Source organism: Lepidochelys kempii, chromosome 1 (genome assembly GCF_965140265.1).
Source record: "Lepidochelys kempii isolate rLepKem1 chromosome 1, rLepKem1.hap2, whole genome shotgun sequence".
NCBI lineage: Eukaryota > Metazoa > Chordata > Testudines > Cheloniidae > Lepidochelys > Lepidochelys kempii.
The window spans coordinates 203,722,912-203,793,833 of NC_133256.1; the positions used below are offsets into that span (position 1 = coordinate 203,722,912).

The window sequence follows — 70,922 nt, forward strand, 5'->3', positions numbered from 1 at the left end:
AAAGCTTGTGCTCCACTTTCTCCTGCTCCTTCTATTTCTCAGGAGCTCTGCAGTGAATTCTCCATTTGACCAGCTCTGGCCCTACATATCTACCCTTGCTCCACTGCAACCTTGAGCCAGTGTAATGCAAATGATTGAACTGTTCCCTGAGGTTGTTTGGCTGTGACAGCACAAAGCAGCCAATAAAGAGGGAAGAGCCAAGCATCTTGTTAGTGGGGAGCAGCTTGAACTTGAATTGTCTATTGACAGAGATTGAGAATATGTTTGCTTGCAAAACAAATGTACGTTTCAGAGTAGCAGCCGTGTTAGTCTGTATCTGGAAAAGGAGGACTTGTGGCACCTTAGAGACTAACAAATATTTGTTAGTCTCTAAGGTGCCACAAGTCCTCCTTTTCTTAAAACAAATGTAATCATCCACTGATGCCAGCAGGTTATTCTAGGAGGCTACTTAACTAGAATTTTTACTAAATACATGCCAACCACAGTGACCAGGAGCCTGTTAGTGCACCTCAACTATTGCAGTTGTATCTATATACGACTGGGAATTGGTAGCCATCCTGAGCATAGGAATTCTTTCAAAAGTTTGTAGAAACTTCTGACGAGGTCCTCATCCAGCCAAGCTAGGCTGCTGGGTTGATCTAGCTTTATACACCATGCCCGTCAGTATAGTACATAAGTGCTGAACTCTTGCTCCACTTTGTTCCATTTGTAACCTATTTCTAGTAAAGTGTCTCATTAACTTTAATCCTCTACTGTAGTGTATTGGTGGGCATTTGTCCCATTTGCTCGCCCCCCCGTGCAGGGGGGAGGCTGGGCTGGAGGGGGAGGGAGGAAGGGTTCTTGGGGGGAGGGGAGAGGGGGCAGCAGGGTTTGAGTGACCAGTGACAGCTAGGGCCACCTTGGGTGAGCAGCTGGGGCCAGGGGGGCCTTGAGCCAACCCCATGTGGTGTCCTGTTTTCCCTTTGTGAAATATGGTCACCCTAATTGTTCCTCTATGTCCACCTTTTTCCACCGTGACCCTAACTGCTGTCTGATCTTCAAGCCCCTGCATAACATAGCCCTTGCCTGCTTCATTTTTCCTTTGCTTCCTCCCTTCTCTGTTCAAAATGTGCAGCTACCTAGCCCCTGCTGTGTCCTTACTGCTGTTTGAGTCTGGGCCCTCTTCCAAGTGACTTCTAATGTATGCCTGGACCACACTCCTGAATCCGTCTGATGCCTCCAATTTCAAGGCTAAGTCTATCCTATAGACCTATATCGGTATAACTACGTCACTCAGGGGGGTGAAAAATCCATACCCCTGAGTGCTGCAATTATACAGTAGACCTGCCCCAAGTCCTCACCTCAAAGCAATGTTAACAAATCGTGGGGTGGAATCTGTTCGAAATCACGAATTCTAAGCCCCTTCAGTCACTGGGTTGGGTTTGCATTCCCATGCCCTGTCCAAGGCTGTTATGTGCTAAGCATCTCCATGCCACTCACAAATGTAGCATCCCTGTCACACCTACCCCCAGCTCTACTGAATTCTCATCCATCATGCTGGGCTCCAGCCAGGGGTAGCAGTTGCTCTTTCTCCCTCTAGGGAGCTGCTGTGGTGCTTAGTGTTCTCACTATTTCCCCCAGCTCACTCAGAGCAGGAAAGGAGCACTTAGAAGGAACAAGTGCCATCAGTAGGAACAGGTGGTCAGCATGCAGGGACAGAAGGTCAGAGGCCTCGGTATTACCCAGTGAGTCCCCAGGCACCAGCCCCCGCAATAAGACCCCAGATTCTCAGCTGGCCTCCAGTATCCCTACCCAGCATCCCAGACAAATCCCAGTTATCTGCTTACTTGTGACTCAAGAACTCTCCAGACACCCCGGCATCTACACTCCTAGCCTAGTGGCAGGTATGTCTATTTGTATCTATACATTGTTGAGTTAGCTTGCAAGCTATTCAGGGAAAGATTTATCGGTAAATTGCCTATGCACTAGATGAGTAATAATGCATTATAACAAACTTTACCATAAAAAGCCTCGCTTAGTTACAGAAAATCCATTGGTTTTCTAATGTTGGATCATTACAAAACCTAAAAACCTACTTTCCCCTATACTAATTTCCCCCTATTGTTACTCACACTTTCTTGTCAACTGTTTGAAATGGGCCACTCTCATTACCACTACAAAAGTTATTTTTTCTCCCCTGGTATCCTGCTGTTAATTGAATTGTCTCTTTAGACTGACCTCACACTTGGTAAGGCAACTCCCAACTTTTCATGTATTTATACCTGCTCCTGTATTTTCCACTCCATGCATCTGATGAAGTGGGTTCTAGCCCACAAAAGCTTATGTCCAAATAAATTTGTTAGTCTCTAAGGTGCCTCGGTTTTGGGTTTTTTTTTTTTTTTAGAAAACCCAATGCCTCTCAATGCATGTTGTGCCTGCCTCCCAAGTCCTATGATCCAATTACTCTGCAAAGCTGAATATTAACTAGCACTCATCAAGCCCCAGTTAACATCTGCCACACATCTCTGCTCTTGCTATTATTCCTTTGAGGCAATAGCCCTTGACATCTCCTACAGAAGGAAATCATGACAAAATCCTGCTTGAAGCAATTGCACATGTGGTTTTCCATTACACTGAAATGTATGGGGTGCAAACATGCCACATCACACACCCAGTTAGAGACCATCAGTTGGGCTTCTTGCTGGTGTCTGCTTAACCCTCTTGCTTGTCCTTGAATGTTTGCAATAGCCAGGAGGAGAGATGAGCTGCCAATTGTAATTCCCTGATGATTAAGAAGAAAACACTCCATTTAACTCTGTTGTGCTGAGGCTTGGTGTATTCTGTTGCAGTCATTTAAGAGATCACCTAGTTTTTCTTAAACACAGGGCAGAAACATTAATAGCCAGCAGAAATGGTTACAAGCAGATTGGCTATAAAACTACTATCCTGGGCTACCTGAGATTGTGTTTCAGTAAGAGCTCATAAATTTGGTCTGGACAACATTTTGTTAGGATACTGTGTATTTCCAACTGCAAGTGTTCAAAAATCATGAGATTGTGAAAAATAAATGCGGGGGTCAATTTGCTTTCGAGTTTTTTGAGCTTTTAGCGTTCATGTTTTCAAGCTTGTCTCTGCAACTAAGGGTATCATGTCTACACAGTAATGTAAACCTAAAGTTGGTGGGACTCAAGTCATCTGATCGAGGAACCCTGGGCTTGAGCATCTACATTGCATTTTAACCCTAGATTAAGAATTTTCTGACTTGTGCTTGAAGGCGTCTACACTGCAGTGCACAGATCCGAGTCAAAGTAAACATATCCCAAAGTGCCTACCACCTTCTACATGTTGACACTCTAGCCCTAGGACTGTGGTGCACTGTGGGAAAACGCTACTGCCCACCCTGTTTCCAAACTGTGGCGGGGCTATTGATAGGCCTCAGGTGCCCGTAAAGAACACACAAGTACATAATCCGCTCCCTTGGTGACTATCTCAGTCAAATGACGGCAGTTTGAGAAGGCTTTATACTGACCTACCATCTAATCTGATAATTGGGCTCCCCAGGCTGAGTCCCATGGCAGGACAATGACCATGTGCACCTGCTCTGAGGATAATTAGCACATCAGTCTCTAGGGCTGTCAAATGATAATGAAACTTTGCAATTCTTAATTTTTAAACTGGGCTGTTCAATGAAGGTGTTTTTGGTTGGTTGGTTTTTATTTGTTTTTGTCTGTTTTGAAGTTTGACCATAAAATGAAGGTATCAGAGAAAAGACACCCACCCAGCCTGGCTGGTGTCAGCTGCAGAGGGTGAAATGTATCACTCAGGCCTGGGGTGTAGTGTGCTCCAGCACCCTCGGGATCCCTTAGCCCTGCCCTTGCTGCAGCTCAGGAAGCAGGGATATGGGATCCCTGGGAGGTTGTGAAGAAGTTTTGGGGCTGGCTGTCACTCACTGCCCTCACAATGCAGGATGCCCCCACAGCCCCAGGGAGGGCAGGGTGGGCCTGAGAGCAAGGGGCAGCAAGCAGAGAGGGACCAATGCAGCTGCCCTGCAGGGAAGGGAAGCAGCAGAGCTCCCAGCTCAGCATGGCTGGGGAAGGGGATGCTGCTCCTGCCTGTCAGCTTTTGCTCCCTGCTCCAGACAAGCTCCGCCCACAGGGTTACCATACATCCAGGTTTTCCTGGACATGAGCTCTTTTTTTGGTCCTCCAATTTCTGTCCGGGCAGATTTTTGAAATATGAACAAATGTCCGTCACTTTTCCTTGCTCGTCTTTTTTCCAACATCAGTTTTGGTAGAACTGCAATTCCTGGCAAGCCTTAATAGCAGTGTGCGTGTTCACTGGTTTGTTACCCTTACTTCTGCACTGCTGCTGCTGGGGGTGTTGCCTTCAGAGCAGCTGGAGCGTGGCAATTGCTGGCCGGCCGCCAGCTCTGAAGGCAACACCCTAGCCGGGAGCAGCGCAGAAGGAAGGGTGGCATGGTACTGACTGTTGAATCGCTGAATGGGATCCTGCTTGTACAGTACAACTTCAGGCACACATCTTCCATGGCTACTTGATGAGCAGTCAACCACTGCTGAGCAAGATATGCTCTTCAAAGAAATGTGCATGGGCCCAAGAAGTGCAGTAGGAAAGGGCTGACTATATGTAAAAAGGTACATTTAAATTTGATTTACATTTATTTTTGAGGCCATTATACTTGTTTATAAATGTTAGATAGTCAAAGTGGAAAGAAACTGTACAGTAGAAACTGTGTCCCTCCCCGCGCCCCCCCCCCCAGTCCCATCCCCCACAGCTACCTCTCCTCCTGGCAAGAAGAAAAGGAGGACTTGTGGTACCTTAGAGACTAACCAATTTATTTGAGCATAAGCTTTTGTGAGCTACAGCTCACTTCATCGGATGCATTCAGTGGAAAATACAGTGGGGAGATTTATATACATAGAGAACATGAAACAATGGGTGTTACCATACACACTGTAACGAGAGTGATAAGGTGAGCTATTACCAGTAGGAGAGCGGCGGGGTGGGGGGTAAACCTTCTGTAGTGATAATCAAGGTTGGCCATTTCCAGCAGTTGACAAGAACGTCTGAGGAAAAGTGGGGGGTGGGGGTGGGCAGTGTCCTCTGTGTGGTGTTGTATCAACCAGGCAAGATACTAACAAGCTTCAACAGGACTTTATTTTCAAAGTGGAAACCTCTTTACCAAGCTGCTGCTGCACCCTCTGTAGCTTTCTCCCAGCCTCTCAACTCCTCCCGCCTCCTTCCTGTTTCCTGTCCTTTCAGACTCCCAACAGCCAGTGCTCCCAATTCTAATAATTACAAGCAACATCTAAACACCACATTCCCTCCTCTCTTAAGAAACTCTCCCACTTAAAATAAACATTATTGTTCTAACCACAGGAACAAATATGAAACAAGACACTATACTGTTGGCAGAAATATTGCATTGAAAACACGTAGATACTACATAACATAGTCTCTAGTCCAGACAGGTGGTCGTCTGGGTCTGACAGGCCGTCTCTCAAGCCCTGGTTCCAGTGCAATGTCTTGTTGTGTTGGTACTACGGTGAAGTCATCCAGTGCAGACTGGGTGTTGGCATAATCTCCTCTTGGTGCATAGGCAGGTGCAAGATAAGAAGCATTCCATACCCGCCCCTTTATCTCTCTGATTTTAAGAGGAGCTGTGAATATATGGTCCCCTTTGCATAAAATTCCAGGTTTTCGTATTCTAACGAAGGAACCACACTCAAACTTTGGTTTCTTAGCACCCCACTGCTTCTCTGTGAAAGCCTTAGACTTTGCTTGGTTCTGTTCAACGGTTTTTCTCACATCATCCTCGGTTGGGGCCTCAGGTCGTGCCTTTAACAATCCCAGCAATGTTCAGTTTAGTATTCATCTGTTTCCCATGCAGTAACTCTGTGGGTGATCTTTGCGTTGTGGCATGTTGTGTAGCCCAGTATGCTTGCAAGAAATCAGTAGAGAAGGGTATCCACAATTGCCCTTCCAGTTTAGCCGTTTGCAAACTCTTTCAAACTTCTGTTAAACTGTTTGATTTCCTCATTGGCTTGAGGGTAATATAGGGATGACCTTCTGTGTAAAATCTTCCTCTGTGCTAGAAAAGTTTCAAACTCCAGGGAAAATAATTGACTACAATTATCTGAAACCAGTTCTTTGGGGTTACCTTCCCTGCTAAAAACTGAAGAGAGGAACTTAATTACTGTAGCAGAAGAGATTTGCGATGTAAACATTACCTCAGGCCATTTACTGAAATAGTCTATTAAAGTGGTGGCATAACGGCAGTCAATTGGAGCAGTATCAAAGGGTCCAACAATGTCAATCACCACTTTTTCCCATGCAGATTCAGGAAGAGGAACAGGCTGTAATGGAGGGGTACATGTCACTGCTGTCTTCACATGCATTTGGCAAGTGACACAGGATTTTATGAGTGCTTCAGTTTGAGAGTCCATCCCTGGCCACCAATACAGATCCCATAGTCATTTGGTTCTGACAATTCCTCGATGAGTATCGTGTGCCAGGTGTATGAGTTTTGACTGTAATTCTTCTGGCACAAGGAGCCGGTGTGTACCTCATAGCAAAAGGCCATCAAACAAAGTTCATCCCAAACCCTAAAATAAGGCAGCAAAACTGGGTCAAGGTTTTTAGGGTGACTGGACCATCTCTTTGTCAGAAATTCCCGTAGTTTTTTGTCGAATTGGACACGCTGAACAAGCAGCTTGAAATTGTTCTCTTGTAACTGCAGTGAGAGCACTTGTAATAAGCGCAACCACTACATCCTCATCCTCCGGTGGACCATCTGGTGAAGGCGAAGGCAGGCGAGAAAGGCAATCAGCGACCACATTTTGGTTTCCAGGCTTATATTCCAGCTCATAATTGAAAGAGGGTAGTCTTGCAGACCATCGAGCAATATGGTATCCTGCTCTTCCCAGTCCTTTTGTGGTGAGCAACGTCGTCAAAGGGCTGTGATCTGTGCACAACTTGAACGTGCGGCCCCACAGGTAAGTTCTCCATTTTTCAGTAGCCCAGACACAAGCAAGTGCTGCTTTTTCGACTGTCGAATATTTTCTCTCAGCATTACTTAATGTCCTTGAAGCAAATGCAGCAGTCCTCTCTGTGTTGTCCTCGTGCAGTTGTGTGAGAACTGCCCCAAGTCCATAATCAGAAGCATCAGTAGTTACAATTGTGGGCAATGCAGGACTGAATAGTGCAAGTTCTGGACTATGGACAATCAAGTCTTTCACTGTTTTGAAACTAGCTTGTGCATCCGTTGTCCACACTAAGATTGAACTTCCCTGTAGTAATTCTTGTAACGATTGAATGACAGAAGCATAATTGGGAATGAATTTTGCATACCAGGAGGTAAGACCCAAGAAGGAATGTAAGGTTTGCAAATCTGTTGGAGGAGGAGCATTTGAAATTGCCAGGATATGATCTGGATAGGCTTTAGGCCAGCCTGTGAAATTGTATGCCCCAGAAAGAGTTCAGTTTGTCTAAATTTGCATTTGGATCTATTTAAACTGGAGGCCTGCTGAGCTGATGCAGTTTAGTACAGACTGCAGGCTATTGTCATGCTCCTCAGAAGTATTTCCAAACACGATAATATCATCCAGATAGCACTGAACTCCACGTTGATTCTTCAGTATCAATGACATGATTTTTTTGAAAGGCACTTGGGGCAGATGCGAGACGGTATGGAACACGTTTTAAAATGAAATAGTACCACAAGATTGCTTTGCTGAGGAAGATCAAGTCATCCATTAACTACCCTGAGATTTAAAGCAGCCAATAAATCTCTGCCAAGGATAGGCGTGACCTTCTGGACAATGTAGAACTCTGCAGTTACACAGCAATCACCAAAAGTAACTATTACTGGCAGGCAGCCACGTACTGGAATATGGTTTTTCAAGTAGCACACCAAGTGAAGTTTGGGTTCAGTAAGAGGTACGTCTTTAAAGTAATGCAAATAGATGGAATCAGGTAGTATAGATACGGCTGAGGCAGTGTCCAACATTAGCTGAATAGAGTGTGGTTTGCCTGAGGGTGTGGCAGAAACGTTTACCGTGCACTTTATCTGTTCTGGAATACGTGCAGTAGTGATTTTGCCCACGCTCAGCACAGTAACATCTGGTATTGTAACTGCATGCACCTGTTGATTGAACTGGCTACTGCGATATACTTTAGCAAAATGTCCAGTCTTTTTGCAATGATTGCACTGAGTTATTTTTGCTGGACATCCTGTGTAGCTTGCAAGGTGGTGTGGGGATCCACTGCGAAAACATGCTTTTACTGTATTTTGATTTGCTGATTCGTTAGTTTTCCTCTTGCAATTGTGTGTCTGCAGTGGTAGTGAACTTTCCTGCAAAGGAGTCACAGCCTGGACTGTGCCTCCTGTATCCATGCTCATTATTTTGGCTTCAGCTGTAGCTGACTCAATCTGAGTAGCAATGGTTATTGCTTCTTCTACTGTAAGTTGTGGTTCTAGATGTAAGCGTTCTCTTACATGAAGCATGGTGGTTTTCTCAATGAGCTGGTCTCTAATCATCTTATCTGCCATATTCCAAAAGTCACAAATTACAATCAGACTCGTCAAGGAAGCAATATACTGCATTATAGTTTCCCCTGGTTTCTGCTCATGCTGGCGAAATCTGTAGCGATTAGCTACTACAACTTTTGGTACAAAAAAGTTCTTTAATGCAGTGAGTGCAGTCTCATATTTATCATCTGCAAGGGGAAAAGTGTAAGAAATATGTTGCCCTTCTGTTCCAATGCAGTGGATTAGCAGAGCACGCTTTCTTCAGAAATCTCTGTAGCACTGATTGCAAACAGATAAGTCTCAAACATATGGATCCAGGTAGTAAAAGCAATTGGAGGCTCACCTGGGCTTTGCAGAAAGGGTGCAGGTGGGTTCAGAGGCAGAAGATCCATCCTTGTCGCCAAACTGTTGTAGCAATCAGGCAAGTTACTAACAAGCTTCAACAGGACTTTATTTTCAAAGTGGAAATCTCTTTACCAAGCTGCTGCTGCACCCTCTGTAGCTTTCTCCAGCCTCTCAACTCCTCCCCCTCCTTCCTGTTTCCTGTCCTTTCAGACTCCCAACAGCCTGTGCTCCCAGTTCTAATGATTACAAGCAACATCTAAACACCCCGTGTGGGAACTTGAAATATGGGAACCCTTCCCAGCAGTGGGGAGGAGCTGGAGCAAGAGCTGCCACAGGCACCATGCTCAGCCAGGCAGCAATGGCACTTCCAGCCCCTGCTTGCGGCCTGTAGTGCTGCTCCTCTGCTTCTGGGAACTCTGGGATACGTTTGGAGGACTTCTGGGACCTGAGTCAAGCTGGGTCTTCGTCCACACAGGAAAGCAACAGGGCTCAGACCCTAGGTCCCAGATTAACACAGGCTCAGACCCTCCAGCTCTGCACGGTCCTAGGGCCCTGGGCCTGAGCCCTAAGTTAGCACAATGGGAGTGTGGACGCAAGTGGGGGTTAGGCTTGACCCTGGGCTTACATAGCTGTAGCCATATCCTATGAGGCTTTTATAAAAAGAAAGCTGAGGTTCTCATATAATCACTTGATTTCAACACCTGGCTCTCTAAGACAAACACCGAATATCATGAGCACTGGCAACACTTTGTAACCTGCAAGCAAAAGCCAAGTTGCTGTAGGAAGACGTCTTGACGACTGGTGAGGAGGCTGCTTTCCCTCTGCATGGGGCCTGGCCCGTTGGGGAAGTAATACTGAGCACTACCCAAATGCGCTTCTAGTGTGAAAAGTAACTTTATAAAATCTGCCTTGTGGGCCTGCCGGCTCAGCGCTACGGCTGGGCTTTTACACATGTTGAGCCTGGCCATGTGATCTGGGCTGATCCTGTGCTGCCGGTCTTCCCATCCCCCAAATGCTCAAGAGTGATGAGCTATTCCCCTCAAAGCATAACATTTTGAAAGTCTATATAGTATTCTGGCCTGTCTTTCCCCCTGCCCACCATCAACAGAAGATATTACCTCACCCACCTGGTCTCTCGAACCCCCCAGGGGTGGCAGTTACGCTGTTGCCAGCTCCCCCGCCTGTACAGCATGAGGTGATTCTGGCCCTGCTACAGAAGCGCTCGGGGCTGCTGATGGAGCAGAGCTGCCACCTTCTCCCCAGGCCCCAACAGTCTAATTAGCTAACTGTGTGTTGCCCCCCACAGCCCAGCTATTAATTTCACACCCCCAGCCCCACATCTGCCTGCTCCTCTAGTCCCTCATATTGACTCTTTCTGAAGCTCCAAGGGCTCTTCACCCCTCTCCTAGGCCCCAAGGGGGTGCGGGCAGCTGGAGTGGAGTTCTCGTCCTTCCCAAGCCTGGTGGTGGGAGGAAGCAGAGCATTGACCTGCTGTGGGCAGTCCAGGTTCGGTTCCCGGTTCTGCCACAGCCTTCCCGTGTGTGATGAGCCTGAGTGGGTCACTTAATCTCTTTGTGCTTCAGTTCCCCGTCTGTGACATGGGGATGATGGCTCGGCCTAGCTCAGAGGGATGTGGGGAGGATGAATACATCACACGCAGTGCTCAAATACTAGGGTGATGGGAGCTAGGTAAGTACTGTAGCTAGGGTAAGCACTTTTGAAGTGCGAAAAACCTGGCAGCCGCCCGGCCCTAAGGCAAGCCCACTACAACCCCAACCACACAGCAACTCCACAAACCTCCCCCCTTTCAACACACATGGTGCATTCAGAGGTGGATTAAGCTTTTAGGGGGCCCTGGGCCAAAGCAAGTGGGGGGCCCTCCCCACCCCTTCTTCCTGTAGTCTTTCCTCCCCTCCCCCCTGTCACATACACCCCCCATGCTCCTGCCAGGGAGTGGCACTGGGGGGCTTGCTCTGCTCGCCCGGTGCTCCTGCCCATTGTTCACAGGAAGGGGCAGCGGAGACACCCTGAGCTCCTGGGATCTTTCGGCTCCTTCTCCCGTCCTGAGAGCATGGTGCCACTGTTCCTTCCCTGCCCTGCCCTCCTCTCAGCCAAGTGTTGGCAGTTTTGGTTGGATGTATTCCTGGAGGTTTCATCACACGACCATAATCTTTTAATTCCTGGAGACTCCAGGGGAATCCTGGAAGGTTGGCAGCCCTATCTCATCCCCTGAGGGGAGGGGGGAAGAGCTCTGTCAGCCTCCTGCAGCAGCTCTGAGTGGCTGCTCTCCCCCAGGAGACAGGGCCGTGGGGCAGGCAGCCAATCAGAGGAGGGTTCCCCCTTCTGCCTCCGCCCAGCAAGGTTGACACTTGCATGAGGGGCTCCAGCTTCTCCCCTCAGCGGGCAACCAGCTCCAGCGGGGCCAAGCCCCACCCCCAGGGGTGGGGTGGCCACTCTATGCCCTGCAGCCAACAAAGGGTGCTGGTGGGGGTGGGGGGAACGCTGGTGAAGGCGCCCTCCAATGACGACATCATGCAGTGCCCGATTTGAACGAGGCCCCGAGTGGCCTGTGGGCTCCCTGGTAAGGGGGAGGGTGGGGGGAGAAGGGAGGCCATGGACAGGAAATAGATGGGGATGGGGGGAGCATATGTCAATGTGGCAGCTGTGTGTGACTTCGATGCTGTCACAATGAATTAGCAGCACTCACAGAAAACCTTCCTCCTCTCGCCTCTAAACGCTCCCAGGGCACTGTTATTTAAACATCGCTTTTGACCAAATCTGGGCTTTTTTTAAAGAAAGAAAAAGTAAAATGCAGAGAACTTTTTGCCCAAAGTAAACCGATCAAGTGCAGGTCTTGTCCCAGAGCAGCCTGCGTAAAAAACGGCTTGAGAAGCAGTTGGTCATTGCTAGAGACAGCTACTCTGCACAGTATTTCTAAGGATCCCTAACTCCACCTGCTAGCCCCACACAAGGGTCTCTTCATTCTCCTTGTTGCTTGATGTTGTGAAGGTCAAAAGCATAACAGGGTGCAGAAAAGAATGAGCTACCTTCTTGGGGGATGGGTCCATAAATGGCTATTAGCCAGGATGGGCAGGGATACAACCCCGTGCTCTGGGTGTCTCTAAACCTCTGACTGCCAGAAGTTGGGTGTGGAGGACAAGGGATGGATCACTCGATAATTGCCCTGTCAGGAGGCAAGATACGGGGCTAGATGGACCATTGCTCTGACCCGATATGGCCTTTCTTATGTGGGACTTGATGCAATCACAAAATGGCAGGAGAGTACCCATGATCAAGACTGCTTGGGTGGCACGCTGGTGAGCTGCGCTACCAGGAAATGTTAATATGGAAGGTTTCATGGGCTAGCAAACTAGCTCACTAAGGCTGAAACGCTGGGGCAGTTGGCATTTTTCTATGGTCTATTTCCAGCTGGATGTCTTGGCCTAACCTACTTAGACTGTGGTGACCCTGATATTGCAAAGCCATCAGTGTCCCCATTGCTGATCACTTAGCTGTGCTAGGGCTTATTTTCATTCCAGAATGTACCTATGTTTAGTGTCTGACTGGATGTGTTACTCCAGTGGGAGGAACTTGTTTGCTTACTCCCAGCCATCCTGAACTAAACTGTTTCAAAACAAAGCTCCAGCTCTCTGTCTGTCTTGCTTTCTTAAGGGATATTGGTATGAAGTTGAGAAAGGGAAAATTTAGGCTGAACACCTGGCAAAACATCATGACAGTGAGATCTTTTCTACTGTGGAATCCCAAAGAGAGGGGTTGAAGCTTCGTTGCTTGGGGTATTTAAAAATTGGCACAGCCCCAGAGAATATTGTAGGGCACAATCTTGCAGTGTCCAAGGGGAAGTGGATTAGATGTGATATAAAAGGTCTTTTCCATCTGAAACATCTCATATGCTTAAGTCTTGCTCCAGTTTGAGGCTGTCAAGGTTCCTTCCCCACTCTGAACTCTAGGGTACAGATGTGGGGACCTGCATGAAAACCTCCTAAGCTTACTTTTACCAGCTTAGGTTAAAACTTCCCCAAGGTACAAATTAATTTTACCCTTTACCCTTGGAATTTCCACTGCCACTACCAAACTTTAACTGGATTTACTGGGAAAAGTAGTTTGGACACGTCTTTCCCCCCCAAATCCTCCCAACCCTTGCACCCCACTTCCTGGGGAAGGTTTGGTAAAAATCCTCACCAATTTGCATAGGTGACCACAGACCCAAACCCTTTGATCTTAGAACAATGAAAAAGCATTCAGTTTTCTTACAAGAAGACTTTTAATAGAAGTAAAGGAATCACCTCTGTAAAATCAGGATGGTAGATAGATTCAAAACATAGAGAGTCCCTCTAGGCAAAACCTTAAGTTACAAAAAAAGACACACAGACAAGAATAGTCATTCTATTCAGCACAGTTCTTTTCTCAGCCATTTAAAGAAATCATAATCTAACACATACCTAGCTAGATTACTTACTAAAAATTCTAAGACTCCATTCCTGTTCTGTCCCCGGCAAAAGCAGCATACAGACAGGCACAGACCCTTTGTTTTTCTCCCTCCTTCCAGCTTTTGAAAGTATCTTGTCTCCTCATTGGTCATTTTGGTCAGGTGCCAGCGAGGTTACCTTTAGCTTCTTAACCCTTTACAGGTGAGAGGATTTTTCCTCTGGCCAGGAGGGATTTTAAAGGGGTTTACCCTTCCCTTTATATTTATGACAGAGGCCTAGTACTTTGGGAACTCCCTTAGTGAAACTTGGTTTTCCCCATTACTTAAATAAAGTTTTGTTATCATCCTCACTCAGCATTGGTCCATGCCTGCTCAGAATCCATGTGGCCCTGACTGATACTGCTTTCTAACAAGATCTGAGTGGAAGGCCCAGGACGCCGCCCCATTGCAAGAGTGTGATCCATACAGATAATTCACTCAAAGAGCTACAGTTAGTACTGAGCAGACTCTATTTTAGAAACAAAGTCTAAGTATTTCCCAGGAAGGGTACTCATGAGGAATCTGCTGCATGGTGCTGCCTCACTCCCTGGTTAGGGGTTTGAGAGAGCCATTTGTTCAAATAGCCAAACAAATGAATCGATTTCCCTGTTCCCTTGCCACTTCTCTCTGATGCCCATGTCTCCTGGGACAGACTTGCTCATAAACTCGGGGGAAGTACTTTTGTGGGAGTTTGTTTTTATCATTCTGGCAGCACATCCCTGTTATGTACCCCGCTGCTTTGATCAGTCCAGGTGCCTTTGTGGTTTGGTTCTCTTTCCCTCCTTCTTAAGTGTTTGCTCCCTCTCCAGTTTTATTTTCAGCTACAAATGGGATGAGGGTTGAAGCAGCCATAGGGAGGCCAGATTGGAGCTCAGGTGCGCTTTTTTAGTTTAGCTGGTCAAAAAAGCCTCTGGAAATCCTGCATTTGGCTTGGAGATCAAGGTTCACGGCTTGAAGATTGATGGAGGCTTCACCGCACCGCTGTAACAAACTGCTGTACAGCCCACCCAGAAGTGCTCATTGCGGGTCCCTAGATTATATTCTCTTCCATTTCTCTGTTCTCTTCCCACTCTCTCTACAGAGCTCTCTCTCTCCCCTGCTTTCTTTCCCTTCTCTACCCCACTCTCTCTATTTTTCTCTACCCTCCCACAACCCTCTTTTATTCTCTCCCCCTTTAGAGTGCTCTCCGTCCCTCCCTCGCGTATTTTGTAACAACAAGTTGGTGTATTTGCCTCTGACTTGTTGATCCTGACACAAGGCCAGGGACAAGTAAGCACCTGCTGCCCATGCTGCTTTGCTGCTTCTGGCCAAACCCGACACTTTCACTTTCCAGCAGGAGCTGCTGACACTCCTTGTGCTTACCTGACTTTTACTGCCTGTGTCAGAGGCTTTCCCTTTGTTGTACACAGTATTTCCTGGCTGTCCTTCAGCAACACTGTGATTCCAAAATAGGCATGTCAAAATCCACTGGAATCCCCCATGGGCCGGTACACCACAGTCTGCCATTAGCTGCTGGGGTCAGCTCTTGCACCGCCCCCTGGCTTTTTTGTTTTCCAGTGGAATTAACTAAAGTTAAGCAAATAAAGCAGCAAAACCTACTGGTTAGAGCAGGGGTCTGGGAGTCAGGAATTCCTGCGTTCTCATCCTAGCTTTGACACTTCCTCAGGCAAGTCGCTTCTCCTTTCTTAGTCTTCGTTCCCTATCTGTAAAAGGAGGGTAATAATCCTAATGATGATTTATTATTTGCACTGCAGTAGCACCTAGAGGCTGCCAAAGAAAGGTCAGGCCCCCACTGTGCTAGGTGCTGTGCATGCATGTGACAAAAAGAGGGTCCTTGGCCCAAACTGCTTATACTCGCCTTCCTCATGGGGTGAGAATTAAATTCCTCTTTGTGAAGTGCTTTCGAACCATCAAGTGCTGTGTGTTATTGTTTAATGTGAAATGACTGGGACCAGATCCCTTGATGCCTGTTTGTCCAATAGCTGCTATAGCACCAGACAGCTGGTGGGCATGGGAAAACGGGAATCTGAAATCCACCACACACATACAAGCCTTGTGGGTGTATGAGGTGAAGAAAAATGACTACGGTGTCCTCATACCTTCCTGGATTTGAAATCTCTAACTAGGAACAGAGAGGGTGGAGAGGGGCAATAAGGACACACTTTTTTAAATTGAGTCTGAATATTTAAAATGTTCCTTACCCTCCCTCATTCCCTGTGCTCTGCCAGTGTGTCCTGTCCCGCCTCTCCTTACATCTTCTTCCATTCTATCCCTGGTTCCTGCAGTGCCCTCCTTAGCCCACTGTTCCACATTCCCTTCTCTCTGCACCTTAAATCTGACTTCTCCTGCAAAGCTCACAACGTTGCTAATCCTTTGGGCCATCACCTTAAAGAAGGGCCCCAAAAGGAGTAGGAGAATGAGTGGCGGGAAGGTTGGGAGACTAATGCTTTAAGTAAACGGACAATAGAAAATACTCTGGGAGATCCAGAAGCAGGTTTGATTTTTAGACTATCAGCTCCTCGAGGCAGGAACCATATTTTCTGTTGGGTCTTGTACAGCACCAAGCACATTACCATCATTTGGCTAATAATGAACAATAATAAGTGTATTGTGGTAGTGTCAGGACAGGAGCCCCATTGCGTTTGGCACTGTACAAGTAATAACACACAAAAGAGGGCTGGGAGAACACAGAGTGGAGAAGGCCCAGACCTTCAAAGGTGTTTAAGCTCCTAACTTCCGCTGAAATCAGTGGAAGTTTAGGAGCCTAAATACCTTTGTGGATCTGGGCCAAAATAACTATTTTGCTAAACAGTGAGCCCATTCTTCCTAACCAGGGACAGTTTGCAGCACGTCTCTACAGGGCTCTGCCACTCTCCCCCAGGATGACATACCCTTTTTTTAAAAGCCACCAACTCTTATCAGATCAATAAGGCCCAATCAATGGTTTTCCCTTCTAACGATGTGTTGGGTTTGTTATCTGGGCAGCTGGCAGCTAATAAGAGGAAGCTTTATATCTGTTTATTGTAAAGAAGGCGAAGCAAACTGCAGGCTGGGGACAGGCGGTGCGACGTTTACTGTCAATACAGCAGGAAAGAGAGAGGAAATATAAGGAGCAGAGGCCGTGGACTGCAACCCAAATGAGTGATTTGAACGTAAACCTAGCAGTACAGCTACAGAAGGAAAGTGGGTGGATTGACCTCGACAAGGGAGTGTTTCTCTGTGTTTTGAAAGGGTTTATACACGATCTAGTTATAAGAGTTAGAAAACAGGGAAGTGTTTGTGGCAATCAGCAAATAATGCTGGGCAAGAGAGCTCTGAATCCCCAACAAAGTCTGAAAGGTGCTTCGAATTCAGACCAAAGGCAAAGCAGTGTCTGGGATATTTTTTATATATGTTAAGAATCACCATTTGAAAATAATAATAATAATTAATAAAACCAGAGCTTGAAAAAGATAATTGGACATGTTTTTTCCTAGTAAGTTGAAACAAACTGTAACACAAAATGGAAAAAACAAGCAAACCTCCCAGCTTGTCTCCCCTCTTCTCCATCCACAGAGGAATTAGGTGTCTTGGGTTTGCAAGGCAAGGAAGGCTGCAGACCAAAAGCTGGAAGTGGTTCTCAAACACCCAGAACCAAGCAAGAGAATAACATTAAATTTTGGAGCACAAGGAAGAACTCCTACCATGAAACCATTCACTGAAGAAGATGTGGAATTTTACATCCAGAATAAGGTAAGTCTTTGTGTGTATGTCTCTTCTCTGTCTCTACAAGTAGGGATGGTCTTGAAAAGTTCAGAAATCAAGGGTTGGATGCTTGTCTGAGTCTTGAGTCTTGGGACAAAATGGGTCTTAAGTATCATGATAAGATTTCTAGTGACATTTCCAATGCTTCCCTTTCAGAACCTTAGCAAAGGATTTGGTTTGGTGGCCTCTTAGCTTTTCCCTACATGGTCATCCTGTCCCTCTTCAGAACCAGTTTGTGTTTTGGGCTCTGTCCTCCAAACTTGGAATTTCAAATGTGGTTACAGCTGGAGTTGTTTGTGTTTAGAACTAGGAGAGATTCTAGGGTTCATCTTTATCGAGCCAAAGACCCAGATTTGGTAGAAGCAGGACCAAAAATATAGCAGCAAGTTTGTCTCTAGGAAAGATAATGCATGTGTTTAATAATTAGGAAGAGGTGGATAATACTAGAATACTAATCCTTTTCCTAAACTTTGGATGCTTATCTAAACAAGCCATCTAACCTTTTTAAGAGAGCTAGGCAGGAACCAGGTTTCAATTTCATGGGAACTGCTCCGATTTTGAATTTTTTCTTTTCTATTCTGAAATGGACCAAAACCAAAAAAAAAATTGAAATTGTCTGCACAAAGAGAAATCATGTCAGGTCGACTAAAATGTTTTGTTACAATTTCAACTTATGTTTTATATTTATTAAATACCAAAATTGAACAAAAAGTAATATTAAACAGAAAATCAAGGCTTCTGTTTCAAAAAGGTGGAAATGTTTTGCCCTTATCAGAACTTTGTTCATTTTTTCTAAACTCAAGATCACTGACATCAACACGTTTTTGCAAAATGTTTCACTTTTGACAAATTGGTATTTTCCAATGGAAAAATGTTCCATCCGAAAATTTCCAGCCAACTCTGCCCATTAGTACTTCTCGCTGTAAAGATTTCTGTTGCAGGGTGACACAGGAACCGGAGGGCATGGTTGTGCATAGAGAGATTTGTGGTAGTGTGCTGCCTCATTTGCAGTGGTACCGAGCACCAGAAGTAGCGTTTAAATGGGGCCCGGAGCCACCAGAATTTTAGGTTCCACCAGAAGCTTCCCATCCCTCAGAGAGCGACTCTCTTCCAGCATCCGCCTAAGTGAGAAAGACAAGGTTCCAGTTATTAATCATTATTATTTTGTATTAAAGCATGTCACTTTACAGCCTGTTTGTTAAAACTTATAATCATATAATGAACCAGCACAGATACCATGTAATAATTTATGCATGTTAACTTGAACGGTTTTTTACAACTGTGTCTATTAAGTGTATGGATTTTTCTATCCACTCCTCGGTCATTGATCTTCCTCCCAAGGGAGGCAGGGCAGCAGCCAGCCACCAGCCTGCCTGTAAGCTACTGCCTGCTTTTTTTTCTGAATCAGTGTTGTTAACCCACTCCTGTAGCAATGAAAAAATCCAAATATGTACTGGATGGAGATGGAGTGACGAATTAGACCTGACCTACATTTGGCTCCAGATCCCAAACCAAACCCATTTTTGATATTCAAAATATTAATACTTTGGTGTTCAGTTTTTAACATTTGCTTTGACACGTCCAAAGCTGGGATCTGGAAAGGGAAACACCAGTATATGGCAAAAGAGGCTGTTCAGCACAGTGTTTATAACTGTGATGGGAAGTGGCAAACATCAGAGATCTCATGGGAAAGCCACTTCTCCCAAGACCTCCATCCTGTTTCTGCAGACCTAAGATATTCTGGGGCCTGAGGTTCATCTATTACTAGATGTAGTGGTAACCACCATGGCAATGGTGAGTTTTCAGAGACACAGTACTCTAATGAAGAGTGAATCAGTGGCAACTAAGGTGCAGAGGTCAGAGGAAGTGACTGGGAGTAGACCTGGCTTTTATTCTTGTTTCTGCCAGTGACTTACTGTGTGGCCTAAGGGCAAATCACTTCCCCTCACTGAGCCTCAGTGCTGTTATTTCAAAATGTTGCGATTTCAGATCTGCAAATAGTTTGGTTGGGATTTTGGTTGCAGGTTCTGGTGGGTTTCATTTTCTCCCAATTAGTTTTGCTAACGCTGGCTGTTGAGTTTCTGCTGGGTTTCTTCCTCACTGCCTCTATCCTCATCATATAAGATCAGGCACTGGGATGAACGGAGGTGCATTGAACAGTCCTCACTCATCATCCTGCATAGCGATCCCTGGATGGAGGAGTAATTAGGCATATGTTAATTAACTTACTTAGTAGTAGCAATGAACTAGCCTCAGAATGGTTTGGTGTGGATAAGCCTGCATCCCATATTGACAAATGTGTGAGGAGCATGTGTGGAACATGCCAGTGTCCTTCACTAGGCATGGTCTTGTATATTCCTTCAATTAAACCCTAAATAATTGACTCATGCCTGTATCTTGTATCATCCCTGTATGAGCCTTGCACTTGTGCTGGTGTGGGACAGTTCATGCTGGTTCTTATTTATCTGGTTTGCCCATCCTGCACCTCAGTTCATCCTCCACCTCCTCCGTTCCACTAAAACTCGTGATAATCAATATTTTGCTGATACTGCTTGACTGGAGGGAGGGTACAGCAAGGCATGAACTTCTCGTGAGAGCTTGTGGTTACCGCTGAGATCAGCACAGAGGAGGAACTTCAGCACCCTTTAGGAATGGAATTGCTCCTATGCTTCACACATATAGGGCCACTGAACCAAATTCAGACCAGTCAGTTGAGTTGCATCAGCCTATGCCAGGAATGAATTTGAGTCAGTGTTTTCTGTCACAATGGGCTTGACCCAGCAGAGAATACCTGAGCCACACAAGCTCCTAGGAGGCTACAGTTCCTGGATCAGTGACTGGCTAGCCTACACAAAGGAAAAGCTGCATAGTCTTGGGCCAAAACCAAAATCGGCCAAAGAATGAGAGTGTACCCAGGTGTCGGAGATTCCAAAATAATGAATTCTCTACCTACCCTTCCATGCTGCAGTACACTCCTGAATGGCCTCATCTGCTTTAGAGCCTCCAGCCAGAGCTCCATTATTACCAGATGGAGTAAGCTGGCAATTATCAAGAGGAGAACTCTAAACCTTTATTGCCCAGAGTTCTGTACACACACGCATGTGTTCACACACGTTTCAAGATGCCTCAGGTTTAGGTGATCTCTTGGCTGGAGACAGAAATTGTTTGCAGTCCACTATGATGTAAAGTGACTTGCTTGATGTCTACAGGTGGAACGGCGACACCACCTGGTGTCTAAGACAGTGGATGAGGTGCAGAAGATCATCCAACAGCTGACCGCAGAAATCAGCTACAGGGACGCGCGATTTCAGGCCATCTCCAACTCTGGTGTTCACAACGAGAATTTTAGGGTAAGGGCGAAGGGTTTAGTGTACTGTCTGGTGAGCTGCATGCAATGAGTTGGTGGTTCACCCCTGTTCATAGTGGGCAGGTGTCCATATCACAAACACACACCCATAGTTGGCACATTTCAGAGTAACAGCCGTGTTAGTCTGTATTCGCAAAAAGAAAAGGAGTACTTGTGGCACCTTAGAGACTAACCAATTTATTTGAGCATAAGCTTTCATGAGCTACAGCTCACTTCATCGGATGCATACTGTGGAAAACACAGAAGATGTTCTTATACATACAAACCATGAAAAAATGGGTGTTTACCACTACAAAAGGTTTTCTCTCCCCCCACCCCACTCTCCTGCTGGTAATAGCTTATCTAAAGTGATCACTCTCCTTACAATGTGTATGATAATCAAGTTGGGCCATTTCCGGCACAAATCCAGGTTTTCTCCCCACCCCGCCCACTCCCCCACAAACCCACTCTCCTGTTGGTGATAGCTTAGTTGGTGATAGCTATCACCAACAGGAGAATGGGTTTGTGGGGTGGGTGGGGAGAAAACCTGGATTTGTGCTGGAAATGGCCCAACTTGATTATCATACACATTGTAAGGAGAGTGATCACTTTAGATAAGCTATTACCAGCAGGAGAGTGGGGTGGGGGGAGAGAAAACCTTTTGTAGTGGTAAACACCCATTTTTCATGGTTTGTGTGTATAAGAACATCTTCTGTATTTTCCACAGTATGCATCCGATGAAGTGAGCTATAGCTCACGAAAGCTTATGCTCAAATAAATTGGTTAGTCTCTAAGGTGCCACAAGTACTCCTTTTCTAGCTGGCACATTGCCAGTAAAGATGACAGTCTCGGCAGAGAAGCCAAGGTCTGAAGGGACCGTGGTGACTGAATTCCCTTGTTACTGCTACAGGAGGATCTGGCAAGGCAAGATTAGAGAGTTGGTTAGTTTGCCTTGCTACTGCTGCCGTGTGTAACATGGATAACTAAGGGACTTCTGTCACCAGGGGAGGTTTCAGAGATTTTACTCATAAGCTGGAATTTCTCCATTTTCATCATGAGGGTGTAAGTTTGCTGGAGGGAAAAGTGAAACTTCCCCCTGGATTAGACTGTCAGATACCCACCAGAATAAGAATGTTCACTCTCAACTCTGCCAGTGTGAAGATTGGTTATTTCATGTGGCTCTTTAAGTCCAAAATAAATTAGTTTAATAATGAAAGAATAATAAATTTAAACAGACCCTTTCACCTGAAGGGCATTGTGTTGTTATAGTTATGCATTATAGACCCCATTACTGAAATGCAGTCACTTCTAGGGTGGAACAAAGCAACTGAATAAAACCACAGAGCAATCTTTGCAAGAGTTTGGGGCAGAAAGTTGAAAAAAATAAGTATATGTGATTGAAGCTTCAGTGGGTATTTGGGGAGGCAGAACATTATTACCCGAGTTGGCATTTGGCTATGCTCTGGGGCACGCAGTCTTAGTCATTCTTAGGCCATTTTTGAAATATGGCATCTCCAGCAGCACAGTACTACTGTATTGATCCACAAAGAGTGCCACACTCCAAACCACAAACACCACTTGGTGCATCATTCAGCTGGTCCCCATACTGACCTAGATGAATTCCGCTTAACATGCAAGATTGAGCAAGATCCCAGTCCAAGACGGAATGGCTGCTGAGGCCTGCAAAAAAAGCAAGATAATCTTTTTTGAGGGAATAATCAGGAATAATCTCTGCCCAAGTGAGACTCTGAAAACTTAACTATCTGTAAAGTGGCTAGTGTATTATCCATATTTAACTAAATCCAGTGCTAAAAATATGTATGTTATATTCAAGTTGGGGGACGGAAGGACTGTATCTGTTTGTTAACTATATTGTGTAGGAATGGAGTTGTAAAAGATGTATTTATAGGTAATGACAGTTAGCGCAGGGCACTAGCTACTCCTGCTTCCAAAACAAAGCCCATAAAGTTATTGCTGTGACTGCCTCTGGGAGAGTAATGTGGTGGAAAAGACATCAGAGCACATGCCAGTCTGTGTTTGATGCTGGGAGTGGACAATGGGATGGATCACTCAGTGATTGCCTGTTTTGTTCATTCTCTTTGAAGCACCTTCTACTGTTGGAAGACAGGATTTTGGACTAGATCAGATGGCCCATTGGTCTGACCTAGTATGGCCGTTCTTATGGTCCTTGCAGTAGAACTTTTGAGGTGTTGCTTTTAGGAACAGGAATCATTTTAATATTGTGGGATCCCAATTGTTGGGAAGATCCAGACATCCATGTTGTATTTTAGGCATTCCTAACTGTGTTCTTCCAGAAATAGAGCTGGGCAAGAAATTGTTTCCTTGTCTTGGGAAGATTTTTTCTGATTTCTCATCCTGAATCAGGACAAAAAGTCAACGTTTTGAAAATGTTCACAAACTAAATACCTGGGAGGGGGAAATCAATTTAGGTCAACTGAAATATTTTGTTTTGATAAAATATAAGATTTCTTTTGATTTTGACCTTTTTTATTTTAAAAACTATTTTTAGTATACATTAACTTAAACTCGGAAACGAAAAGTCCATGTTGAACCAAAAAAATGGAACTTTTTTCATTTCAACAATTTCAAAACTTTTTCAATTTGTCAAGAGGAGGAATTTGTCGAAACTGACCCTTTCCCTTTCACAAAAAGTTTTAGTTTTGACAAATTGGCATTTTTTTGACAGAAAATCATTTTGTTGAAGAATTTCTGATCAGCTCTACCCAGAAACTGTTTAGTGCAAGTATGTCAAAGGCTCTTGCCAAAGCCAATCTACCTGCTCCTGGTAGCCAGATGCTCCAGTGTGGACATGGTTTATTCTTCAGAAAAGGGCTTTATTTTCATCTCCCTGCCCAGTATTTGCACTGTTTATTTCCTATGCCTGCCAGTGGGAGTTCTTCAGAGATAGCAGCTATAACAGGCCCAAGAATGTGAATTTATATACAGGTCAGAATTTCAGAAAACAACAATTACAGGTAAGTAATACCTCTTACACCCAATGAAAAGGGAACATACCCCATGGTTGTCATCAGGAAATAGTACTCTAGTGGCAATATCTGTCCAGTTGGTAGATTACACAGGGAGAGATTTAATCAGGTCTCAAGCCTTTCACATATAGGTCACTGATTCAAATATTATTGCCTGTACAAAAGGAGTTTAGGGGGTCTCAATTCAGTTCCTGGCGGAGAGATTCCAGATTGCAAAACCACCATCACACAGTTGACACCATGTTGGTGGCCTCAACACAGATCCTACAGATTAAACAAGCTGTAGAGATGGGACTCCCCTCCTGCAGTAGGGGTGGTCAATCTGGGGCAGGTGGGACAGCTTGAGGGGTGTTGGTGAGGCAGAGCTGGGCAGCTTAGCACCCCCTCCAGAGCTGTAGCACTTCCCACCAGCACTGATAAGGCCTATAGTGTATTTTCTCTGTGGACAATAGCTGTGCAACCTTTTCTTTATTATTAGGCTCAGCGGAAACTCCAAAATGCTGCAAGAACTAACTGTATGGCACGTGCTTTCTCTCCATGTACTTCTTATTTTCCTCTCTGCTTCTCTCAGGATCAGCTAGCTTTACTGGCCAAGTGGTCCGCTCTGCTTCGGGGGAAACGCCCATTTCACCCATCTGTCCAGGTACAAATACCTCACACAGACTCCTCCAAACAGTTGCCCCCATGCCTGCTTCATCCTCAACCATTCCTCTTCTCCAAACACTAGATCCCTCACCCGCATAGCTAATCTCCCCTCTGACCTTCCCAGCCTCCTTGCAAGGGAGCTCTGAGCACAGGACTCTTGTTTCTAACTTACTGCTTCCTTCTTGCTATACTGAGGTACCCATCTAAGGAATGCTTTGTATTTTGCCAGGAGCCCAAGGGCTGGGCTGCACCTAATTTGCATAACTGTACCAACTGTTTTTAATACAGGAGAATGGGCAGCAGACTACAGGTGCCAGCATAGATTGTTCTAGTTTGCTCCCAGTGGCTTTGCTCAGATAAAAGTGGTACATGGCATGCTGGGGCTTGTAGTAAATTCAGCAGGCACAGAATGTCCATATGAAAGACAAAGGTGGGTGTGAGTCCTTTTTAGCCAATGGCCTGCAATGTGAATGCACCTCTTCCGTTATTGCTAACTCTCGTGATTCTGTCTGGAGTCTTTTGATATTTGGTGTTTTCTGCTAAAGCCCCATCTGCAGGAGTCTTGTGATTCCATGAGAATCTCAGGTTTCATTTGAAAAACAAAAAAGTACATTTCTAGTGCTCACGGTTGCAGAGAAAAGTTTGAAAGCACGACTTGAGTGCAGCCCCCGGGGCTCAGAAACCAGAAGGTGAATATAAAGAACCCCCCAGAATATTACTATTTTGTTTAAATCTCATGATCTCTTATGGCTCGACTCATGATTTTTGAAAGTTGGGGAATGGCAACGTGGTTGTTCAATACACTGGGGCTTGCTCACCGCATCTCCAGCCTTCTGAAAAGTGAGATTCATGTATGACGTTACCCAGCACAGATTCAATGATATTTCATTCACTGAGGCCCTGCTGTTGTTTTAAGCCCAATGTTTGAGGCAGGAGTGATCATGTGGCACAAAGCAGCCCTGCCCCGAGGCCACACAGAGATTCTCTCGCAAGCCAGGACAGCTTGAAGAAGTGAGATTTTAAAATATCTCCTTGAAACACACTGCAGGAGAATCAGTCATCATGAGTGAGAGAGGCCTTACAACACTTTAAGAGTAATTCGAAGTGACAAGTGAATCTCAGTCTGAGCAAGGCTTAAGCAATGGCTGAGTTCGCATTAGGGCCTGGGATCTGGCTCGGATCACTGGACTAGTGTTTCTTAGCCTGTGGATCACCAGTAATTCACTAGGAGGGGAGCATTTGTGGTTCCCAGGTTACATCCGAACAATTACATTACAATCAGGGTGAGCAGGTAAAAGCAGACATCTTAGAACAGGAAAAGGCTGGGGGAAAAATGGATTCTGTCCTGCATGATTTTTTCTGTGCAGATGTGATTTTAAGGAGATGCACTGTAAAATAAGCCCGTCATCCCATGAAAACTGCTGTATTCTGTTCTTAATAAGTGTAGCATGTAGATCCTAGATTGGCTTTGCTTATTTCTCAACATCCAGAGACAAAAAAAAAATTTCTTGTGGGGTCCATTTTGTTCTGAAATTTCCTGTGGTGACTGTCCTCTTTCCTCCTCCTGCCCTTATATAAACGGTGAACTGGATTTGACTAAGCAAAGGTTTCCGCTGTTGCATTTGCCATTTCTATGCTTCCTGCTGGTAGTCTCGGTTTAAAAAAAATCCTACCGTGTTCAGTAGCAATACCCTAAGTGAGTGGAGCTACCAAAAGTGTTACTACAGTGCTTTGGACCATTACTGGAGAATGGCATAGTGTTTTGTTTACCTTGGAGTAACCACCTTCCAGCAATTGCTGTCAGTTTAGATTCTGTTTCTCTCATAGGTTTTCCTCTAATAATGTCAGGGTGAGTTATGATTAGTGATAAGCAAAGCTGAAAAGCTTCAGAGTTCAGAGTGGTAAACATCTGGATGTTTTAGCCACGTTGTTTGGACCGAGAGAGCTGAGATGGTTTAAAATCTCCAAAAACAGTGTTAGGAAACATTTGTTCAAATTCTGAGTAGCTAATAGGTTTGACTATGTTCATTCCCCTGCTAATTCACTATTCACAAAGAGTTTTTTATTGGAGAATGGCTGTTCTTCATATGAAGACCGTATTGATATGCAAACAAGACTAGTGGCTATTTGTTATTTATCACCTTGTTTATTACATTCATGTTTTAAAAGTTTGTCACCCAATCAAAGAGCAGAAACAATTCCATGTGACATAGGTGACCAGACTACTGGATTTTCTTCCTGGCTCTGCCACTGACTCACTCTGTGGCCTTGGGAAAGTCACTTCACTTTTCTCTGTTTCAGCTTCCCCATCTGTAAGATGGGGACAATATTTCCCCACCACAAAGCAGGCTGTAAAAGGCTTATTTTACTAATGTCTTTAAGGGACTTTTGGATTCTTGGGTGAAAGGGGCTAGAGAAGTGAGCATTGACATTATTACTACTACGAGCAATCTCTTGGCCCATCTCTAGAAAGAATACTCAGGCAATAATTTACACATCTTGCCTTCCATCCTAGCATCTCTCTCTGTAACTGCATCTTTTGCAATTGCAGAGCTAACCATGGAAGATTATGGATCTAACGAAGGGTAAGGAGGGGAAGGTGGAGGGAGAGGTAACAAATCAGCCAATGGTGTTCCAATTTGACGTTGGTAGCATTGCCTGTGATGGTCACTTCAGCTTCCTTCTAATGACAGTTTTCTTGTTTTGTGAACCTAAATAGCACATGGCTGCCACATTCTAGCCTTATTCTAAGACCGCGTCCTAGCCAGATAGGCCTGGAGTAGGACCTATCTGCACGGAGCTGCTTCCATTCCAGCGTGACTTTCCCTTTTGCTTAGAAGCCCCAGTGATTCTACCTGTTGTGACCATGTTTCCCGCATCCAGGTTGTAAATCTGCCCTCATTTCCTCTCTCAATCTCTCTGAACTCTTCTAGGTCTTAGCGCCCAGCCACTTTCTCATCACAGTCCCACTGCGCGGCCTGACAGGGTACCGGGAGCGCCAGGTACGGCACTGGCGGTATTACACCGTGCATGGAGCAAAGCTCCTTTCCCCAGTACGGGATCCAGAGGAGCTGCAGCAGTGGCTGGAGGTGGAGCAGTTCTCAAAGAGTCTGCAGCAGTGGCATGAGACAGAGGTGAACATCGAAGGTGATCTCGTTCCAGCCAAGGTCCTTGCCATCTTCAGGGAGCTGATGGAGAAGTCAATTACCTCCTGTCACCTCTCCAGTGAGTTGAGCGGGAAAGATGTGAAGGGAGTCTGCCTCTCAAGTGCAGTCCTCTGACGGGACTGTGATCACTACCCCTAGCGGGTGTTAGGCCACTTGCCTCACTCCTTGTGAGCAGAGATTGGCTCACACACGCCAGAGTTGAGGAGACACTGGCCCTTGATGAAGATGAGGTCCATTTGCACAAGTAAGACCTCCCGACCCAGGTTCAGATTACAAGCTCTCAGTGCTCAGGGATGTTTGGATTCTGTTATGAATTCGGACCCCATCCTCCCTCAGCACCACCCCAAAAAAATCAACATTTTCTTTTGCCTAAATTTTCAGAAAATAACCTCTTTCTGCTGGGCCAGAAATTACGTGGGTCCGATAGGCCTTCTAGGCTTCTCCAGCCCAAGCTGCAGAGCTTCCATGGGGTGTCCTTGTGCCCTCTGCAGAGGGCAAGAACTGGTACCTTTTGCCTACAAATATCTTTAAATGAAGGCAGCTGAGGTTGAAACCTGTGTCCATGACCAGCTGGTGTTTAAGTCCATTCCTTTGTGGGCCTAGACCAACCAGAAAGACACTCTCTGGTGTGGATGAAGGTTAGGACAGTGAACGGAAAGAGGACTGGGAATGGTACTGGGAGCCAGGGGCACCCTCAGGTATTTTTTGACATGGTACGCCCCAAGACTCCCTGCTGCCCACTCCCAGCCAGCTCTCAAGGCTGTCACTCAGTGTATCCTGTGGGCAGAGCAGAGGGGACATGGGCTGCTGTGGGGTGAGGCTGGGTAGGGAGCCTGGTGCAGGAGCCAGCCCCATGGCAGTGGTGAGCAGGAGCAGTGCTGGCTGCCGCGCTGCCCCTTCAGGTTTGACCCCACGACTGCTCAATTATGGCAGGGGCGAGAGAGCGGCAGGGCCGAAACTGAGTGAGTATCATTGCAACCTGGTGCATGGGGGTTGCCGTGCCGCTCGGGTTTGGATGCAGGGGTTGTGGTGCCAAACCTGAATAGTGCTACAACCCCCGTACACCATGTTGCAATGCCACTCAGTCTGTTTTGGCACTGCTGCCCTCCCATCATGATGCAGGGCCGGCGGGGTCAAACCTGAGTGGGCAGTGGGGCAGCCAGCACTGTTCCTGCCCTGGGAAGGGCCCAACGCTGACTACTTGCCACCCCTGCCAGTGGCCTGCACCGTGTGTAACGTATGTTCGGCTGCAGGCACGACTGCTTGGAGGTGAGTATTCCCCTAGAGAAGCCCCAGGCTTTCATAGCTTGGCGGCTTGTAGAGTTGAGTGGCTGGGTGGCAGATCTTCTCCTTGTGCAAAACCCTTTATCTTTATTCAGACTTTAGACCAATATTGGCTATGCCCAGGCTGCTCCCACCCCATCCTGCTTCGAAGTAATGTCACCCAGGGTCACTTTCAGCAACATTGCTGCTACCTCTCATAGGCAGCTCCAAAATATGTGTTTACATCCCAGCCTTCCATACAAAAGAAATTGAAGAATTGATTGCAGATTTGATGTGCTTTGTGCTGTGTTTTAAACACTCCTTTAGAGCTGTGGCTGCAGACACCTCTAACTGCTAGCTTATGGGAGGCCACCTTAATAATAATAATAATAATCATACTTACCAATTGTCATCTTTGAAGCACTTTATTGGCTTCAACTTATTAAACCCACACCCTCTGATGTGAGTAAGTATGATTATCTCCATTCTTTTGCTGGGGAAACTGAGGCACATCGATTGTATCTTGTCCAAGGCCGACCTCAGACCATGATGCCTCTCTTCTAAGGACAACTTTTCCTTTCAGTGGGATGACACTGCATCCTGGCATTGCAAACACACAGATTCCACTTTCCCTACCCAAATGTAACTCTGGATTTTGGTCTTGCAAGATCCTGGAGAGACCTGTTAACATCAAACTCAGTGTTCAACCAATTCATTTAGCAACTCACTCCTATAGCAAATATTTATTACTATTGAGGGAGATGGAGTGGTAAGAAAAAAAAATCCCACCACCAAGCAGATGCTATGGCTTGGCAGAAAGTCAAATGTTTTGGTTTCTTGCCTCAGATATTTTACTTATGTGGAAGGCAAGGGGTCAGGGTGAAAACCTAGCATTCTATAAAGCAACAGCTCCAAAACTGTTTGGTTCATCAAAGATGTCTGGGCATATGGTGCTGACTCCTCTGGAACACAACAGATGGGAGAAGAAAGGGAATGAAGTAGGACAGTGTGATTAACTGGTTTCAAATAGGACAAACTCTGTCAAAGACAGCTTAAGTTACCTGAACACTTCCCTGACTTCACTGTTGCCTCTTTGCCACGCAGTAGCAGATTTGGAGGCTTTGCAGTGCCTCAGTTTGCCATCGTCACTTCAGACTGGTCAGACTGTCCACAGGAGTTGGCTTCCCTATGAGTTCCCAGCCAGACCAGAGTATGCCTAACTCTCCCAATAGCCTTAATAACCACTAGGGGCAGAGATACGCCTCACAACAGAGTTTCATGGATCTAGACTTCCCCTAAAGAGGAGGGGATCTTTGAAGCCGAGGGCTCAGTCGAGACTCTTCTCCACTCAGACTCACTGAGCTCCCTTGCTGCCTCTTGTGCCAGTGGGTTGCTGAAGACATTTAGGTTGCAGCAATTCTGCTCCTCTTTATCTTGTGCTGGTCTTGTGATGTGCTTGGCCCCACACAGACAAAGGGTCGAGGCTGAGGGGGAAACAAGATGTTGAGTTGCTGCCCCCTCCTCCTCTTGTCCTGGTGCCCTGGGGGGATCCAGGTGGTGAGTTGTTTTCTTTGGTCCCACTGTTAGAAAGTGAGAGTGGAAGCAGGTCCATGAGGGGCAGGGTTTGCAAGGGATACATAGCCCCAAACGGCCTCTTGCTTGGCCTATGCATAAGGTCAGCCCTGTCTTTATCATCTCCTCTCGTCTTTCCTTCCCAGGTAAAGTCAGCATTCTGGAGAGTTTCAGCTCAGTGGTCCGAGTTGCTGTGGAGACACCAGACTCCCAGGTAGAGGTGGAGCTGGTCCCTACTGTGGAAATCCCAACCTGCTGGCCTGAGAGAGCCCGGTGGCCCCGCTGCTTCAAGCGCTGGCCTTCCCAGGAGAAAGTACAGTGCATCAAGGTACAAAGCAGGTTGGCACAGGAGGGGGACTTAAAGGGCTAGTAACGCTGTGAAAGGTCTTACCATATTGTCGAAAACCTCTCCCAACTGAGAGCTAGGAAACCTGCTGGAACTCTCAGACGATATCGGTGTCAAATGCTTCTGAGAAGCACAAAAGTTGAGGCACACTGTTGTCAGGGTGGCTTGACCCAAATCAGAACAGCAGCATTTTCTACCCACTTGTCACTCATTTGGCACAGATGTAAATAATAACACAAGGTGCAAGATGGGAGAACCAGGCCCTTTATGGGGAGGAAGAGACCATTTTCCATCAGGCACTGAGAGCTCTGTTGACTTCCATAGTCTGCAGATATTGCTCCCCAGAGGAGGAGGCGTGCCAAGCAGCCAGTACTGGATTTCCAATTAGTGGCATCATTCTCTTTCTAGGGGGGTCAGTCTTAAGGTTTCAGGTCTCCCTGTTCTGTATCCATTTAAAATGATCTTCCTGACCTGAAATCAGACCTAGAAAGAGCTTGAGAAAGAGTCATGCTTCTTAAATGCTCAGAAGGGCTACTTTCTTTAGTATAAACATTTCTAAGTATTCAGATGTTTTTAAGTGTACTAGGTTTCTTAATATTAGTGTTTGTGAATCCTGTGCAGGTTTGATAATGTATGGAAACTGTATAGACAGATGTTGAGCAAGACTCCCCACGCCTCTCCCTCAGCTCTGCGAATGCCACTCAATCCTGACCAGCACCATCCTTGTTGTTCTGGTCTTCTCACTCTGCCTCTTACTGTCCCACACACACCCCTCTCTGCACATGCCCCTCCATCTTGTCCTGCCCTGTCCATGGTAAGTCCGGTCTTACACCCCTGGCAGAGCTCTGGCCACCTCGATCCTGACATAGTGAACAATGTTGCTTGATTCTTGCTGTTCTAGTACAGGGATTTCCCATGTAACTCAATTGCCTCTTCATCCTGATGTGCAGTGGGCCCTGCTGTTCCATTACCACATCCCCAGACAGTTCTGCCAGTGCAGCACTGCTTGCAGCTCCCTCTTCTGCTTTGGAGCTGGGTCTCTCTGGACTGAGTAATATCCATGTGTGAGGAACTGGCCTGGTTTGATGTGGACAGACGTCCACTGGGAATTAGGAAACCCAAACTTGCTGTCCCTTGTAACTCAGTCCATAATGCACAACCTGATCTCAAGTGGTAAAAGGCAGGTGCAGTGGATCCTTCCCTTATCCTCCCTTCATGCTGCTCTGAAGATAAGTTTGTATCTCCCCTTCTGTAGCTTCTCCCCCTTTCTTCTGCAGTCATTTGGCTTTAATCTCCTGGCCCGCTCCAATTACCACTGGCAGCTGGGCTTCTCCCGAGCTGAGCACATGCTGATAGAGGGCCTTGACGAGGACGGTGGCTGCCGCATGAAGTGCTTCCGGGTCATGAGACAAATGAAGGAGGATGTCTGGTGTACAGGAAATAAGCCAGTCCTGACGACCTATCACCTACAGGTGTGTATAGCAGGCAAGAGTGGTGAGGTCTGAGCGGGGCAGGGGAATATACTGTCATCAGGAGAGAGCAGCAGCCACAGTGTCTTTCCTGCGGGAGGCCTGTAGCAACAATTACAATACAATAATTGGCCCAAGTGGCTATAGTGCCCCCTAGCGAACACCAAAGGTAACGACCCTCATCACATTAATCTATTTTCCTTACATGGTGTGAGAATTGTTGTTTGTCTACATTCCACACAAAAAGATTTGTTAAAAGAACATTATGGTTGCACAGTTACAGGTAAACACACACAAGTCAGGCAGTCTCAGAGATAAGGCTGCCCGTGCTACCTTAAGTCCCCATATGCATCACAGTACAGCTTTCAACTGCATGATCACACACTATTTCTTGACCAATATCCTATATTATACTCTACTTTGCCTGCTACAACCTAACCCACTTTACATTTCTACTGAGACTTCTGTCTGAGGAGCTCAAAGTTTTTACCCGGTCATGCTCGGAACCATCTCTGAGATAGCAAGGTAAGTACAGAGGTAGGAAACAAGCACAGAAAGGGGAAGTGACTTGTCCAGGGTCACACAGTGAATGCTGGTGGTGGTCACTGGTTCCAAGCCCGCCGAGGTCAGTAGTGACTGAAAATTGTTCCCAATGGATGGCTGTTTGGTGGCCTCTCTGAAATGAATTTGGTGGGTCTCACTCCCCAGCCCCTGGTGAACCACTGGTATCCTTGTTGGTATGGTAACTAGAGAGGAGGGCTAGGATTGACTTAGCATGATCCCTCTGTGTCAGGGGGGAGGTAAAGTGGCAGGAGACGCTTGCGTTGCCATTGCCTTCAGTCGTCAGGGCGGTCACTACAGCACTTTTCATCAGCAGAAAAATTACCTTCGCTAATTGTGTGAATCTTTGGCAGCATCCCTGTAACATCTCTCCTTCCTCCTTCCCTCCCATCTGCCTCTTGCAGATGGTGCTGTTCTGGACATGCGAGAAGTACCCGCGCACCAAGGACTGGCTCTGCTTCCGGGAAGGCTTCTTGCGTATGGTGCAGAAGCTGCACAAGTGCGTGAGCCAGCACTTCCTGAAGCATTACTTTGTCAGGGGCACCAACCTGCTCAAGTATGCCAACACCAGCGACCTGGACCTAGTGGCAGGCAAGCTCGCCGTCTTCCTGGAGAACCCCGTGCTCTGCCTGGACTGAGGCAGGGAGAACCTGCTATCCCAATCTTGTTTTACTACCTAGCCCTTCTTGTTGTCTGTAGTTGTTCTTCCTGACCTTTCAGTAGATGCTGTGACCTTGAACGTGAGACGTGTGGCACGTGCAGTATGGAAGAGAAGAGTCAAACTGAGAGCAGTAAGAGGACAAAACTAGAGGGTTTCTTGATGCCCAGCCATTGCAATTTGCTTTCTACAGCTTGAGCTGCCTGTCTTGGAGCCACTGCCATCCAGATCCCCAAAACAAACCAGACTAGATACTGCCCCACTGTTTGTCACTAGTCCTATGGCTCATAGGCCAAAATGCAGAGTGGTCTAGTGGTAAGAGCAGGGGACTAGCAATCAGGAGACCTTACTCTGCCACCTACTCGCTGTGAGGCCTTCTGTTCATCACTTGACTCCTCTATGCTGCCTCCTCGCCCATCTGTAAAATGGAATTAATACCTACCTACCTGACAGCATTGTTGTGAGACTGAATGAATGTTTGTACAGTGCAATGAGATACTCAAATGGAGACCTCGGTACAATCACAAGGTGTTATTGTTAGAGCCAGTCTCTCTCACCTCCCTCCACAATTAAATGTGGGTCCCGCCCTCATGGTAAAGAGAGTTTAATTGATAAGTGTTGAATAGTTCAGATACTGTTTTTTGCCTTTCCCTCGTGGTCTTTTTGTCTCACATTTTGCTTGGGGCAGGCTTCCTGGGTTTGCCTTTGCCACCTGTGTAGTGCCATGCTGTCAGCCCCCGGCGGTGTTTGCTGTGACAGAGCTCTCTAGCACATCTGGCTCTGCCCAGCTGTCTGGGGGACGAACTGATCTCTCACCTTTTAGCACCTGTATATTTGAGTGCTGTTAGAGACAGAAGGAGAATTTGTCAAAGGTTCCTAGTTGCAGAGGATTCCAGAGCTTTATATAAATAACATATAAAAAGAAACAAAAAAAGTTCTAAAGTGAATGTTGTGTTTAATGTTCTTAAATGACTCAAATTTAAAATCAAGTGTTTTATTTTCTAGAACCGTAAATTGCTGGCTGGATTATAACATGCTCACATAATTTAAAAAGACACCTTCTCTTAGCTATCATGGCCAGGGGATCATCATGAGCTCTGCTCTAGCCCCTTACACCCTTTCATATGATTATAAGCTCTTTGGGGCAGGGTCTGTCTTTTCATGATGAGTGCATACAGCACCCAACACAATGATCCTTGACTGGGGCAGCGAGGCCTCCCACAATATAGATAATAATTAGAGCTGTTGACTAATCGCTGTTAACTCACACAATTAAATAAAGAAAAATTAAACGTGATTAAAAAAGTAATCATAATTAATCGCAGTTTTAATCATACTGTTACACAATAGAATACCCATTGAAATTTATTAATCATTTTTGGATGTTTTTCTACATTTTTCAATATATTGATTTAAATTACAACACAGAGTACAAAGTGTACAGTGATCACTTTATATTATTATTTTTATTACTGTCACAAAGTTCCTCCTCTACCTTGGTGGGTCTTGCGCTTATTGGAGGATTTGCTTGCCTCGGAGATTCACGGCAGCCCTCAGTTTGGCCGTTTTCGTGAACCCACAGTCCAGGTCGACTCCTCCTGTGTCTGACCAGGAGTTGGGAGGTTTGGGGGAAACCTGGGCCCGCCCTCTACTCTGGGTTCTAGCCCAGGGCCCTGTGGAATGCAGCTGTCTAGAGTGCCTCCTGGAAGAGCTGTGTGACAGCTACAACTCCCTGGGCTACTTCCCCATGGCCTCCTCCCAACACCTTCTTTATCCTCACCCTAGGACCTTTCTCTTGGTGTCTGAAAATGCTTGTACTCCTCAGTCCTCCAGCAGTACGCATTCTCACTCTCTGCTCCTAGTGCCTATTGCTCCCAGCTCCTCACGCGCACGCCACAAACTGAAGTGAGGTCCTTTTTAAACTCAGGTGCACTGATTAGCCAGCCTTAATTGATTCTAGCAGCTTCTTGATTGGCTGCAGGTGTTCTAATCAACCTGTCTGTCTTAATTGTATCCAGAAAGTTCCTGATTGTTCTGGAGCCTTCCCTGTTGAGGAGCCGGAATCGTTCTTCACTCGCTCCTGAGCTATTTGCTTTCCTTTCTTTCCTAAAGCCCCCCGGCCCGGATTTTTCATACTTTTCCTTTTGCTTAGTTTCCCCCCCCGCGTTTGGGCCGGACGCTTTGTTTTTTTGGTTTTGTTTTTTTTCGTTTTTTTGAGCTGCGTCAGTGTGCTGGCCGGTCGCCAGCACCCCCCCCCCCCGATGCCTGCTTTTGGACTTTGCTCCTTGCTTACTTGAAACCCCCGGAGGAGGGGGGGAGGACTGCCAACCTGCTGTCCGGAGAGGGGAGTGGACCCCCCCAGACCCAGCTGTTTTGCTTTTTGCCTGGACTTTTTCCGAGAGCCTTGGGACAGAGCCAACAGCTGTAGCAGACGCCAGAGGCCGGAGAACTCCCGGGCAGCTATGAATCATCGTGGAGAGAGGCCGTAAGACTGAGGGATTTCTTTTGAATTTCTACCCTCGGGGGGGGGAGTTGACTGCATTTCAGCTGCGCCTGCGGCGGCACAGGGGTGTAGCAGGGAGCTACCCCCAGATCCATCGGTGCCCCCAACCCCCCCCACCACTATTACAACTATCACGGCCCCCGCTGCTTCGTCCCTGCTGGCAATCTGCCATCTGCCTTCGGATCCAGCTGTTTGCTTTGGACTTTGCCTTTTGGACCAGGCATAACAACCAACCAAGCGAGACTCTTTGGACACTTGTGGTGGGTTGTCCTCCCCCCACCCCCCCCCCCCCGGATTGTTTACCCCATAGCCTACCCCTACTACCGGACCCCGATTTTTGCCCCCCCCCCTCCCAGTGTTTCCCTGTCTCTCCCTGCTTACAATGGCAGAGAAGGAGGGACGCAAGGCCCCTCCACCGAAATTGGTTGCCCCTTCCCCATCTACCCTCCTGCCCACCCCTCAAGATTTCCCCACCGCCTCCATTGTTAGAACCCCTGCCACCGCCCCCGCTGGGGCATCGGCAGTGGGAGGCACCGGGGCGATTACTACTGCTGCTCTGGTTCCTGCCCCACTAGATTCTAGGAACCCCCCCCCAGTTAGACGGAAAAATCGAAGCGGGCCAAAAGGGAAGGGCCCCGCTAATGCCGCTGGACCCTCCGTGGCAGAGGCCGCCCCCACCACAGTGGCCTCGTCATCGATCGCGGCACCCCTCCCAGCTGTTCCCTCCACCAGCTCTGCGACCATCCCTCCCCCGGCCCCCAGGACGTATGCCCGGGTGGCGACAGGCCCCCCCTCACCTGCCGCCTCCTCATCTCGCCCTCCCACTGCCTCCGCTGCCATTACTAGTAGTCGGGGCCCTCTTCCCGCCCTGACCAGGAGGCACGGTGTTCGTTGCCTCCTAGTACCCGCCTCGCCCCACGTGGAGGCATACGTGCAGGCGTTGGCGAAAGTGGTAGGACCCATGGCCATTGTGGCGGCCTCCAAGATGTATGGGAAGGTCGTTCTCTTTCTGGCCTCGGAGACTGCCGCCCAGGAGGCGGTGGAGAAGGGCCTAGTGGTGGGGGGGGTGTTTCTCCCCCTGGAACCGCTAGAAGATCTGGGCGTTCGCTTCGTCCTCACCTCCGTTCCTCCCTTTTTACCTAATGTTGCCCTGTTACCTGCTCTTTCTGCCCTGGGGAAGCTTGTTTCTGTTATTAGCCCTCTCCCGTTAGGCTGCAAGGACCCCGCCCTCCGTCACGTCCTATCGTTCCGCCGGCAAGTGCAGATTTTACTGCCGGCGGGGGTGCGTGACGGAGAGGCGCTCGAGGGGTCCTTCCTAGTTCCCTACCAGGGAGCCCGCTATAGGGTCTTTTATTCCACCGGAGAGGCCCGGTGCTACCTCTGCCGCTCGGCAGGGCATGTCCGCAGGGACTGCCCTTTGGCCCGGGGGAGAGGGGCACCTGAGACCCCCGAGACCCGGCGGGATATCGGCCCTGTTGTTGCCGACACCCCTGGCCACCCGGCACCCGACACCACCCCCCCTCCCACCCGATCCACCGCTGCCCCCGTCCGGGCCCAAGAGGCACCCCTCCAACAACGCCCGGGCGACCACGGGAGTCCCACTCTTGCCGTAACCACCTCGGCAGAGCCTATGGAGGGGGGTGTGGCAAAGCTTTTACCGGGTGCAGGAGAGGGCTCGCCCCAAGGAGAACCCCCCGCCCCTAATGTTGCCTTGCCGCTACCCCCCCAAACCCCTGAACCTCTGCCTCCGCGCCCCGCTCCGTCCCCTGCTACTCAACCCCCGGACGACGCCATGGAGGGCTGGACTGTAGTCCAGGGGAAGCGAGGCAAGCGGAGGGCTCGAGCTCCGCTGCATTCATCTGACGCGGAAGCCCCCCGGAAGACCAGGAAGGGAGGTACCGACCTTGAGCCTCCCGCCTCGGCCACGAGTGAGATCCATTCACTGGTGTCGGGAGGTGAAGATAGACCAGCATTGGAGGGTGGAATCCCCCCTCCGCGGGGGACCCTCCCCTCCGAAGCCCCGGGGGAGGCCCCTTCTGACCAGATGCCACCTGAACTCCCAATGAACCCCGACGTGACCGCCGAGGCGGGCCCTAGCGGAGAGGCCCCTGGGGTGGTGGGAGTTGGCCTCTCCTCTGTGTACGCAGAGATTGAAGCCCTGGATTTGACCCCGGTCACCCAGGGAGGGGATGACTTACTGCCGGCCGGCCTCGATTTGGGCAATCTCACCCCAGGCCCCCTCTCCCCATGTTCTTTCCCCCTGACTGCCTTTCCGGGTGAGCACCCCACGGAACGTGGTTTACCACCTGAGGCCATGGCTGCCACGATCACCCCGGAGCCAGTACCTAGCATTCCTCGGAGCCCCCTCCCTTGCCCCTTAACCCCCGACCCTGCTCGGGAGGCACCTTTTTTTTGCTGCTCGCCTCCTGAAGCCCAGGGCCTTACCTCTGCCCCTGCCCCCACCCCTATTCCGGTTCAGTTTCCCTCCTCCTGCAAGGCTACCGCCGCCCCTGGGGTTATTTTTTTTCCGCCTTTTGCAGATTCCCCCCAGGGAGCAGTCTTTACGTTTTCTAGTTGCGACTCCCCAGGAGTTGCACCTTTCCCCCTGCCATCCCCGTCCGCCCCGAGGCACGAGATGGAGTTAATAACCCCAGCCTGCCAGATACCCCGTCGGCGGTCCGCACCCTGCCTACCCGCCTTAGCGGACCACGAAGCTGTATCAAAAGCCCCACCAGGGACTGCTCTGGGACTTGTAACCCTACCCCCCCATGAGCTGCAGCATGCACTACGGGAGTTCTTGAAACGATGCCGTGGTGCCCGCGATAGGGCACAGCTGGCTCTCCAGCAATGGGGGGACTTTGATCGACTCCTTCGGGCCGCGAGAGCCCTTATGAGGGAGGGTAGAGGGCAAGGGAAGGGCGGTGCCGCGGCCTACGAGCGGGCCCGCAGCTTCCGGAAAGAGTTACTTACTCACGGGATGGGACACGGGTTGCTACGCGACCCGCCGGGGGCCATGAGTACCCCCACCACTGAGAACTCCCCACCCCCCCAGCCCTCCGCATGACACCTCTCATCATTGTAACCCTGAACACCAGGGGCTGTAGGATGGCTCTCCGCAGGTCCCAGGTGCTCTCCTACCTTCGGGAGGGGGGGTACTCTGTGGTTTTCCTGCAGGAGACCCACACGGACCCAACCGCCGAGGATAGGTGGCGGCTGGAGTGGGGGGACGGGGTATACTTCAGCCACTGCACGGCTTGGCAAGCTGGAGTGGCGACCCTGTTCTCCCCCACCCTGCGGCCCGAGGTGCTAGGAGTCACTGAGGCCGTGCCGGGCCACTTGTTGCACCTCCGAGTTCGTCTGGAGGGGCTCGTGGTCAATTTTGTTAATATCTATGCCCCGCAAGTGAGTTCACAGCGGCCGCAATTCTACCAGCAGGTGTCCGAATTTCTTGACACCCTAGATCCACACGAGTGCCTGATCCTGGGAGGGGACTTTAACACCACCCTCGAGGAGCGGGACCGCTCGGGGGCCGAGCCGAGCCCGGCCGCCGCGACCATTCTCCGAGACATAGTCGACTGTCACTCCCTAGTGGACGTCTGGCGTGACCATCACCCAGATGATACTTCCACGTTTACCTTCGTTCGGGTGGAGGCCCGTCGGTCACACCGCTCTCGGTTGGACCGTATTTATCTATCCCGTCTCCATCTTTCACAGGCCCACTCCTCCACCATTCGGCCGGCCCCTTTTTCCGACCATCATTTGGTTGCCGTCACGGTCTCCCTCCGTGCAGAGGGACCGGGGCCGGCTTACTGGCATTTTAACAACAGCCTGTTGGAGGACGAGAGCTTTGTGATGTCCTTCCGGGAGTTTTGGCTGGCCTGGCGGGAACAGTGGCGTGCCTTTCCCTCGGTGCGGCGCTGGTGGGATTTAGGGAAGGTACGTGCCAAGCTCTTCTGCCGCAACTACACTCGGGGCACCAGCCGACGGAGAAATGCGGCGATAGAGCAGTTGGAACGGGAGGTCTTAGAGCTGGAGAGGCGCCTGGCCGCCAGCCCCGGGGACCCGTCCCTCTGCGGAGCGTGCCGGGAGAAGCGGGAGGAACTTCGAGCCCTCGAGAACCACCGGGCCCGAGGTGCCTTTGTCCGGTCCCGCATCCGCCTCCTTCAGGAGATGGATCGCGGCTCCCGCTTCTTCTATGCCCTGGAGAAAACGAGGGGGGCCAAAAAACACGTCACCTGCCTTCTAGCGGACGACGGCACCCCCCTCACGGATCCGGAGGAGATGTGTGGGAGGGCCCGTGACTTCTACGCGAACCTTTTCTCCCCGGATCCGACCGATCCTGGCGCTTGCGGGGTGCTCTGGGAGGAACTCCCCACGGTCAGCGTGGGCGACCGAGACCGGCTAGAGCTGCCTCTCACCCTGGCCGAGTTCTCGGAAGCCCTCCGTCGCATGCCCACCAATAAATCTCCGGGCATGGACGGGCTGACCGTGGAGTTTTACCGCGCGTTCTGGGACATCCTTGGCCCAGACCTAGTCGCTGTCTGGGCTGAGTCCTTGCAGGGCGGGGTCCTCCCTCTCTCGTGCAGACGAGCGGTGCTCGCCTTGCTGCCGAAGAGGGGGGACCTCCGCGACTTACGAAACTGGCGTCCCCTCTCACTCCTTAACACGGATTACAAAATCGTAGCGAAAGCAATCTCGCTGCGGCTAGGGTCCGTGATGGCGGACGTGATTCACCCAGACCAGACCTATACTGTCCCGGGTCGCAGCATTTTCGACAACCTCTTTTTAGTCCGAGACCTTTTGGAACTCGGGCGGAGAGACGGTTTGTCGTTCGCCCTCCTGTCTCTCGATCAAGAGAAGGCTTTCGATAGGGTAGATCATGGGTATCTCCTGAGCACCCTGCGAGCGTTTGGATTCGGACCTCAGTTTGTGAGTTTTCTCCGGGTGCTGTACGCCTCCGCGGAGTGTCTGGTTAGGCTCAACTGGACCCTGACCGAACCGGTCAGCTTCGGGCGAGGGGTGCGGCAGGGGTGTCCCCTCTCAGGCCAGCTGTACGCTCTGGCGATCGAGCCTTTCCTCTGTCTCCTCCGCAGGAGGTTGACGGGGTTGGTGCTGCGGGAGCCGGAGCTGCGGCTGGTCCTGTCGGCGTACGCCGATGACGTCCTCCTCGTGGTCCAGGACCCGGGCGACTTGGCGCGAGTGGAGGCCTGCCAAGCCATCTTTTCGGCAGCCTCCTCCGCCCGAGTCAACTGGGTCAAGAGCTCTGGCTTGGCGGTGGGGGGCTGGCGGCAGGTGAGCTCCCTCCCACCCGCGCTTCAGACCATCCGGTGGAGTGCCGGCCCTCTGCTCTATCTCGGCGTTTACCTTTCTGCCACGCACCCTTCTCCGCCGGAGAACTGGCAAAATTTGGAAGGCGGCGTGATTGAGCGGATCAGGAAATGGACGAGGCTACTCCGATGTCTCTCCCTTCGGGGGAGAGCACTGGTGCTTAACCAACTAGTCCTGTCCACGCTCTGGTACCGGCTCAACACCCTAGCCCCGGCCCCGGGTTTCCTGTCCCACCTCCGGAGATTGATTCTGGAGTTCTTTTGGTCAGGATTGCACTGGGCCCCTGTTGGAGTTCTCCACTTGCCCCTGAAGGAAGGAGGGCAGAACCTGAAGTGTCTGTACACTCAGGTCCGCGTTTTCCGCCTCCAGGCCCTGCAGAGGCTCCTTTATAGTGCAGGTAGTTCGACGTGGAGCGTATTGGCGCATGCCTTTTTACGCCGTTTCCATGGGCTCCGATATGACCGACAGCTCTTTTATCTTTGCCCGAGAGGTTTTCCGCGAGACCTCTCCGGGCTGCCGGATTTCTACCAGGACCTCCTCCGGGCCTGGAAACTGTTTTCAACGACCAGGTCCGTGGCGGCCATCGTGGGGGCAGATCTCCTCACGGAGCCCCTGCTACACAACCCCCAACTTTGTGTGCAGGCGGCGGAGTCCCGCACGGTGCGCCAGAGGTTGGTCCTGGCGGGAGTTACGAGGGTCGGGGACCTCCTGGACTACGACCGGGGGGACTGGCTGGATCCCCTGACGCTCGCTCGACGCATGGGGCTCTCCAGCCTTCGCACCCCCCGGCGCGTGCTTCAGGAGGTGGAGGCCGCTCTGACCCCCGCCGCTCGGGCTTATGTTAGCCGAGCCTTGTGCGAGGGCGCACCCCGCCCATCCCTTACCCCAGGCCCGCCGGACCTTTCCATCGGGCCCCTACCCTGCCGATCCCAACACACCCCTCATCCTTTCACTGCAAGCCGGCTGCATGAACTGCAACCGGTCGGTTTTCAAGTTGCATCACGGCAATATTTATATACACTCACACTCCATACCCTTCATGCCCGCACCCTGGTGTCCCGCCCCGATACGAAGTGGCGAGATCTCTTACCACCTTTGGAGGGTGAGCAACCTCGGTGGGCCAGCCTGTACTCCACCTTGGTCCCGAGGCCCGTCGGGGACATCAGTTGGCGGCTCCTTCACGGGGCTGTGAGCACGGGCGTGTTTTTGACGCGTTTTACCTCCCTTCCGGAGACTTGCCCTTTTTGCAACGTGAGGGAAACCCTGGCGCACGTCTATTTAGAGTGTGCCAGATTGCAGCCTCTTTTTCGGCTCCTCACAAATATTCTTTTGCGCTTTTGGCTTCATTTCTCCCCCCACCTCTTTATCTATTCACTCCCCATCCGTGGCCCCACCAAGTCGCGGGATCTCCTGGTTAGCCTCCTCCTAGCCTTGGCTAAAACAGCCATTTATAAGACCAGAGAGCGGAGGTTGGCTCATGAGGCGTCCTGCGATTGTGAGGCCGTTTTCCGACTCTCAGTACATTCACGTATCCGGGCGGAGTTCCTCTGGGCAGCGTCCACCGACTCCCTTGACACCTTCGAGGAGCGGTGGGCGCTGTCCGGGGTTCTCTGCTCGGTGACCCCGTCCGGTTCCCTCCGTCTGACCCTCTGAATGAGGGGAAGAGCGAGAGCCGCCGGCCACAGCCGTTAGTTGCTGTGAATACCATTATTACTGTCTTCTAGGAGGGGTCCTATAATACATGGGTGTACCCCCCTCCCTCCCAACCACCCACCCCGCAGCCGTGCCCATCTTGTTGGGCACTCTCAGGAGAGGGAGGGTCAGTGACCCTGGGCGCGGCACTAGGTAACTCGAGAGGGTGGAAGACCACGAGTGTCGAGGAAGCCCCCCCGCTCTAGGCCACCAGGTACCTCAGGAGGGTGGAAGACCACGAGTGTCGAGGAAGCCCCCCCGCTCTGGGCCTGGGCTAACCTGAACACCTCTCCCTCCTGAAAGCTGTTGTATACCTTCTGATTGCGTTGTTTTGTTGCTAAGTTTTTCTTTATCCTTTTGTATTCTTTGTAATTGTTACAAATAAATTTCCTTTCTGTTTCAAAAAAAAAAAAAACCTTCCCTGTTGCCTTACCCAGGGAAAGGTGACCTACTCAACCTGGGGCTAATATATGTCTTCTATCACTCTCCTGTAGCCATCTGGCCTGACCCTGTCACATTACAAATATTTGCACTGTAAAAAGGATAAACAAAAGAAATAGTATTTTTCAATTCACCTCATACTGTAGCGCAATCTCTTTATCATGAAAGTGCAACTTACAAATGTAGATTTTTTTTTGTTACAGAACTGCATTCAAAAACAAAACAATGTAAAACTTTAGAGCCTACAAGTCCACTCAATCCTACTTCTTGTTCAGCCAATCGCTAAGACAAACAAATTTATTTGCATTTGCGGGAGATACTGCTGCCGGCTTCTTATTTACAATGTCACCTGAAAGTGAAAACAGGTGTTCACAGGGCACTTTTGTAGCAGGCATTACAAGGTATTTACGTGCCAGATATGCTAAACATTCCTATGCCCTTCATTCTTTGGCAGCCATTCCAGGGGACATGCTTCCATGCTGATGACTCTCGTTAAAAAAATAATGTGTAAATTAAATTTGTGACTGAACTCCTTGGGGGAGAATTGCATGTTTCCTACTCTGTTTTACTCACATTCTGCCATGTATTTCATATTATAGCAATCTGGGATGATGACTCAACACATGTTGTTCATTTTAAGAACATTTTCACTGCAGATTTTACAAAATGCAAAGAAGGTACCAATGTGAGATTTCTAAAGATAGCTACAACAATTGACCCACGGTTTCAGAATCTGAAGTGCCGTCCAAAATCTGAGAGGAGTGAGAGGTGTGGCGCCTGCTTTCAGAAGTCTTAAAAAAGCAACACTCTGATGCGGAAACTACAGAATCCGAACCATCAAAAAAGAAAATCAACCTTCTGCCGGTGGCATCTGATTCAGATGATGAAAGTGAACATGCATCGGTCCACTCCAGTTTGGATCATTATCGAGCAGAACCCGTCGTCAGCATGGACGCATGTTCTCCGGAATGGTGGTTGAAGCATGAAGGGACATATGAATCTTTAGTGCCTCTGGCACATAAATATCTTGAAACGCCAGCTACAACAGTGCCATGTGAACGTCTGTTCTCACTTTCAGGTGACAATGTAAACAAGAAGCGGGCAGCATTATCTCCTGTAAATGCAAATAAACTTGTTTTTCTGAGTGACTGGCTGAACAAGAAGTAGGACTGAGTGGACTTGTAGACTCTCTAAAGTTTTTTACATTGTTTTATTTTTGAATAGTTATTTTTTGTACATAATTCTACATTTGTAAGTTCAACTTTCATGATAGAGATTTCATTACAGTACTTGTATTAGGTGAATTGAAAAATATTATTTATTTTGGTTTTTTTTCCAGCACAAATATTTGTAATAAAAATAAATACAAAGTGAGCACTGTACACTTTATATTCTGTGTTGTAACTGAAATCAATATATTTGAAAATGTAGAAAACATCCAAAAATATTTAAATAAGTGGTATTCTATTATTGTTTAACAGTGCAATTAATCATGCAATTAATCACAACTAATTTTTTTTAATTGCTTGACAGCCCTAATAATAATAATCTGTTTCCAGCTCCCTCCCCGTGTGTCTTTCCAGCCCCTCCTTCTCAAAGGCCATCTCTGTCCCAGTTCTCTCTCATATCCAAGGATGCTTTTTGCCCATGTCTGGCCCTCTCATACTCTCTCTCCCAAGCTCTAACTTCAATAACATTATTGACATGACAAGGAATACAAGTGTCATCCAAGCAAACAGCCTGAGTGTCTGTCTCGAAGGAGGTCTCGTGGACTTGATAGGCTCATTTTTGTATCCCTGTCCATTTCTGAGTTGGTAGCAGGATACCATCATTCTCTGTCCTCCAGTTCCATCCTCCTGCCCCAGACTACTCTTTTTCACCTCCAGCCCCTTTCCCCTCTCTCCTCCTTTCCCCAGAACTTACTGTCTTGTTTAAGGCAGTTCCCCTACAGCACTTGCCTGTCTTTCACCTCCTCTCAGCACTCATGCTGGGAAGGGAATTCAATATGAATTCGATAAGAGGTCTCCATTAGCAGCACCAACAAAGATGACTCTGCCTGATGTGATCACTGCACTCAGGGAAATTTTGTTTCATCTCCATGATAGGTCCTTCCCTGTGGGTCTTTTCAAACCTTCCCCCTTCAGCATGCATGGTATGCAAATCTCATGCAAGCTTGCAGGTTCTGCTTGTACAGCAGTCACTACTGCTCCTTCACTGTTTCTCTTGTCATCTCCACCACCCTTTATAATTCTGTAAAGGTGGGAGAGGGGTTGCATTCAGTTACAACCCCTTCTCTGCCCAGTCCCCAGATGGAGAGAAAAAAGGAAATGGGGAGCTTCCAAAATGGCTATAAAGAGACCCGTCCATTCTCCAGGTTGGCCTCTTCCCCCATCCTAGGGTCACCCACACAGTGAAGATGAAGAGAAGATGACAATAGGGCTGCAAAGAACTTGAAAAGTGATGGAAGGGGCTGGGGAATGCCAAGTTTCCACCTATACTGGTAATTGTGGACTTGCAGCACCCTCTAGCATCAAGTTGTGGTATGGCCACGAATACTTTTTCTATAGTCTGCCTTTTCTCTCTCCCTTGATTTTATAAATGGAAGCAACACATCTCTAAGTTTATTCAGGTCTCATGGTCCAGAGCACAGGGATGGGAGTTTGGCTATTTATCAAATCCAGATCCCTAGCCTTTGAGGTTTGCCCCATGCTTCTTTCTCAGAGCTGGGTAGGAACTGCTTTTCCTATCCATTGAACTCTCAAAAAGGTTCACAACTCTTTTTCCATTCAACCCTGGGATGAAATCAAGAAGTTTCAAAAAAAGAAAAGACACCCAGCACCACCCCATCAGAGTGTGATTCAGCACAGGGATGTGAACATGAGTCTCATACAGTCCAGGTGAGTACCTTAGCCATTGGACTACAGAGTCTGTCTATTGCTTTTTGTGGCCCAATGAATATTTAATTTATACAAAATGGAACAACTCCAACAGGAGTGATTGATTAGGCCCCACTCCAGAATAGCCTTTTGGTTAGGGCACTCCCCTGGCATAAGAGTAGTGGTGTAGTCCTGAATAGTGCATGAGAGGTCATGCTAAGTGGAGGATGCCATTTGGAGAATGCCATTTTGTTCTCCGTGCAGCAAAAATGCAGGTATGCCATTGCAGTGCAATCTGGCCCCACTACAGCCCAGTCTAGGAGAGAGCCAGGTTCTGTCTGACTGACAGGAAGAACTTGAAGGTCTCCCAGGTGAGGCTTATAATTACAGGGTATTGTCTAATCTCTGAGGTGAACTCTGGTTTTGACCAGAAATTCCACCCTGGACCCAAGGCGCCTTCCCTATGGAAGCTGCATTGACACGGATAGGTTTCAGCAAAAAGTGCCAGTTTTGATGCATCAGCATTTTCTGACCAAATTTTTTTCAAAAGTTCCCGACCAGCCCCCACTCATTAGCCTTTAGAAGACTGCCTGGGTGCCACATGGCTGAAACCTGTGTTTGGAAGGCTTGTTGTGCAGGGAGCACTGGTCCCAGGTCAAGGAAGGTTTATATTAGTGTCCCTTGAGGCAGCTCAGAGCAGGGGTTTGTGTGGAGGGAATCAGGGCCTGTCCCACATCTCTGGTGCTAGGAATGACTTCTGAGAGCCACGGAGCTGGGACAGGTGCCTCGTACCTACCATACCACCAACCACAGAAGATGGACGTGACATCTTGTGGATGAAGGGCTTAGTGGTGCTCCTCTCTCTTCCCCCACCACTCATATGGAGCCTCTGCTGCTACGGTACGCAGCAGTGGTTTACCAATACGCACCTCCGCCATATGGTAATTTATGACAGGAAGTAAAGCAGACTGAATCCACCTGAAACTGCAGAGGGGATTTGAGGTATGCAGAATGTCATCCTGAACAATGGACTCTGACCAGGACACGAGATTTGATTGTACTACTCTTATGAAAAGTAACTGTGGGATAACCTGTGATGCTGTATGGAATATGGGAGACACTTCAGGATATTGTTGATGCCAATAATATAAAATTGCAAGGAATCGGACCAGATATGCTGTGTAAGATATCTGTGAAAATGTTACAATTTGCCAAGTATGATAATCTTGTTTATATATTTTTATCACCTTTGTATTCTGAGTTATAGATACATAGGGTATTGCTGTATTTCCAGACTTGTGCTTGTTTCTGGGTGACACCCCCCAGACAGATTGGCATCAGCTCTGCCTAGCCGGTTTGATGGCCCATAAAGGGTCATCAGCTGTACAATGAACCCATTGAAAAAGCCAAGGACTATACCTTATGAGTCATCAAGACAAGCAGGGGCATACCTCTGGGCAGAACTCTAAGGCTTTTCCATGCCACGTGCTGTGAGGCTTGTGTTTGGGACAAAGGCCACATGGCAATAGTGTGACCAAAGTCCCGATTTTTGGGTCTTTTTCTTATCTAGGCTCCTATTACCCCCCAGCCTCATCCCGATTTTTCACATTTGCTGTCTGGTCACCCTACATGGCAAAGGATATTAAAAGGCCATTTTGTCTTCATTCCTGCTTCTCACCTCTGGAGGAACTTTTCTGCAGACTGAAGCTCTGAACAGAGGACCAGCAGTGCAAGTAGGGTGGTCCGGTCTGGCACGCCATACCAGCAGGGTATTTATAGCCGGTACGGTGTACCGGAAAGACACAGGAGGAGCCGAGCTCCTCTGGCATGGCTGTACCGCCCCCTGCCCTTCCACAGAGCTGCGTCTCCTCCGTCTGTACAGCAGCAGCCCTGCTGGAGGACGGGGCTGGCAGGGGGAGGCTGGGGGCAGTACTGCTGCTGGAGTTGTGCTCCTTTCCCTGCTGCCCCTCCCAGTGGGGAAAGGGGAAGAACCCCCAGCCCTGTCCTCCAGCAGGGCTGCTGCTGTACAGATGGCGCCAGAGGAGATGCAGCTCCGTGGCAGGGCAGGGGGCGGGGCTGGGGGTTCTGCAGAACGCCGGCAGCTCCTCCGGCAGCAGGAGAAGGACAGAGCCCCCCGCCCCAGTGATGTGGGATGAATCATGGGGAGGGGATGGGGAGAGCATGGGGGCCCTGGGCTGAGAGAAGTCACATGGAGTATCACGTGGGAAGGTCACATCCCCCCTTTAGCTGGTGCCCCACCACCCCCGTACCGGTAAGAAATGGGTCCTACTTGCACCACTGCAAAGGACTGAATTACCCTTTCAAACTGTGGGTGTGTTCCAGAGGGACTTTCAAGCCAGCAAACTCACCAATGCTGCTAAGAATCTGATGTATGGACTTTTGAAGTCTCTATGTATGTGATTGCTTTACCATTTAACAACTCTCTTCTTGTTCTTTCTTTCTTTTATAATAAACCTTGAGTTTTAGACACTAAAGGATTGGCTGGCAGCGTGGTATGTTGGGTAAGATCCAAACTAATATTGACCTGGTTACGTAGCTGGCCTTTTGGGGTCAGAAGAACATTTTGTATAGTGAACAGAGTTTCAAATAACTTCTGCCTGTATTGGACCTGTGTGCTTCTTGATAACCAATGTGGGGGATCAGGAGCACAGTTTGTGACTGGTTGGTGAATTTAACTTCAGTGTTAACCACACATCTTTGGGAGAATCTGTTCTCCTTTTTGCAGCCTGCCCTGCCCTTGGCATTTTCAGTGAGGGCTGCCCAGGCACCCTGGGTCACATAACCCATGAACACAATTGGTCATGACCCTAATTTTACCTCACATCTGAAAGAGGCCAATTATGCTTGTCCACAAGCTCCATTCTGGGGTAGTGGTTCTGTACTCACTCAGCAGGAGGAGTAAGGAATTCCTAGCACTATTGCAGGCAGCTGCTGGGCTTTTCTTGAAAGTGAATCAAAATCTTACCAAGCCCAGCTTGGCTTAGTATATGACTTTTGATCAGATTACAACCTGTGCTGTTATGGCTTCAGGGGTGGATTAGCTCCATGTCTGGTGTTAATCAACACAGCTATGCTAAGTGACATGAGCTGAGGTGGTGGCCCAGGCCTGTGTATCTCAGGGCACAGTTTGGCCCTCACAGTGGTACCTGTTAGTGGTGAAGGAGGCAGAGTAATAGCCCATTAATGAGGGCATCTTTGAGCTGGCCAGGATCTGTGTCAGACCCTGGCCTTTATCGCAGCCACTTCTAAAAGAACAAATCACAATTATCAAGTCCCTCCAAAAGGGTCTTTATATCCACCCTGTCCCTGGATCTCTACTAGTGGCTGCAGTACACAAGAAAACAAAATAGTACCAGCCTTCTAAATTGATGCCTGATGATAAATAGCCAAAGAAACTTTCCTTATTTGGAAGGAAGATCAGTTCTGCTAGCCTCCAGGTTCACATAGCAAATTATCAAGCTTTGCTAGTGAAATATGATCACCTCAGATTGGACAAAATCTCCCAGTTTGTGGATAGACTTACACAGGACTCAAAAAGATGAACTGAAGTCCATTTATACTGAAGGTCAGCTGATTGCCAAGACAGTATTGTCTGTAGCACTAGATGCTTTTGACCTAGCCACAAGGGCTACTTCTGTCACCATGCACAAGGCATCTTGCCTGCAATCATTAGGCAAACCAAATGAGATTCACAGCACAGTTGAGACCCTACCGTTGGGAGGTCATGATCTTTTTAACTCCAGTATTGACAAAGCACTCCACTCCTCTTGAAACCAATGGAAGTTGAACACGACCTTTGAGTATCTGGGTTTAGGCCTCTACACTCCAGCCCAGAAGAGGTGGGTTAGGCCTCAAACCTTTCACAGCAAAGACCAGCCTCCTTATATCTGTAACCCTTCTGCCCGTCAGAGTTGGCAGCAACAAGGGCCGGGTTCAATATCTAGGGGATCCATTCCAATAACACAATGCAAACCGGCTCGAGCCCCCACCCAGTGACCTGGGACAAATATATACCACCCCCGCTGGGCGCCTCCAAGAGGCAATACTTCCCCTCTCGCAAGCACATAGTCTGAGTGTAGCAAAAGTCTTTTAATAACAGAGAGAAACAATGTGGCATTATGTTGGGGAAACACCACCAACCGGATTCATAACACAACCCATGAGCAAAAACAACCCCACCCCAGGCAAATTGGGGCATGCCCTTTTCCCTTTGGTTCTTGAGTCCAGCAACCCCAAAAGTCCAATGCCCCAAAAGTCTCTGTCCCTGGTCAGGGCAGCCCCAGAGTTCGAAAGTTTATCGGCGGAGCTTTACCTCCCAACCTGGGTGGAAATGGGACGGGGGTAAGAGGCACCTTACGTGATCTGAAGCTGACCGCCCCATAGCTCCATAGCGGCGCTCCGCTCCGCCAGCCGCCCCACAAAACTCCTTCGCGCAGCTGCACTCCGCTCCACCAGCCGCCCCACGAACTCCTTCGCTCAGCTGCGCTCCGCTCCGCCAGCCGCCCCACAAACTCCTTCGCTCAGCTGCGCTCCGCTCCGCCAGCCGCCCCACAAACTCCTTCGCTCAGCTGCGCTCCGCTCCGCCAGCCGCCCCACAAACTCCTTCGCTCAGCTGCGCTCCGCTCCGCCAGCCGCCCCACAAACTCCTTCGCTCAGCTCCACGGCCCACAAGCAGCTCCTGCCATCCACACACTGCTCCATGTCGAACTGCTTCACCAGCCGTCCCGCAAACTGCTCCACAATATATCTTCTGGCTCCCCCACTACTTAACACAACACTCAGTGATTTCAGCTCTTAGGTGAATTCAGCTTATAGTAGGGGAGCCCCAGTGCTGGTGCACTGTCAGCCCAAAGTGAGCTCAGCAGCCTATAACTAGACTTCTAATGAAATCAAAATTAGCTCTGATATTCCACAGTGGAGAGAGGAGGAAGTGCAATCAGCATGTAAGGCCCTCACCAAGGGGCCCATGCCACCAAGTATTAATACTTGTCCCCAGCCTCTCTCCATTCACACAGTTTTGGAACCCATGACCCTTGCCTAGCGAGTGCTACTTAGATGATGGTGAATCCCTCCATCGTAACAAAAGGCCACGTACAGTTCCAAGCACAGTTCCCATAATCAGGGTAATAACAATTTATTCTTCCTGCCCCAATAACAGAGACACTGGGGATCCCACAGCAGCCAAAGTGACCATTTGGGCAGCTATGGTCTCATTCTAGGCGTGGTGGGTGTGCCTATGCAAATGAGATCGGCCCCTGAAGTTCTTTTCCACAACTTGCCACACCTCACCACCAGATGTCAGGGTGGAGCTCATCCTGACACTGCTTACATCTCATTACCCAAAAAAGTCCTTAAAACCTCCCAAGAAAAGACCTCGGAACCAGAGAAGGAGAAGTTCGGCCTCTCCTACCGTTGCTGATCACATGACACCTGGCCTCAGGAGCAAGTTTGAGTCCACAGTCAAGAGTCCTAGACTGATACATAAATCCCTTCCTCCCCCGCCCCCATTTGGCAGCCATCTTTCTTTCTGTTTTGTATCTACAACACAGCACCTTCACAGAATGAGATGAACAGCAAGAACAAGAGGACACCCGATGAAAATCTTGTCTGCCTCATCCATTAGATGCTTAAAAGTCAGTACATTACCCAGTGAAGTGCTTGTCTACTTAGCTCAGAGCATTACAGTTTGGCCTTTCCATGGCACCAAGGGTTTTTATTTGAATGCCTATCAATCTTAGCAGCTCATTTGTGAAGACAAGGACTGCACATTTACTTATATCTCAAAGATTGGCTGATTTGGGGCAAAACATAGAATATCAGAGTTGGAAGGGACTTTAGGAGGTCATCTAGTCCAACTCCCTGCTCAAAGCAGGACCAATCCCCAACTAAATCATCCCAGCCAGGGCTTTGTCAAGCCTGACCTTAAAAACCTCAAAGGAAGGAGATTCCACCAACTCCCTAGGTAACGCATTCCAGTGCTTCAGCACCCGCCTAGTGAAAAGGTTTTTCCTAATCCTCTCTTTGTGTTCTTAGTTGTTGATAAATTGTATAGTCAGTTGCTCGACCTTACTTTGCTTCATTATGAAATACATTCAAGAGACCAAATAAGCAACATCAGTCAGGTTTATTGCTCTAAGCCAATAATAATATTGTACAGAAAAAAAGTTCTATTTGATACCAGTCTCTGGGAAGCCATCTTGTACAGCAATGTTACATTCACCTTACACAGAAAGTGAGCTCCCAAAGTTACACAGTGCAGCAAGGACTAGTTATAAGATATTTTAAAAGTTATAAAACTCTTGACACATCACTAAAATCCAACCCAGCAGTCCCTCCCAGTTCCTTGACTTATGTTCCTTTCCTTGTTTGTTTTGGATACTAGCATTCCAGGTACTAGTCTGTGAATGCATCTCCTTGATTTGTACCAGGGTAGAAAACACATATATCTTGTCCATTTCCTTTGGGACATTCCAGTACTGGCCTGTGGGAATAACTCTCTAGCTGTTGCTATGGTAAAACACTCATATATACTGATTCTGACAATTTTCCTATCTACTTAAGCCAAAACTTACTTCAGCTAATGCCAGTTATTATGGGACACTTAGCACAATTGTACACAATTATAAAAGGTATAGGCCACTTTGGGCTATATAACTATTATTAACTGTGTGTGTGTGAGTGTGGGATGTAAAAGGTTAAATGGTTAAGCATTAGGCTTACCGTTAACTGGACCTTAACCGTTAACCCTGGCGGCTGGCCAAAAGCTCCCCAGCCTTAGCAGCCCCGGCCGAGTCGGGCCGGTCGGCTGGTGGGACCCCAGCCCCAGCTGCACCAGGCCAGACTGGCAGGACCTCAGCCTCAGCCTGGCCGGAGTGGCCCTAGCCCTTGCTGAGCCATGCTGAGCGGGCTGGAGCTGCTCCAGGCCCGGCCATGCCAGGCCAGCAGGACCGCAGCCCCTGCTGTCCTGCATCAGCCCGCCAGAGTGACCTCGGTTAACTGGTTAAATTATATAATTTTAATAGTTTAACCAATTAACTTTTTTAACCAATGTTCACATCCCTTATATGAACAAATAATATATATTATTAATACGATATATATACATGCTAGCTAGCATATATTGGTTAACACAATGCAGTATGAATGGTTCTCCACCTCTTTGCCATTTCAGGCCTCCAGATCAATCAGGACAAGTCAACTCTCACTCCCACTCAAACTGTTCATAGGTGCAGTTCAAGGCCCGTGAGAGCTTATTTCCCACAGGACAGATTTTGCAGTGTAATGCACTCATTTCAAATCTACATGAACACCCAAGGACTTCAGTGAAAGTCTGTCTTGGGTTTTTGGGCCACGTGGCCCCTTTATACTTTTGCTACATCCAGACTTTATCTTTGGCCTCTTCTGGGGCAGTTGAAATTAGTTTGTCAACCAGGCAGCCACAGCATGAAATTTGCAGGTCCTAATGCCAGTGACAGTGGATGCAGCTCAGTGAATGGTGGGACTTTCCATTCCCCCCTTGGCTGGACAAAGATACTCCTTCTGAGATGCATCTTTATACCCTGTGTGACGGGGCAAGGCCAGATGGCTATAGTAAAGTAGTGAGGAATAAGTATGTTAGCCCCAGGCTAAACAAATCCCTGGTACCATGGTAACCAAATGGCAGATGCTCCAGGTTAATCAAGACACCTGGGGCCAATTAAGATCCTTCTAGAAAGCAGTGGAGATAGCTAGGTTGATTGGGACACCTGAAGCCAATCAAGGGCTGGCTAGAACTAGTTAAAAGCCTCCCAGTTAGTCAGTGAGGTGCACGTGTCAAGAGCTGTAGGAGGAAGCCGTGCTGTTGGAGGAACTAAGCAGTACAAATCCATATCTGGCGCAAGGAAGGAGGCCCTGAGGTAACGGTGAAGAAGATATTGAGTGGCGGCTGCCGTGGGGAAGTGGCCCAGAGAATTGTACACATCCTATTTCCAAAAAGTCAGCTACCATAGCTGCTACTATTAGGGTCCCTGGGCTGGAGCCTGGAGTAGAGGGCGGGCCCGGGCTCTCCCCTCCCTTCCCTGATTAATCACTGAGGCTGGGAGACAACAAAGACTGTGTGAGGGAGGGTTGCTTCTCCTTATCTCCCTTGCTGGCTTATGATGAAAATGGCTCAGTAAGCTGTGACCCTTGCCTCGAGAACAGTGGTTCCCAAACTGGGGTTCGTGAACCCCTGAGGGTTTGCGAAATGTTACAGGGGTTCTCGGGAAAAAATTCCCTAATGGCAGACAGAGCTGTCTCTAGGGACTGCAGGCAGCATGGGGCCAGCAGCCCAGAGGCCCTGAATTTCCAAGAGCTAAGCAGCTCAAAGCAAGCATATCTATCACACTGAGGAGATTTAAACTTCAAGAGTCCTTATACAAAATAAAAAGGGAGGTGGATATTTTTCTGCTTTTAAAATTAAATAGGCAGCTAGTATTGTTTTTAAAATTATTATGAAGAACAAGTTTAAGCTTGGTTGTAACGTGTGTTGTTTGCCTGGACTGCTCAAGACCTGAATGCTTGTGTAGGAGGAACTATTTGAGTTGGCTTCTTAAATACCGTCCTGCTGTTTCACATCTGATACTCCTTGATGAAACATAGGAACCTTGTCTTCTAACAGGCTTATTCAAAATGATACACACTACGAAAGTGAGATCTTGGAAGAGTGTTGCCATTTTCATAATGTAATAAAAATACTGTAATTATACATAATTAATAAATAGTGTGTAATAAGCATGTCATAAAAACAAATTTTATATTTCCAAGATCACTGCTTTTATAATTTATACTCAGGTAAAGGAGAAAATTTCTGGAAATATTCATTTTTAGGAGAGGGTTCGTGAAACTTGACATTTTAATGAAAGGGGTTCACAGATTGTTAAAATTTGGGAACCACTGCTCTAGAGAGAGAAGGGCTACGTGGAGGGTCACAGTGAGCCTCTGAGGCTAGCAAAATCCACCAGGAAACGCGGGACGCACGGAGACAAGGACAGAGCTTTGTTCCACCTGATACAAACAAGTTAGTATTGCCCGTTTGACATAGTTAGTTACTGCTTCCCAACAATGCTAGTTATCACCCATCACCTTGTACATGTTGGTTCGATCAAAACATCTTTATTACGTACTGTCATCCTGATCTTACCATTTAGGAGAGATCAGTGTGATCCTGTTATCCTTGGGGAATGTTTTTGTACCATCCTTGATATTGGGATGTTCTGATACCACTTGATATTGGGACGCGTTTGCACAAACACCTGTGACTAGCACATCTTAGGAATGTGTATTTCTGCAATTTCAGCCCTGTTCTTGCCAGATTGTGTGAGCAGGTCCTGCCTCATACCAGGCCTCTGATACAAGAGCTTATGTCTCAGGCTCTTTTCCTACTACAGTGTGACTGGGTAGACTGGCCCCGCACTGGAGCAAAAGGGGTTAAAGCAGTGCTCTCAGTAGCCAAAGCCACACCCCCTTGACCCTCCTAGGCATGCTCCAACTGCTGCTGCAGCATAAAAGGGAGCAGCATAGCTCAGTCTGGGCACTCTGCTGAGGAGGAAGGACGCTTGGTAGGGGCTCCAGCCCAGGAGCCGTTAGAGCCCTTACCAATAGGAGCCGAAGACCCTGAGACCTGAACCGGAGGCCTGCCACCAGTAGAACCCCAGGGAGCGTCCGGCACTGAGGAGCCTGGAGGCCCTGATACCTCTGCTGTAGGAAAGCCGCTAGGAAGTGTCCCAGGGAGGGTAAGGGAGTGGTACCTCCCACCCTCAGGAGGTCAGCATGTTTCGGTGGGATTCCCTGCCTACCCAGTGGTGGGCTGCTCAACTGCTGTTAGGGCCCTGGGTCAGGGCCCGATAGAGTCGGGTGGCCCCAGGCCGCCCTACCGGGGCCACCTCCCCTTCCCCCCAGTGACAGCTCCCAGGCACCAGCCACTAGGTCACCCTGCCCTGCCTCCAAGGGTGGCTGTATTGACTTGGGCTGCTACGCCACCCTACCCTGCCTCCAAGGATGATTATATTGATTCCAGCCACTAGGTCACACCTCCCTACAGTCAAGGGTGGTTGTATTGGCTCCAGCCATTGGGCCACACTCCCCTGCAGTTAAGGGGAGTCCTGTTGACTCTGGCCATTGGACTATGCAGTCCAGTGGCTGAGCACAACCATATTGACTTAACCGTGGGGCTACCACACACGTATCCCACCCCAGGGTGATGGGGGGTACTGGTCCCCCGACATACAGCCACCAATTTGCACAAGAGCCACACGTTTTTGTTCTGAAGCAGCATGAGCCCAGGCTCCCTTACAGATGCATTCTTGAGCTAGTGGAATACAGACCTGATGTATGTCTTCCTGCCAATCCCATTAATCCCCAGAGGGCCTCAGAAAAGTCAGATGGAACAAAGCCCTACTAATGCTGATAGCATCAGCGTGGGTGTGTCCGTTCCGGTATTCAGAACAGATGCATCTATCGATTCAGTTGCCCATTGCTCTTCCGGATCTCCTGAACATTATGTCACAGAATCCGAGCCTGATCCTACACCTGTACCCCCTTGTCTCTGTATCTGACCGCCTGGATGCTAGCTGGTTAAGTGCTTTAGACAGGAGCTGTTCTGATACTTTGATTCAAAGCAGAAAGGCTTCTACAAGAGTCACAAGTAGATCCAAAGGGAAAGGTTTTTTGCTTTGGCAGCTCAGTGTGACCTTCAATCCTTAAAGACATCCATTCCTGACTATTTATTATCCTTGAAGTATTCAGGACTTTCAGTCTTCTCAGAGTTTATTCAGCAGGAATATCGTATCAAAACATCTCTCTGATGTTTTATTTTTGCATGGAGCCCAATACTCCTCAAATTTCTGTACTATAATTTCATCGTTAGCCTCCTCTGCCTGAGTTGACTGAAAACTATTAAACACATCTAGTGCTACAGAACCTACTGCTGCCAGAAATAAGGGTCCCCGGAAGACCTATCATAATGCCCCAGAAGTCCTATCCTCGGATGGAAAGATCTTCAAAACATCTGCCCAGGGCATCCCATTCACCTAGTAATCCCCCACCAAGGCTCTGGTAATGGATTCTTCCAAGCACGGAGCTGCCCACCTGAAAAAAGAGGGTGCTGCTCAGAGGATGCCACCTTCTGGGTCCTTGTCAAGGTTCCTCCCCCACTCTGAACTCTAGGGTACAGATGTGGGGACCTGCATGAAAAACCTCCTAAGCTTATCTTTACCAGCTTAGGTCAAAACTTCCCCAAGGTACAAAATATTCCACCCTTTGTCCTTGGACTGGCCGCTACCACCACCAAACTAATACTGGTTACTGGGGAAGAGCTGTTTGGATGCGTCTTTCCCCACTAAATACTTCCCAAAACCTTGTACCCCACTTCCTGGACAAGGTTTGGTAAAAAGCCTCACCAATTTGCCTAGGTGACTACAGACCCAGACCCTTGGATCTTAACAACAATGAACAATCCTCCCAACACTTGCACCCCCCCTTTCCTGGGAAATGTTGGATAAAAAGCCTCACCAATTTGCATAGGTGACCACAGACCCAAACCCTTGGATCTGAGAACAATGAAAGAGCATTCAGTTTTCTTACAAGAAGACTTTTAATAAAAATAGAAGTAAATAGAAATAAAGAAATCCCCCCTGTAAAATCAGGATGGTAGGTATCTTACAGGGTAATTAGATTAAAAAACATAGAGAACCCCTCTAGGCAAAACCTTAAGTTACAAAAAAGACACACAGACAGAAATAGTCATTCTATTCAGCACAATTCTTTTCTCAGCCATTTAAAGAAATCATAATCTAACACATACCTAGCTAGATTACTTACTAAAAGTTCTAAGACTCCATTCCTGGTCTGTCCCCGGCAGAAACCAGCATATAGACAGACCCACAGACCCTTTGTTTCTTTCCCTCCTCCCAGCTTTTGAAAGTATCTTGTCTCCTCATTGGTCATTTTGGTCAGGTGCCAGCGAGGTTACCTTTAGCTTCTTAACCCTTTACAGGTGAGAGGAGCTTTCCCCTGGCCAGGAGGGATTTCAAAGGGGTTTACCCTTCCCTTTATATTTATGACAGTCCTAGTGCTGGTTGAGCTCCCTTTCTGCCTGCTGGGAGCCATCTTGTTTTCTGTACAACAGAGAGTGCCTATGGTGGGGAAGGGAAGGGCAGGGACAGGCTGGGGCTAGGAGGAAAGAGGCAGTGGGGAAGGAAGGGGGTGGGGTGGGGAAGAGAAGGGGATGGAGGAAGCGGGGGCAGGGGGGAAGCTGGAGCCCAGCATGTGGCATCCCCTTGGCAGAAGCTGGGGCTCCCGTTAAGCAGGCCCATCGAACCCTCACCCTGACAAGCCCCACCTCCCCGCATCTGTACCATCCCGGTGAGCCCCCCCAGACACCCTCCCCACTGAGCCCCAATCACCTGCACCTGGACCCCCACTCACATGAACCCTACCTCCCCTGCACCTAGCCCCGTGCGCTGAGCCCCACACACCTTCACCTGGATCCCCTGCAGAGTCCCATTGCCCCTGCACCAGGAACCCTCCATGAGCTTCTGTGCATCCAGATCCTCCACTGAGCCGCCTGCACCCAGACTGCCCCACAGAGAACTCTCTTACCCCCACCTGGATCCCCCCACACTAAGTCCCTCTGCTCTTGGATCCTGCTGCTGGGCTGAGCCTGTTCACCCACACATGGTGCGCCTGGCACAGGGGGCAGGGCCCCAAGATATTTTTGGAGCAGGCCTGGCCCTTGCACTGTGTCAGAGTCAGGTGCAGCCTCACTGCCGAGTCCCTGTCCTGGGGTGGGGTGGGGGAGGCTGCAGGGTAATCTCCCACCTGCATGCAACCGTGGCCTGTGATCCCCACTGCCATGTTGGAGCCTCCACATTTATTTATTGACAAATAATATTTGCAGAATTTTAAAATATTGTGCACAGAATTTTTAATTTTTTGGTGCAGAATCCCCTCATGAATATGGGGTGCTATGCAGCTGTCATGGTGGGACTGTGAGGAAGGTGGTGGGCAGTGGGAAGGTCTATGGACGGGGGGCGCTGGGCGAGCGGTGTGGTGTGCAGAGTGCTGTGCAGTTGTGGTGGGAGGCCAGCGGGGGAGGTCTCTGGGAGGGGTGGGGGCTGGGCATAGAGATCTGTAGTGAAGGTCTCTGGGCGAGGGGGTGCTGGGGAAAGGACATGCTGGCAGCACAGGGCTGAGCAGGCCTGCGTGCGTCTGGCAGCTGCAGGTTCGTAAACAGTGCCCTCCTGCTGGGCTGCGCAGAGCAGGGCTGCTCCCACCGTGCTGTGCCTCATCATTGCTCCCAGCCCCACCCTTCACTCCCGAGACTGAGCATCCCACCCCCCTGCACCATGCCCCATGGGAGCCCACAAATATATTCCCACAAAAAGTTAATCCGGCCCTGTCGCTGTGTGCTCTGGTGCCCCGCACATCCCTCCCCAACATCTGCTGGGTGCCTCGGTCTCTTGGGACACCCCAACATTGTGTGCTTGCTGAAGGGTCTCCACTAGCTGCCTAGATCGCCCTTGTGGACAGGCAATGATCCCAAGCATAGGCCTCACACGATGGACAATGGCCTTAGACAGGGCTGTCCCTAGCTATTCTGGGGCCCTACGCAGGCCCCCCCCCCACGCAGGGAGGGGGCCAGGCCTCTGGGGGCGGGAGGGCTGGCCCCAGGCCTCTGCGGGGGAGGGGCTGGCTTGGGGGGTAGGGGGGATCCGCCACCCAGCACTCACCAGCGGCGCATCTGGGGCCAGGTTGTTGCACTTCCCGCCGCTGGTGAGTGCAGGCCCGACCCTGCTGTAGTCCTCAGGGGCGGGAAGAGGCAGGGCTGGAGTGGGAAGGGAAGGGGCTTTGGGGAAGAGGCAGGAGTGGGGCTGGGACGGAGGCCATGGGGAAGAGCAGGGCAGGGGCTGGAGCAGCATGCAGTTGCACAGGGCACCAGGAAATTTGGTGCCCCAAATATCCTGGTGCCCTACGGAGCTGCATACTTTGCGTATGGGTAAGGACGGCCCTGGCCTTAGAGAAGCATAGAACAATGGCAGCAAGGTCCCTGCAGCACGAAAGAGCCAAGAGCCACAGATGTGGAACGGAAAGGGAAAGAGCCCCACTTGGGGCTCAGCAAATACAAACAGCAGCAGCTGGAGTGCAATGGGGATCGCTGAGTGGGTGTGGGTGTTTCACACAAAAGCGGGAGATGCAGCATGACAGGGTCACAAAGAAATGTGGGGAGGGGAAGGTGACGCCCATTAAAACTGCAGAAGAAATTTTTAAAAGGGGGAGGGGGCTGAAAAACATAATGACATATGCAAACGAGGAAGTTAAATTATTTGCATACAATCTCCAGTTGTTTGGACTTTCACCTTAAGGGGTGCGTCCTCCACATCCTGTTCCTTGCCAATGCTGCGGTCTGTTGTTAAAATAAAAAAAGTGTTTTCTTGATTTTCAGTGGAGCAGCAGGGGGCCAGAATAACATGGCTGCCTGAAGTCTGAGCTCCAAAGGGATAGCAAAGCAATCTGCCTCCACTGACCCCCTAAACCCAGGGGTGGCCAACCTGTGGCTCCGGAGCCACTTGCGGCTCTTCAGAAGTTAATATGCGGCTCCTTGTATGGGCACCGACTCCAGGGCTAGAGGTACAGGTGCCAACTTTCCAATGTGCCGGGGGGGGTGCTCACTGCTCAGCCCCTGGCTCTGCCACAGGCTCTGCCCCCACTCCACCCCTTCCCGCCCCCTCCTCTCAGCCTGCTGTGCCCTCTCTCCCCCCCAGAGCGTCCTGCATGACACAAAACAGCTGAGTGGGAGGTGTGGGGATGGAGAGGGAGGCGCTGATCAGTGGGGCTGCTGGTGGGTGGGAGGCGCTGATGAGGGGGCTGCTGACGTATTACTGTGGCTCTTTGGCAATGTACACTGGTAAATTCTGGCTCCTTCCTCAGGCTCAGGTTGGCCACCCCTCCTCTAAACCTATTAAACTCTCCCAAAAAATAGAATGCGGAGTTGCAGAGGATGGATTCTCCAAGAAAACCCAGAAATTTAAAGATACCTCACTAAGAAGAGTGTTTCTGGCTCACAGCATGGAGAGACCTCTCGGACCCCACATGAACACAAGGCAGCCAAATCAGGCAGAAACGTTTGGCAAATCAAATGGCTACAAGCAGACATTCTGGAGATGACCTCTGAGTTGAAGGCCATGCGAGATGAGCTGACGACCAAACTTCTCACAGTAAAGAAGGAAAGTGCTGATTTGGAAGAGCGAGTCACTGCTAGAGACCAGCCTAAGAGAAGCAAGTGAGAGAGAAACAGCTGCGTGGCACTGATGGAGCAAGGAGAGAGAGATGTAGCTTAAACTGGATAATCAAGAAAACAATCCGAGAAGGAACAACATCAGAATCAAGGGACGGCCTGAAAACGCTTAAGGAGGATTCCCAAACTGATGTGTAAACACTTTAATTGTGGAGGAGTTACATCTGAGCTCCCTGGAAGAGGTAAAAGTGCAGAAAGCACACAGGGCACTGCTTCCCCTAGCTGGGCCTCGTCGTCGTCATCATCGTTATAAACCCAACTGTGAAATTTCACAAATACACGCCGAAAAATCAAATTATGAAAAAAGCCAGAGAGCATTCGGAGCTCATACGCAAAGGCCACAAGCGGTACATTTTCCCTGACCTCTTTGCCTAACTTTAAAAAAGAGAAGAGAGCTAGAGTAAATTATAGCAACACACGGGAGGGCAGATATCTACTACAGATGGGGATTCCCACTGAAACTCTCATTCGGCTTCCAAAATCAGTATTCTACAGTAAGAGACTTTAAACATGGAAAAAGTCCAGTCCACTCACTTGGGAGAGAAATTCAAACCTTGGCTGTACAAAAAGACCCTCCAGAAGTCGTGACTTCAAATAGGCTTCTGAAAAACATTTGTGTGGCAAACAGTGAAACCCAGGAAAAAGAAGATAAGAAAGAAAAGACAAAAGACTAGAAACTGTACTGGCAATGGCAGAAGTGAAGCTGAACAAGAGACCTCGGATACAGTGGCCCTGGGGATTACAGTGGACGAGAAGCAGGATATGAGTCAACAGTGTGCCCTTGTTGCTAAGAAGGCTAACGGCATATTGGGCTGTATTAGTAGGAGCGTTGCCAGCGGATTGAGGGAAGTGATTATTCCCCTCTATTCAACACTGGTGAGGCCACACCTGGAATATTGCATCCAGCTTTGGGACCCCCACTACAGAAGGGATGTGGACAAATTGGAGAGAGTCCAGCAGAGGGCAACGAAAATTATTAGGGGGCTGGGGCACGTGACTTATGAGGAGAGGCTGAGGGAACTGGGGTTATTTAGTCTGCAGGAGAGAAGAGTGAGGGGGGATTTGATAGCAGCCTTCAACTACCTGAAGGGGGGTTCTAAAGAGGATGGATCTAGGCTGTTCTCAGTGGTGGCAGATGACAGAACAAGGAGCAGTGGTCTCAAGTTGCAGAGGGGGAGGTTTAGATTGGATATTAGGAAACACTATTTCACTAGGAGGGTGGTGAAGGACTGGAATGGGTTACCTAGGGAGGTGGTGGAATCTCCATCCTTAGAGGTTTTTAAGGCCCATCTTGACAAAGCCCTGGCTGGGATGATTTAGTTGGTGTTGGTCCTGCTTTGAGCAGGGGGTTGGACTAGATGACCTCCTGAGGTCTCTTTCAACCCTAATATTCTATGATTCTATGATACCTGAGGAGAACCTAAAGACTAGCCAGAAAGGAGTCACTAGGAATGAAGAGTTGACCAGTAGCTATATTAACGTCATAAAGAAAACCGTATGAAATTTGCTTTAACTGGGGTGATCTGTAATAGCTGTGTTCTGTATCTCAAAATGTAGAGGCAACAGCAAGTGTGAAGAGTGGTAAAACTCCAGGACCTGATGGCTTTCCAGCTGAATTTGCAAGGTATTTAAGGAGGTATTAGTGGGTCCCTTGAGAGGAACCTTCAACACTATTCTGTTAGGGAAAGCACTTCCACAACTACTGTGGTTGTTCTTTCTAAAGATGGAGAAGACTCACAACATAAAAGATTTTAGCTAAAATTCTAGCTAGCCAACTGCAGTCTGTGCTCTCAGTTTATATAAATCCAGATCAAACTGGATTAATTAAGGATAGAAAAATGTTAGACAATATTCAGAGAGTACTTGGAATCCTCTGTAATGCCAGATGGAAAAAAAATAATCAATTTCTTTGGTTATCACTGGATGCAGAGGAAGCCTTTGATGGAATAGAACGGAACATTCTGTTTCAGGTTCTGTCCCATATGGATTTTGATCCCCTCCCCACAGTTCCTTCTGTGGATAACTGCTCTTCACACCGCTCAAAAGCAGCTGTGCCAGTTAATAGGGTTAAACCTCTCCTATTTGACCTACAAAGAGGGATTCGATTTCAGAGTAGCAGCCATGTTAGTCTGTATCCGCAAAAAGAACAGGAGGACTTGTGGCACCTTAGAGACGAACCAATTTATTTGAGCATAAGCTTTTGTGGGCTACAGCTCACTTCATCGGATGCATGCAGTGGAAAATACAGTAGGACGATTTTATATACACAGAGAACCTGAAACAATGGGTGTTACCATACACACTATAATGAGAGTGAGCAGTTAAGGTGACAGGTTTCAGAGTAACAGCCGTGTTAGTCTGTATTCGCAAAAAGAAAAGGAGTACTTGTGGCACCTTAGAGACTAACCAATTTATTTGAGCATGAGCTTTCGTGAGCTACAGCTCACTTCATCGGATGCATACCGTGGAAACTGCAGCAGACTTTATATATACACAGAGAATATGAAACAATACCTCCTCCCACCCCACTGTCCTGCTGGTAATAGCTTATCTAAAGTGATCATCAGGTGGGCCATTTCCAGCACAAATCCAGGTTTTCTCACCCTCCACCCCCCACACACAAATTCACTCTCCTGCTGGTGATAGCCCATCCAAAGTGACAACTCTTTACACAATGTGTATGACAATCAAGTTGGGCTATTTCCTGCACAAATCCAGGTTTTCTCACATCCCCCCCACCCCCATACACACACAAACTCACTCTCCTGCTGGCAATAGCTCATCCAAACTGACCACTCTCCAAGTTTAAATCCAAGTTAAACCAGAACATCTGGGGGGGGAGGGGGGAGGAAAAAACAAGAGGACACAGGCTACCTGGCATAATGACTTAGCCACTCCCAGTCTCTATTTAAGCCTAAATTAATAGTATCCAATTTGCAAATGAATTCCAATTCAGCAGTTTCTCGCTGGAGTCTGGATTTGAAGTTTTTTTGTTTTAAGATAGCGACCTTCATGTCTGTGATTGCGTGACCAGAGAGTTACTTAGTTAAGGTGAGCTATTACCAGCAGGAGAGGAAAAAAAAAACCCTTTTGTAGTGATAGTCAAGATGGGCCATTTCCAGCAGTTGACAAGAACGTGTGAAGAACAGTGCGGGGGGGGGGGGGGGGGGGAAATAGTTTTACTTTGTGTAATGACACATCCACTCCCAGTCTTTATTCAAGCCTAAGTTAATGGTGTCCAGTTTGCAAATTAATTCCAATTCAATAGTCTCTCGTTGGAGCCTGTTTTTGAAGATTTTTTGTTGTAATATTGCGACTGACCACTACACTTACCTACATGCCTCCAGCTTTCATCCAGACCACACCACACGATCCATTGTCTACAGCCAAGATCTACGATACAACCGCTTTTGCTCCAACCCCTCAGACAGAGACAAACACCTACAAGATCTCTATCAAGCATTCTTACAACTACAATACCCACCTGCTGAAGTGAAGAAACAGATTGACAGAAACAGAAGAGTACCCAGAAGTCACCTACTACAGGACAGACCCAACAAAGAAAGTAACAGAACACCACTAGCCGTCACCTTCAGCCCCCAACTAAAACCTCTCCAGCGCATCATCAAGGATCTACAACCTATCCTGAAGGACGACTCATCACAGATCTTGGGAGACAGGCCAGTCCTTGCTTACAGACAGCCCCCCAACCTGAAGCAAATACTCACCAGCAACCACACAACAAAAACACTAACCCAGGAACCTATCCTTGCAACAAAGCCCGTTGCCAACTGTGTCCACATATCTATTCAGGGGACACCATCATAGGGCCTAATCACATCAGCCACACTATCAGAGGCTCGTTCACCTGCACATCCACCAATGTGATATATGCCATCATGTGCCAGCAATGCCCCTCTGCCATGTACATTGGTCAAACTGGACAGTCTCTACGTAAAAGAATAAATGGACACAAATCAGACATCAAGAATTATAACATTCAAAAAACCAGTTGGAGAACACTTCAATCTCTCTGGTCACTCGATTACAGACCTAAAAGTTGCAATTCTTCAACAAAAAAACTTCAAAAACAGACTCCAATGAGAGACTTCTGAACTGGAATTAATTTGCAAACTGGACACCATTAACTTAGGCTTGAATAAAGACTGGGAGTGGATGTGTCATTACACAAAGTAAAACTATTTCCCCCCTACTGTTCCTCACACGTTCTTGTCAACTGCTGGAAATGGCCCATCTTGATTATCACTACAAAAGGGGTTGTTGTTTTTTCTCTCCTGCTGGTAATAGCTCACCTTACCTGATCACTCTCGTTATACTGTGTATGGTAACACCCATTGTTTCATGTTCTCTGTGTATATAAAATCGTCTCACTGCATGCATCCGATGAAGTGAGCTGTAGCCCACAAAAGCTTATGCTCAAATAAATTTGTTAGTCTCCAAGGTGCCACAAGTACTCCTTTTCTTTTTAAAGAGGGATTAGGCAGGGATGTCCAATATCTTCTCTACTTTTTGCACTGGCAATGGCCTCAGAGGATAAGGAGCCATGGATCCATCACAGGAATAAAACTTGCAGGAACACATCAGAAAAGAGCATTATATGCAGATGATGTAATATTTTTATCTAAACCAAATATTTCCTTAGAGTTAGTTGCTAAGAAAATCCAGGACTTTGGGAATGTGCCTGGATGTACAATAAATTTTGCAAAATCTAAAATGCCAGCTATACATTTGCTGGCCTCTGAGAAGGCATTCATCCAGAAAACATTTGGATACAAATGGGCAACACATTCTATAAGATATCTGGGAATTCAATTCTCAAACATCCTAGAAGAGTTCTATGATTTAAATGGCAATCCGCTGTTTCAGCAAATGAAAAAAGACTAGGAGTGCGAGGGGAAATACGTAATGTCTTGATTAGGAGGAAAAGCCACATTCAAAATGACCATTATGCCAAGGATCTTGTTCTTGTTTCAAAATCTTTCTGTGATTATCCCATATAAAACCATAGCAGGAATACAGAGGATGTTAGAATTTGTATGGAATAAGACGAGACCAAGAGTGTATGCAGATACTTTTTACAGATCCATTAAACAGGGTGGACTAGCTGTTCTATGGTACTATCAAGCCAGCCAGCTCAAAGCAGTAGTGGACTGGGAGCGCCCTCACCCAGACAAACACTGGGACTTGATTGAACAAGAAAATTGCGGCACTGTAAATATCACAAGGCTACCATAGATAAATAAAAAATCTCACCTCCAGAAATTTACTCAGATCCTTTAACAAAGGCTGCTCTGTGAGTTTGGGATAGAACTACAGATAGATCAATGCTTTTCCCTCCCCAGTGACACAGATTGCAAATAATCCTGATCTTAACTCAAAGTGCAAAGCAGAGAGCCTCGAAGATTGGCAGAGCCATGGAATACACATCGTTGGCCAACTACCCAGTAAAGAAATTTTTCTAACTTAGAAATCAAAATGAACTTTGACTCTCCCCTAGTACCAGTACATTCAAGTAAGGCATTACGTTTCTATTTATTACTATAAAATCTGTTCTCTACAGAAAGCTCATTCTACTAAAAAAATGGCACCTAATCAACTGAGAAACCAAAAAAATTATAGCTAATTTATATCAATGTTTGCAGATCGCTTTCCTAACAAAAAATGTCCATATATGACATGTTGGGGGAAAGGATGTGGATAGACAAATTGTACCAAAGGACTGGGGTATGATCTGGAAAAAATGATCAACAACCTGAGTCTGTAGCACAATAAAAAAAGTGTTGGTTTTTTTTAAGATACTGTTTCAGTGTTACCTTACACCCATCAGATTAAATAATATAGAGAGACTGAATGGGGATATACGGTGAAAGAGGCTATTTTGTGCATATTTGGTGGACATGTCCAGTCAGAGAGTATCGAGATGCAATCTGTAACCAAATATCACACATCAGTGGACATTTATTACCAAATGATCCCATGGTAATCCTCCTGGGGTTTGCCATTGGAAATGATCACACAAAAGGAAATGAAGAATTAATTTCCTGGGTAACTGCTTGGCTAGTGATAGCCTCTCACTGGGAAAAAAAAATAGTCCATAGCGAGACAAATGGTTAAAAAAAAAAAAAAAAAAAAGGGAGATACCCAGGAAAATAAAGAGAGGACAGATAGATACTTAGATATCTGGTTGCCTTTTATTCAATACTCAGGAAAAGTACATTCACCTGCAAAAAAAAAAAAAAAACAACAACAACCCAGCACACCTATCCAATTTTATCTTTAATATTAACATTCGCTAGATATGCCTGGTCTGTTAAACCTGTGTATATTGAGATTTCACTCAACATAATAAAATCACTAGAAATGACACTCACTATGTAATATAACACCCTGTCTAATAGAAAGATCTTCTGATGCCTATATTCCTGTGTAATGCCTCTTTAAGCAAAAGCTAACTGCTGTAATGATTGTTTTGTTTCTGATATTTACAAGGCAAGGATTTGTAAACTTGTTAAAACTTTTGAAATAAATCGTTTTTTAAAAAGTGTTTTTCAAGCCATCATCTAAATATGTCATGTCTGATTTCCAAATGCCTTCAAGCAGTATCCACTGCCTCATAAACACAAGCCAAGGTTGTCTATCTGGTATACGTATGGGTCTCGTTACTGCCTTTCCACAAGGGCTCCTCTGGATTCATAACACACGCATGTCTTTCAAAGAGTGACGCAATACATCACGTGTTTATCACAAACATTTTTCTTTGCCAAAGATAAAGCAATGTGATCGCTGGGCTACAGACGTATATCTGGCTTTAGGGTGCACAAGCCAGGAAAAACCCATGCTTTGGCTGTGATATTTGGATTGACATTCCACTTTGAATGTCTAATTGGCAAAGGCTTCCCGTGAGTAAAACAGTGTCACAGGGAAGCTGGTCCCTGTGAGTAAAAGCCACAGTGCAGGGCAGTCGAGTCAACTCAAGTGGTGGGTCCCTGGAGCAAGGGGCCAGGTGTGGTGTACAGGGAAGCAGCCCTGGGTCTGCTCCTCCAGGAAGACAGCGGCGTTGACTCACACTTGGAAGCTGCCAGGAGCAGGAGTAGCAGAGACATGGATGGGGGAAAGGAGTGATCCTGACGCCTGAGAGAAAAAGGACTGAATTACAAGTTTCTCTTTGTTTACTTGCCTGGTTTAAGAAAATAAATCTCCCTAAAGAAGACCGTGTAGGTGTGGCAGCGAGTGCTGGGAAGCCAGGGAGAAGCCCTGCGCTGTGACATATGGGTGGAGAGACTGGCCCTGACATAAGGGAAGTGTGGAGAAGAAAGCTGAGCTGACATCATCTAGTCTGGGAGGTAAAGGACAGAATGAGGAGGTAATGCACCTGTTAGTGACTGGGCAGCAGCAGCAACAGCAGACTTGGGGCCCTGCTCGTGCTGTTCATGGAAAAGCAGCAGGAGGCCCAATTTGCAGCACAACAGAGGTGGCAAGAAGTCCACTTCCAACCCTACGAGTGGCTGCAGAAATGATTGGGCCAACAGGCACCAGGACACGCAGTCAGTGAGGTGACTGGCTCCGGGCCTAGCAAAGCTCAGACCAGAACCTTGAGGCCTTCCTGTGAATATTTGAGAGGGGATGAAGGCAGCGGGCTGAGAGGACCTAGATTGGACGTCCCATTAAGCAAACTAGCATGGGGATTCAAACAGCCCACACCAACAAATAGATGCCCAGATGAAGGGCCAGCAGTGAAACTAGGGCTCTGGTATGGGGAAGGAGATAGCAGGTACCTGTTTTATGTCTCCTGTCCGGAGGGCCAGGGAACTTAAAGAGTGATTAGAAGCAGCAGACCATGAATTACAATACCTCAAGTTCAAGAAAGAACAACTTGCCACAGATCCTCTGTACACCCAGGAGGAAAAAGGACGTTTACTCTTCATGGTTCATGAACTTGAGGCTGAGGTAGAAACTCTGTGCGCAGAGACAGAAAGGCCTAAGCATACAGGGACCTTGAATCCAGGCAGCAAAGATAAGACTGCATGTTGCATGTGCCCGGTGAGGCTGGGGATGTGATTTTGCCCCCACTGTATTAGACTCGGGGTGACGGGAGCCATGGGATTGTGATGGAGGGACTGTGCTAGGGTTCCTGGGACTGGGAGAACCGTGGTATGTTAAAACACTAAGAGGAATGTTTTGGTTGGTCTGGGGGAACGTTGGGGTCCTGGAGTGTTAAAAAGAATGTTGCGTAAAAAGAACAGAGAGAAAAAACCCGGTCCCTGTAAGTCGAGCTGGACCCTGTGCTGTATGTCAGAGCAGGTGAGCCCAATCCAGCCAATTAAAGGGGGCTAGGCTGCACCTGGGCCTATGAAGGGCAGGAAATGAGAGGTGGAGGGAGGAGTGATTGAGACATGCTCTGCATGGGGAAGGGAAGCCAGAGTGGAGTGGAGTGGAGTCCGGTGGTGGGTCCCTGGAGTAAGAGGCCAGGTGCACAGGGAAGCAGCCCTGGGAAGGGAGCAGAGCTGACAAAACCTGGGAAGCTGCCAGAAGCAGGAGCACCAGAGATGTCTGGGATGGGTGACCCTGAAGTCTGCGACAAGGGAGTGAGTATCAACCCAGCGGCACTTTGCAAAGTGGCGTGCTGTTTTCTCCCGGACTTCAGTTGCCAGAGCAACTCTCTGGGCCACTCTGGCACTACTAGTCCCTGCTTGACATGTGGGATAAAAGACATCTGCACTGATTTAATAAGGGACGGGCAATTTTTTACACAAATAAGGGACATCCCTTATAATACAGAACTGCTGGGAGCCCTAACCATGCATGTCTCTAATACGAGTGCCTTTCATTTGGTTTTTGGCAAGCAGCTCTTAAACTGGTTGCAAACACAATGCTCTCATGAGGGGAGCATTATCTGCATTGCTGTTATGTCTCTAACCTAAAACTGGGAGGGGGAGGATGGTGTACTTGCCTCATTCTTATGTCTCTATCCAACAACACAGGAGGAGTATTTGCACTACTGTGATTTCTCTAAGCCCCCCACTGTTGTCATGGATCTAGCCAGACAGGAAGGGTGGTGACAGAAGGACAGTGTATGATAGCTGTTATCTTGCTAACTCACCACAGGGTGGCAATGTCTCTTCATTGCAGTGACACATCTAATCCAGCATTTTGTTGGCAGTTTCTGTGTTACTGTAATGTCATTGTCTCACCAAGGGGTGGCCCTATCTCTGCATTACTGCTTTGTGCCTAACCTTCTAAGCAGGTGCATCTTCTGCATGGCAGTAACATCTCTAATCCGCCATGGGGAGGCCATCCTCCCTGTGTTTGTGGTTGTCTCAGGAGGGCAGTTTCTGCCTTGCTGTTTACTCTAATCCACCCAGATGGGGAGAGTGACTCTGCACTGCTGTTCTGTATCTAATCCAGGGGTTCTTGGGACAAATTATTTGGTGGCTTCAGAGTGTAGCCACCAACTCTTGCTGGTGGCCGCTCTCACACTTTTTCCTAAAATACTTAATTAGCTGTAGGGAAAAACAAATACATATGCACATCTACACCTCCAAATCATTGTAATTTATTTATTGCTAGCTGGCAAGTCTGTTCTGAAAAGT

The 70,922-nt window shown here is 48.2% G+C and overlaps 2 protein-coding genes across 4 annotated transcripts; one reads left to right on the forward strand and one right to left on the reverse strand.

The window, feature by feature from the left end:
* The first annotated feature begins 4,679 nt into the window (after window positions 1–4,679).
* MAB21L3 (mab-21 like 3) lies at window positions 4,680–34,559 on the forward strand. 2 transcript variants are annotated; one of them, XM_073309207.1, is made up of 8 exons: window positions 4,680–6,992; window positions 16,914–17,090; window positions 20,312–20,452; window positions 24,028–24,099; window positions 27,035–27,326; window positions 30,250–30,431; window positions 31,727–31,921; window positions 32,884–34,559. In XM_073309207.1, the coding sequence occupies exons 2-8, from the start codon at window positions 17,043–17,045 to the stop codon at window positions 33,115–33,117; spliced, it is 1,164 nt and encodes a 387-aa protein (XP_073165308.1). In that variant the 5' UTR covers window positions 4,680–6,992; window positions 16,914–17,042; the 3' UTR covers window positions 33,118–34,559. The 2 variants fall into 2 exon arrangements, with proteins under 2 accessions (XP_073165308.1, XP_073165315.1); XM_073309214.1 differs by lacking the exons at window positions 4,680–6,992; window positions 24,028–24,099 and having other exon boundaries at window positions 16,550–17,090.
* On the reverse strand, window positions 4,790–13,724 carry LOC140896986 (uncharacterized). 2 transcript variants are annotated; one of them, XM_073309228.1, is made up of 3 exons: window positions 13,350–13,724; window positions 8,871–8,932; window positions 4,790–8,715 (listed from the first exon to the last, which is right to left on the reverse strand). In XM_073309228.1, the coding sequence occupies exons 2-3, from the start codon at window positions 8,917–8,919 to the stop codon at window positions 7,745–7,747; spliced, it is 1,020 nt and encodes a 339-aa protein (XP_073165329.1). In that variant the 5' UTR covers window positions 8,920–8,932; window positions 13,350–13,724; the 3' UTR covers window positions 4,790–7,744. The 2 variants fall into 2 exon arrangements, with proteins under 2 accessions (XP_073165329.1, XP_073165338.1); XM_073309237.1 differs by lacking the exon at window positions 8,871–8,932.
* Window positions 34,560–70,922: the final 36,363 nt, after the last annotated feature.

Bases quoted from the DNA above. Each gene is read 5' to 3' on its own strand.
- LOC140896986 (XM_073309237.1), bottom strand. From the start codon at position 13,398: ATGCTGCTTTTGCCGGGGACAGAACAGGAATGGAGTCTTAGAATTTTT. The intron at 8,716-13,349 runs GTAAGTAATCTA...TTCCCCTTGCAG, and splicing joins ATGGAGTCTTAGAATTTTTA to ATGATAAATATGAGACTGCA.
- MAB21L3 (XM_073309207.1), top strand. From the start codon at position 17,043: ATGAAACCATTCACTGAAGAAGATGTGGAATTTTACATCCAGAATAAG. The intron at 27,327-30,249 runs GTGAGTTGAGCG...TTTCCTTCCCAG, and splicing joins TACCTCCTGTCACCTCTCCA to GTAAAGTCAGCATTCTGGAG. The intron at 31,922-32,883 runs GTGTGTATAGCA...TGCCTCTTGCAG, and splicing joins TGACGACCTATCACCTACAG to ATGGTGCTGTTCTGGACATG.